The sequence below is a fragment of the Chenopodium album genome, chromosome 25, assembly GCF_948465745.1.
Source record: "Chenopodium album chromosome 25, dcCheAlbu1.1, whole genome shotgun sequence".
NCBI lineage: Eukaryota > Viridiplantae > Streptophyta > Magnoliopsida > Caryophyllales > Amaranthaceae > Chenopodium > Chenopodium album.
The window spans coordinates 2,637,634-2,689,542 of NC_137858.1; the positions used below are offsets into that span (position 1 = coordinate 2,637,634).

General features: G+C 36.1%; 8 protein-coding genes across 10 annotated transcripts; 6 read left to right on the forward strand and 2 right to left on the reverse strand.

Annotated features, from left to right (window-relative positions):
- Window positions 1–499: 499 nt before the first annotated feature.
- LOC145614686 (uncharacterized protein At5g41620-like) lies at window positions 500–5,122 on the forward strand. The gene is made up of 3 exons (XM_081669758.1): window positions 500–1,056; window positions 2,240–2,365; window positions 2,989–5,122. Exons 1-3 carry the CDS (start codon window positions 622–624, stop codon window positions 4,477–4,479), a joined length of 2,052 nt encoding a protein of 683 aa, XP_081525884.1. The 5' UTR covers window positions 500–621; the 3' UTR covers window positions 4,480–5,122.
- Window positions 5,123–5,764: 642 nt separating this feature from the next.
- On the forward strand, window positions 5,765–7,292 carry LOC145614557 (putative mannitol dehydrogenase). The gene is made up of 4 exons (XM_081669614.1): window positions 5,765–5,873; window positions 6,145–6,658; window positions 6,745–6,898; window positions 6,978–7,292. Exons 1-4 carry the CDS (start codon window positions 5,848–5,850, stop codon window positions 7,184–7,186), a joined length of 903 nt encoding a protein of 300 aa, XP_081525740.1. The 5' UTR covers window positions 5,765–5,847; the 3' UTR covers window positions 7,187–7,292.
- Window positions 7,293–7,768: 476 nt separating this feature from the next.
- Window positions 7,769–10,503, forward strand: LOC145615507 (uncharacterized). The gene is made up of 3 exons (XM_081670583.1): window positions 7,769–7,990; window positions 9,256–9,388; window positions 10,044–10,503. Exons 1-3 carry the CDS (start codon window positions 7,827–7,829, stop codon window positions 10,098–10,100), a joined length of 354 nt encoding a protein of 117 aa, XP_081526709.1. The 5' UTR covers window positions 7,769–7,826; the 3' UTR covers window positions 10,101–10,503.
- A 14,378-nt stretch (window positions 10,504–24,881) lies between these two features.
- LOC145614966 (BTB/POZ domain-containing protein POB1-like) lies at window positions 24,882–29,318 on the forward strand. 2 transcript variants are annotated; one of them, XM_081670045.1, is made up of 6 exons: window positions 24,882–25,450; window positions 26,335–26,448; window positions 27,210–27,331; window positions 27,514–27,577; window positions 27,756–28,035; window positions 28,211–29,318. In XM_081670045.1, exons 1-6 carry the CDS (start codon window positions 25,183–25,185, stop codon window positions 29,022–29,024), a joined length of 1,662 nt encoding a protein of 553 aa, XP_081526171.1. In that variant the 5' UTR covers window positions 24,882–25,182; the 3' UTR covers window positions 29,025–29,318. The 2 variants fall into 2 exon arrangements, with proteins under 2 accessions (XP_081526171.1, XP_081526170.1); XM_081670044.1 differs by having other exon boundaries at window positions 24,887–25,450; window positions 26,329–26,448.
- Window positions 29,319–30,281: 963 nt separating this feature from the next.
- On the forward strand, window positions 30,282–31,879 carry LOC145614971 (eukaryotic translation initiation factor 1A-like). Its single transcript, XM_081670051.1, has 2 exons — window positions 30,282–30,687; window positions 31,550–31,879. The coding sequence occupies exons 1-2, from the start codon at window positions 30,433–30,435 to the stop codon at window positions 31,730–31,732; spliced, it is 438 nt and encodes a 145-aa protein (XP_081526177.1). The 5' UTR covers window positions 30,282–30,432; the 3' UTR covers window positions 31,733–31,879.
- A 594-nt stretch (window positions 31,880–32,473) lies between these two features.
- Window positions 32,474–37,299, reverse strand: LOC145614967 (uncharacterized). 2 transcript variants are annotated; one of them, XM_081670047.1, is made up of 3 exons: window positions 37,159–37,299; window positions 35,943–36,781; window positions 32,474–32,812 (listed from the first exon to the last, which is right to left on the reverse strand). In XM_081670047.1, the coding sequence occupies exon 2, from the start codon at window positions 36,702–36,704 to the stop codon at window positions 35,955–35,957; it is 750 nt and encodes a 249-aa protein (XP_081526173.1). In that variant the 5' UTR covers window positions 36,705–36,781; window positions 37,159–37,299; the 3' UTR covers window positions 32,474–32,812; window positions 35,943–35,954. The 2 variants fall into 2 exon arrangements, with proteins under 2 accessions (XP_081526173.1, XP_081526172.1); XM_081670046.1 differs by having other exon boundaries at window positions 32,474–32,827.
- A 7,626-nt stretch (window positions 37,300–44,925) lies between these two features.
- LOC145614969 (protein CURVATURE THYLAKOID 1A, chloroplastic-like) lies at window positions 44,926–48,707 on the reverse strand. Its single transcript, XM_081670050.1, has 5 exons — window positions 48,368–48,707; window positions 46,601–46,695; window positions 46,412–46,519; window positions 45,769–45,840; window positions 44,926–45,182 (listed from the first exon to the last, which is right to left on the reverse strand). The coding sequence occupies exons 1-5, from the start codon at window positions 48,531–48,533 to the stop codon at window positions 45,117–45,119; spliced, it is 507 nt and encodes a 168-aa protein (XP_081526176.1). The 5' UTR covers window positions 48,534–48,707; the 3' UTR covers window positions 44,926–45,116.
- A 1,793-nt stretch (window positions 48,708–50,500) lies between these two features.
- LOC145613007 (uncharacterized) lies at window positions 50,501–51,849 on the forward strand. Its single transcript, XM_081668086.1, has one exon. The coding sequence runs from the start codon at window positions 50,501–50,503 to the stop codon at window positions 51,539–51,541; it is 1,041 nt and encodes a 346-aa protein (XP_081524212.1). The 3' UTR covers window positions 51,542–51,849.
- The last annotated feature ends 60 nt before the right edge of the window (window positions 51,850–51,909 follow it).

Below are 51,909 nucleotides of genomic sequence, written 5' to 3' on the forward strand. Positions count from 1 at the left end.
AAAATTTATGTCATAGGATTTTTAGAATTTTTTGACAGGAAGAAAGAATATTGCTATATTTTTTAAGTTCGGTGAAAGAGTTTTTTTATTTATTTATTATTTTTTTTAAAAAAAAAATAAGTAAGGAGAAGGAGTATAACCGATTCTCAACCCTCACGAAATACTTATATTTTAGGTCGGAGGAATACATATTACTCCATATTTTGTACAAATCCGTATTAAAGATCATGAAATCATGATTAATGTTATCGAATTGTGGAATCACCCTGTTTCCATTGTACGAGAAAGAATAATCGCAAATCCAATAACCAATCTACACCAAAACATTACCTACATTTTGTAGAGTTCAAACTTCAAACATTTCACGGCACGCAAGTTTTTTCACCCATGGTAGAAAATTAATAAAGTTAAAGTTAGCTTTTTTAGCCTCTTCCTATTATTCTACTCTACAATCTAGACACTACTTGCCTACTTCACTACACTACACTTAACACTTGAATTGAGATTGAATCAAGATCGCTTTTTTATTTGTTCTTGACAGTGAAAAAACATGGAAGAAGAAAGAGGAACATACTAATAAGTTTGAAAAATTGCAAATTTAAGAATAAAAAGAAGAAGAAAATGGAGGAGAGAGAAAAAGGGGGTAAAGAAAAGGAGGAATTCCTGGGATTAAAGTTGAAACAACGCGGAAGATTGGTGGGGAAAAGCAGAGGAGGGGGGAATACTACTCCACCTCCTACTTGGAAATTTGAGCCCAATTTTCAACTTAATCAACATTTACAAGAAGAAGAAGAACAACAACTAGTAGTAGAACAAGAAGAAAAATCAAATCTTTCTAATATTGTTCATAATAATAATAATACTAATTGTGGGAGTAGTTCATCTGTTACAGCAAGACAATTGGGTGCAAATTTGTGGGAAGTTTTACCACATCTTAATTCTCTTGCTAAAATGAACCGCCATCATCATAATAATCATAATAAAGCTCTGAAAAATAAGGGTTTGCAGATTCATACTGTTTTGGAGGACCCATCTGATGATGCTTCTCATGAACAGGTAATTTTTGCTTCATTATTATTATTTTTTCAATTTTGTTTTCTGGGTTTGTGTTGTTTCTTGCTGATTTTTCTGGATTTTGTTGTTTTTGTGAATTTTCTTGTTTGATATGTAAACCCTTTTGCTTATATGCTGCCTCAATTTCAATTTTTTCTGTACTGTAAGCCAGTTCATCTGTTGTTGGAAATTCTGTTGAGATGTCAATGCAAGTGGTTTAATCAATGTCATTCTAGATCAACCAAAAAAAAAAATTTGTTGCAACATCTATGTCAATGAAATTTCAACTTCTTATGTGTATGAATTTGGGAGAATGAGAGTTAAATGCTGCAAAGATGCTAGTAAAAAGAAGGGAACAATTTCCTGTATAAAGTTAGGATAAATGGAAACATTGTAGGGACTGTATCTTTTGTGCTGCAAGTATATTTTTGGGGACAGGAAGAAGCATTAATAGCCGGCTGTGCTTCTGCTGAGATAGGGAACTGTATCTTGTATGGCTGTATGCTGCAAGCATGTTTCTGGGAATGGCTGTGCTTCTTCCGAGATAGGGTGCTGTATTTCCGTATGGCGGTATGCTGCAGGCATGTTTCAGGAGACAGAAAGAAGTACAGCCAAACGGCCCAAAGGCTTGCTCGAGCACATGCGTTGCCTCTACCTAGACTTGACCCGCACGCTTTGTTTTACATCAATCTCAGTTTTGACTTATTAAATTGCCATTCAGTGACTTGTAATATCTTGCTAGATATAGTTAGAAGGATTTAACATTAAGATACATAAGGTGATAAGGGATATGTGTAGAGAGTCATCCCTTAATTATCAAGAAGCATGCTTGTAAGATCATATATAGCCTTTCTGGTGTGAAGATTTCTTTTGTATCTTACCTTAGAATCTCTATCTTCATCTTGATTGCTTAATCGCCTTATCCTGGAAGTGCAAGGCTTGGTAAGAACAAATCCCAAAATTAATTTGGTTGCATTGAGTTTCCAGATTGACTCACCTGGACAAATCATATGGCATGCCTTGCAGTTTTTTTTACCATGATCAACTCACGACATTAAATAAATTCCTATTTTTCCTATTTCAAGTTTCCAATTATGTCATGCATAGATCCCTCTATAACTTTGGGAGGTTTCTGCCAGTCTGTTTGATTGACCGGCTCATGAGATTCTTTTCGTGCTTGTTTCAGCCTGTAAGTGCGGGAAGCTTCCACAGGAATATAGCAGCATCACTTTTGCGAAACCATCGAGCAGTGAACAGGAATGGCCGTGAAATTCAACCAGTGTCTCCTGCAAGTTATAGCAGTTCTATGGAGGTAAATACGCTTTTCCCTTGGTGTGTGCGAAGAAATTGGTACTCCGTATTTGTCTATTCTTATGCAGTTATGCTACTCAGAATTCTGCTGATTATCCAATTGTATGATCTGATTTGCATTAGTGCATAGACATGGACATTTTGGTTATAACTAAGCTTGAGAGAAATCAGTGCTCACATAACACTTGTATACATACCTGTATTGTTCTCTATCTTAACATTAATAGTTTGTGAAAAACATGGCATCTGGATGCTGTTCATACATATACAAGAGCAAAAAACATGTAGTAGATCTAAAAACATGATAGTAACTGTTGTTAGTGTATATATCGAGTTAATTGTCTGATCAAATTTCCTCCAATTTTAATGTTATAAACTGTAGGGTTTCTTCATATGAAATGACATTTTCTGATCTAAATTGACCTAACTGAAGTGAATGTACTCCAAATTGGACTGATTTTCGATTGGGTTGAAGCTGAAGATAATATGCCCTTCATAGCACTTGCTGAAGTGTCGTTTCTGCAAGATTGATATGTTCTTCAGGTTTTGCTGGATATCTTTTGTAGTACTGGTTTCTTAGGTAAGTCAAATTTTCTTAAACATATTGTCTTGTTTACTGAACAGGTAACACCATACAATCCTGCTGCTACTCCTAGCATTTCTCTAGATTTCAAGGGGAGAATGGGTGATCCCAGTAACAGCCTTAAAACATCTACAGAGTTGCTCAAAGTTCTCAACCGCATCTGGTGCCTTGAGGAGCAGCACACATCAAACGTGTCACTATTAAAGGCTATGAAAACAGAGTTAGACAATGCACGAACAAGAATGAAAGACCTGCTGCGCGAGAAACAAAAGGACAGGCAGGTGATAGATGAGCTGATGAAGCAAGTTGCGGAGCATAAACATGTCAGAAGAAACATGGAGCAAGATAGAATGCAGTCCGCATTGCAATCAGTGAGACAAGAACTGGAAGACGAGAGAAAACTTAGAAAGCGTTCTGAGAGTTTGCATCGCAAGATGGCCAGAGAGGTTTCTGACATGAAATCTTCCTTCTCTAAAGCTTTGAAGGAACTAGAAAAGGAGAGAAGAGCACGAATTCTCCTGGAGGACTTATGCGATGAGTTTACAATGGGAATAAGAGACTATGAGCAGGAGCTTAGGTCTCAGAAATTCAGGAGTGAGAAGGAACAGGTTCACAGAGGACATGTTGATAGCCTTGTTCTCCATATTTCAGAGGCTTGGTTGGATGAACGGGTACAGATGAAGCTAGCAGAAGAAATGCGCAAGGATATGGAAGAAAAGGGCATGATTGTGGATAAGCTTAGGCCTGAAATAGAAACCTTCTTAAAAGCTAGGCGAACTTTGGATTCAAGAGAAGATGTTGACTTTCATAACAAAAGTTCCAAGAGTAGTGGTTTTCGTCGTCAGTCATTGGAGTCATTCCCATTAAATGAGGCTACAAGCGCTCCTCAAATTGTTGACGAAGAGGATGAAAATGACTCTACTGATAGTGAGTCAAATTGTTTTGAATTGACAAAGAATTTTGGCGGAGAGTATTCCAATGGGGTTCACACAAAAAATGTTGGTAATTTTTCTGAAGAAAGGGGTCTTGAAGAAATACAGAAGAAAGATGCAACAAAGAGAAATGGTGAATGTCAAGAGTTAAGTAATAATGGCCGTAGTTTATCTAGCTTGCAGGCACGGTTTGAGAAACACATGGCTCGGATGACGTTAAGTAATGGACACACCCTGAACGATAACCAAGAGGCTGTAATAGAAGAAGGTTTACTGGAAAGGAGGAGTAAACGATTTGGGAATCGGGCAGGAAATTCAAGTCGTATGCCAGATAATCTGTTAAGGAATAACTCTTCATCAATAGAGGGAGAGAGAATTCATCCCGAGAGTGAATTACCAGATGGTCATTTCTTGTTAGCAGATCTTGCTAGTCCTGTGAAGAATTGGGAATCCAAAATCCTTTCACAAGACCACGAAATCTCTGAGTCTTCTTCGATATGGCCTAGGAGCAGTAAGGAAAACACGTTGAAGGCTAGGCTTCTAGAAGCAAGGGTGGAGGGGCGAAACATGCAATCAAAGGTTTCCAAAGGTGCAACTTAACAAGCTAGGTTCTGTTATCATCTTTCTTCCTCGCTACTGGCTGATGATCGGGTTAATGACATTCAGATTGACGACAAATGATTTTAATTCTCTGGAGGAAAATCTGCATTGTGAATATTTGGGATGATTCTGGCAGAAAAATGTGCAACACTTTGGCAAGAAAGTTTTTACACAAATCTTCATCCTGTGAGCAAACTACAAAGGAGAATAGATTCGGGCAAGGCACCGCCTGTCTTTTCTTTGTTAGTTAACCTGAGTAAGACTCAAAAATAAACAATCAACGTAGTTGTAACAATATTGATGGGGAATAGAGAGAAATTGAGATGAAATTAAGTCTAAATCTCATTGAACTGTATTTTGCTATCACTGCTTTAAAGATGAACAAGTGTTGCAGCTGAAGCATTTGAAAAAAAAAGTATAGCAATGACTTTGTGTCTCAAGGAATGTCCTGTGATCCAACACGAAGCGTCTGCTCTGCATCAATTGGCAGGGATCTTTGAACTGTGTCATCTAGGTGCCAATGAGGTTTATCTTTAGCTATGATTATAAGACTGAAGTTCTGTTCTGTGTATGTTATGTAAACTGTTAATTTTACAAGCAATTATTCTAACTTTTTATATATTTCAAAAAAAGACTAATTAAATACTCAATTCTAATAGTTAAATGTGTGTCTACTGTACATCTTTTAACAGCCAAAAGTTAGCCTAATGAATCCATTTTTGACTAATTGTTTAGTGTTATGTCCATATGTTAGACTAGCACACCTTCATACCATGGACTATGGCGGTATCGCCTGTGTTTAGGTAAAAAAGACTCCATCATGTATGACATTTTATATCCTTGATGATAACGTTATCACTTACCTCAGTTATGAAGGCTTTTTGGTTTTTGACTCATGCTGATACTACTGCTATTTAAAGTTTTACTTGTTCATCAATCAATCACAAGGTATTCCACTTATAAAAGGGGGAACTTCACCTGGGATGTTACATTGTGACTTGAAATTTTCATAATTTTGAGATTTTACTAATTTTACGGAGTATTATACTTCATACAGTTATTTAAAATGTCTAGCATGTATGAATCTGTAGTTGATCAGCAGCAACAGCAGGCTTATGGATGGGCAGCTCGTGATTCATCAGGCGTCCTTTCTCCCTTTGATTTTTCTAGGAGGTTGTAATAATTTGATTTTTTTTTTGTGTGTTCGCCCTTTTTTTTTCGATTGAACTTCTTGTAATCTGTTGAGCTTTAACTAATGTCAGACTAACATTTTGGTTCAGGGCCAATGGAGAAAATGATATCACTGTCAAAATATTGTATTGTGGTATTTGTCATACTGATCTTCACTTTGTTAGAAATGATCATGGAATGTCCAAGTATCCACTTATCCCCGGGTATGATTGTTGCATTCTTATACGATCAATAAATCTAAATTTCGCTCCATGAGGGATAGTAGCAGATTTATTTAGATATGAATGCATATAGATAGCTGTGATTATCATGTGATCTAGTTAAGCATTTCCTATTTGTAGTAATTTGATACAAGCATATCTTAGTTCTTTCTTATTCTTGTGGAGGATACCGGGAATTACACCACTATACACTAAAGAACAGGTTGATAACAAGATAAGGCATCTAACTGGATCCTGCTTTTATTGATTGTAGACATGAGATGGTAGGAACAGTTGCTACTACTGGAGCCAAGGTAACAAAATTCAAAGTAGGGGACAAAGTTGGGGTAGGAACCAAGGTTGGTTCCTGTCGTTCGTGTGATAGTTGTGGCAAGCGTCTTGAGAATTACTGTCCCGAAATGATCTTAACATATGGATCCACTTACTTCGATGGCACCCCTACATATGGAGGCTACTCTGATATAATAGTGGTAGATGAGCATTTTGCTGTTCGCATTCCTGAGAACATGGCACTTGATGCTACTGCCCCTCTTTTATGTGCTGGCATCACTGTTTACAGCCCTTTTAAGTACTTTGAGCTTGACATTCCTGGACTCCATGTTGGCGTTGTTGGCCTTGGTGGTCTAGGACACTTGGCTTTGAAATTCGCCAAGGCATTTGGTGCTAAGGTCACGGTCATTAGCACCTCACCTAACAAAAAGGAGGAAGCTATCAATCGTCTTGGTGCTGATTCATTTCTGGTCAGCCGCGACCCTCAGCAATTGCAGGTAACTTTCATCATATGTATGCATACTTGATTCAAATTTTTTGTGTCAATATTGACCTCAGTTACTTGTACGTTGTATTTGTATAGGCTTCTGTTGGGACAATGGATGGCATAATTGATACAGTCTCGGCAACTCATCCTCTCTTACCATTGATTTCTCTGCTGAAGACTCATGGAAAGTTGATCATGGTTGGGGCTCCAAGCAGACCTCTTGAGTTGCCAATCACCCCTCTGCTTATGGGTATGCATGATCAAGTTTCAGCTAATGAAGTGTTATGTAACAGAAATACATGATTGGTTTTTGTGGTTGTATATGACAGGTAGGAAGATCGTAGCTGGAAGTTGTGCCGGAAGCATGAAAGAGACACAGGAAATGATCGATTTTGCTGCTAAGCATGATATTACAGCAGAGATTGAGGTTGTTCCAGTGGAATATGTTAACACGGCCATGGAGCGTCTACTCAAAGCAGACGTTAGGTATCGTTTTGTCATCGACATTGGCAACACACTGAAAGCTACACAACGATAAATTCATTTTACATACTGATCTTAAGCTGTGGTTTGATTAAATTCAAGTCTTGGCTAGTACGGAGTATTTTTCTATGTAGAACCATTAATGTTAATTGCAAATATACTGCCTCATGCCCTCATCAATGTACGATGCAATGTGATTATTGCATATTTTATTGAATAAAAGTTCATTCATTCTCATAGTAAAAATAAAGTTACCTACTGTTTATACAAAAATTACGTGTAATGAAAAAAAAACAATTATAAATTTATAATTTATAAATGTGTGCTCTTCTCTATTTCTAATCATATCACTAAGGGGGCGTTTGGTTCTCCGAATATCACTTTATAGCTTAAACACATGGTGTTAAGCATCAATTTCCAATCCGATACTACTTTAACCCCATTCTTGATTCCAAACCCATTCTACTATGCTAACAAAACGTCGCGTTAGGATTGTTCATAGGTCTAAAACATAATCAAACCAAAAACCAAAATTTTGATAATTTAAGACTCGAAAATAGGACAAGACCGAAAAAACTAGTCCAAAACCCGTACTAGACCGGTTATAGACGAAATAAGTTGACAAAAACCGAGCTTTTTTAAAAAAGAATGCAAAATCTTGAAATCTCTGAAATATAATTGGTTCGGTGGGAAAGATGGGAGGAGTGGTGTTCAAATGGGTGATGCAGATGCACAAGGATGTACCCAGAGCTGCCAAATTCTACTCCGATGGCTTGGGTTTCACCATTAATGTCTGCACTCCTCGTTGGGCCGAACTCAGCTCTGACTCCTTCAAGCTTGCTCTCTTGCACTCTTCCAGGTTTCCTTCTTTCTTCTGCTAATCTTTAACCCAGAAAGATTAAAGCTTTGATTGATTTTCCGTCAATTTTGCTGTGAAATTGCACCAGAATTCAGACTAAATATTTTGGGTTTCTGATTGATTTTATTTGGGGTGATGATTAAGGGTTTTCTTCTTTGTTTTGATGGCTTAATTGATTGTGTTCAATTTGATCATTGTAATTTATATTATTTGTTCTTGATAAGGTTAATTTATTAGATGAGAAGAACCCCAATAAACTACTTGCAGCAAGAAAGTCAATATTTTTAGTTCTCTTATTTCAACTTTCAAAACTTGGTAAAATTTAATGATGAAGTTGTCTTTTTCTTTTTGCCTTATTGGACTAGGGTTTGATTCAGTTAGATTGACTGGTTTTTTCAACTTTGCTAAGCCTGCGTCGAAGAATCCGATTGTTTGAGATGTAGTGCAGTTAGATTGTCTCCAATGTTTGATATCAGAATTGTGTTATTTGTATATTAAAGTAGCATGTAAGAGGCAGATGTTGGGTTCTTGAGCAACAAAACACTAAATTACTAGATGTTGCTGTAAGGGCCTGTTCTCATTGACTAAACTTAGCTGAACCGAACTGAGCTGAGCCGAACTGAAATGAATATTTTATAAGAGAAGGAAATTAGGAGCTGAACTGAACTGAACTGAATTTCAACGTAAGAGAACAGGGCCTAAATTTTATACTTCAAATGTTTGATTAAGTTCACAGTAGTGTTAACTAAATCACTAAGCCCTTATGAAATATGATCCTGAAAATGCGAATTTGTATGTGTGATGGGCACACTTTTGGACTAACTTAACAAAACTTGGACACAAATTGTGTTCCCATACAACCATACCCATTCTCATGCCACAAATTAGGTAACACAATAACACGAGGTCATAATTTTTAATGTAACAATCATTTCCTTATTGGAAGTAATCATTCATCAATGAATTATCTTCGATGGAGAACTGTGGTTGAATGGCTTTATGATCAGAGCATCATTAGTTGCTACACATCCAATATATGATAGTAATTTAGTTGAACTTCTTCTTTAGTGTTCAATGTCATTAAGAACATTTCTCAATGAAGAGAATCCTTCCGATAAATATAAATTCTGGATGTGACGTGGTAAGTTTGTAACTCGTAATCCATATCTTAACCTTTCTGTTTTACATAATCTGCATGACTGTGTTCTTACAAGTAAACTATCTTTTATTTGTTCAATACAATAACTGCTAATGCTGGGTTGCAGTGACCATGTCGTCCAGAAGCAATACTCTTCGCTCCTATCCTTTACAGTGACAGACATTAACAGTACAGTCATGAAATTAATGGAACTGGGAGCAGAGCTAGATGGCCCAATCAAACATGAAATCCATGGAAAGGTTAGTACTTAGTTCCTTAAAACCATTACTCTTTCTAGCTTTCTGATTATATGATTACCCATTTGATATTTGGTTTTTATGTGCTAAATGCTACATCAACCAAATATCAAACAATTGGAGTGATTTAGTTCTATTTCCTGTCAGACGTGTGATAATTTGCTTTAGATATCAGCTTGTTGCGATACTAACTGGCCAAGAACTGACTGCACTGCTTTATGTTACTCTGTCATGTCGAATTCTCAACATTTTGAGTTTTGACATGGGTATTGTCACACTCATGCAACTCTCACGTTACACTTTAATGTTAGACTAACATCATAGAATATTCTATATATTACCAAGTCTTATACTTGGATAGATACCAGCGTAGCAGCATTAGTTTGAGTCCAACTGTCCAAGAGTAACATAGGGCGTGTTAGCAGGAACTTGACACTGATGAAAAGTTGTTAAAATTTTACTTTCGATTCTCTTCTTTACCAGCATAATGCCATGGCTTATGGGCTTCAGTTGCTTCATCATGCAAATCCCCAACTGCTAAAATCCAGAAAAGATACTTGTTCCTATTGTTGGCTGTACTGTGTGCTTTGTCAATGCAATAATTTATCCTCATTTATCTTTTACATGTTTTCTTTTCTTAATCTGATTCCTTATGCAGATCGCAGCATTACGTTGTCTTGATGGCCACATGGTGGGACTTCATGAACCTGCATGAGATCAAGCAAAACTCAGTTAACTTCATTTCACATTCTTTCCAAGAGGCTTCATGGTGTGTTTTATGTATTGATTTGGGTATCAGACGAAAAGTAATGTGCATTCTTGAGCCCGTGCATCTGCATCCTGCATGTGCATCACGTTGAAAGAACTCAAGAGGCATAACTTGGTACCTTCAAATCTCACCACATTCTACCCATGCTTAGGCGCTCAGCATTAGTGTTCAGAATGGATACATCTTTTGTTGATAACGGTGTGCAGGATTTCCAAATTCGATTATTGTATTCAGACAGTGCTAACAACATGTGAAATTATTTGTTATGAACATTAAATAATTATTTTTCTGTTGCTGTAAAGATCAATTTATGTATGATCTTAAAACATGACATTCTTTTAATTTTCCGAAGTACAACTGCTAGTTTCTGTTGCAATCCAGTTACATACTACGGAGTATAATTTTTTTTCACCTTTTCATTTTCTTTTTTGGATGACCAAAAATCAATTCTTTACGATTCAACTATTGTAGTGAAGTATACGTAATTTAGGATCATTTATAACCCAGGATTTCCTGTTGGCTGTTGTATCAATAACTAGGGATTTTCTATTGTCCTCCATAAATAAAGGATGACCATGTCTCAAAGAGATACATAGCATTTAATGAAAATCTTCATAAATTACGAGTATATATACATTCGATACATGGTCTTGATTAAGAAAAAAAAAATTGATTCAAAACGAAAACATCTCGATTATATATTTATTGTGTGATTATTCTATGTTTAGAGATGAAATGATAGATTGTATAAGAGATCTCTTCCTCCAAAACTGAAAAGAATGAATGGAGGTAACATGCTGCAGCTGCTAGTTCATGAATACCCATTGAAGGTGCACAAAAGTTTGCAACCATTAGAGGGTGAGCATGAACTAGGAGCTGAAGTTTACCTTCATCTTTTTTGTTCTTGGAGTGAAGGGACCTCTTGTGTTCTTCAATCATCAATTTTTTTTTTTTTTTTTTTTTTTAACAACTTCTAATCTTGTTGCAACAATTTACCATCTTAAACTTTTTTTTTTTTTTTTTTTTTTCAGATTTCACATGATGGAGTTGTGGAGACAAGATCTTCTATTCACTTACACCTAAAATGTAACACATGATTATATTTTGGAACGGAGAGAGTAGCAATTGTTCACTCAATGACGATTAGCAATTCTTGACAAAAAGGAAAAGGACAATTAGAATTTAGAAGAAGATCTCCGATAACTAGAATTTTGGAGTATATATTGATAATTCAAGAATATGTGATACTCCGTATTTCATTGTTGTTTAGTGGTGTGCTAATAATTATTGGTTTTTGCTAATTACGATTCTCTCTTCTCGTGGTAACCAATCATACTTTCTTGAGTATTGTACTCCGTATTATTTTTTTTTTATTTTTTTTTTTGAACGGTACTCCGTATTATTTTTCTTCTGTTTTATGACTTGTATCCATCTTTATTCTATCTAGTTTAAATTTCTATAATGATGTGTTTTCTAAATTGACGCTCTTGAAAGAAGACAAATAAAGTATAGAACACTCTTAAAAAGTCTCTATATACTGTTAAAAGTATTACAAAAATAGATTCAAATGAAATCTAACCGTTGGGAGGGTGGAGCGGGAGACTACATGTATGATTTCTATGTTTGGCATGTGTCTCATTCGTGACATTACTACTTGCGGGAGTTGTCCAATAATGTCCATTATTCTAAATGGAATTCTTTATGAAAAGAGGGAGAAAAAGAAAGGATGGACAACAACAACATTACAACAAGCCACTTAATTACGACCTTATGAACTTTGTTAAATGGAACAACTAATAATAAAACAGTGAAAATAGGACCTAACCATCTAGAACTGATCTCCGATTTTGGATTAGCCCAAAAAGGGTGAATCGAATGTAACACCAAAAAAATATATAATAATAATAAAACAGTGAAAATGGATTCTATACATACTAACTAGAAAAGTTCATATTATTAACTTGTACTAACATTAATGTTTGATTATACTTCATACACTACGTGTAGTCGTATATTAATGGTCAAACTAATGTACAGCGAGTAGCAATTATGTCATGTTGAAATTTTATACAGGGATTACATTTTTAATCTTCCATGGAAAATAGTACGAGTAGGTACTCCCTATTTGAACAATTCCATAAGTTACAAATAACGAGAACATCTAGATGGTAGATACTTTGATGATGACAATAGAATGAATAGATTGCCCATCACTTTCCCTCTTCCTGCTTCTATTTACTTTTGACAATGCCACTATTTCTCCTTGTTTATTTCTTGTTTGGAGCTTTCTCTTCATTTGCATCAAACAAGAAGGGTCCTTTATCCTTTATTCCTTCGTTCAACGGTTCAACCCTCAAATATCTTCTACTTCGTAAGTGTCTAGTTTTGCATTGTTAACACAGACCAATGTTGTGCTTTATGTAAACGAATAAATGAAGGATGCATGTGTATAAATTTGTTGTATATAATCGTCTTAATATTAAAATTTAATTTATAATTATTGTTAATATAAATATTGTTGATCAAAGTTAGTCAATTTAAAATGGAGACAAAGTAAAAGCCTAGTCGAAATAACTCTGTAATAATTAATAGGTTGAATTAAAAGGAGTATTACTCCGCATTATTCATTTTTTATCAATACCTTGTATATACCATACATTAATTACAGTATCTATACGAGTTGTATACAAGTATTAATTACCAATCTATGTAATCGAAATTTTGAGCCAATAATCTTATATCAATCTATGTAAAGTGTTAGGCGACATTAGATTCCCTCTTGATTCGATAATAAGAGTAAGGGCCTGTTCTCTTACGCTGAAATTCAGTTCAGTTCAGTTCAGTTCAGTTCAGCTGAGTTCAGCTCAGTTCAGTTCAGCTCAATTCAGTTCAGTTCAGTTCAGCTCCTAATTTCCTTCTCTTATAAAATATTCATTTCAGTTCAGTTCAGTTCAGCTGAGTTCAGTTCAATTCAATTCAGTTCAGTTCAGCTGAGTTCAGTCAATGAGAACATGCCCTAATAATAATATTATAAAAAAACAATAACCAAGCAATAAAATATTATTCATAATAGTACATTTTAAACGTATACACATATAGACATATAGTGATATACTTCGTAGTTATTACTTGTCTTGCGTAAAACATCTCATGCATCACACGATAAAATAAAATCTTATTCTTATTTACGTAACACATAATAATCTATTGTAATAAATTAAAATCAAATAATTTTCATTTAAATAACACGTAATAATCCATTGTAATAGATACAAAGTAAACAAAAAAATCTCAGACAAAAAAAAATAATAAAGATAATTAGAGGGATATAATTGTTCAAAAAAATTTGCAAAGTAATTTTACATCCGTATGTACCTACGACTCATATATATATATATATATATATATATATATATATATATATATATATATATATATATATATATATATATATATATATATATATATATAATTAAAAAATATTTTAAAAATTATTTTATCCTTGTATCACTTCACCACATCAAATATTTTTGATAAGTTTATATATTTGCATTTTTTTTTGAATAAAATACTTCCTCCGTTAATGGTTATTTGCAACAAAGGGGTATTATTTGTGAGATATAAAATATTCCTTTGTTGCAAATAACCATTAACGGAGGAAGTATACTCTTTTTGATTTATAATTCTATTATTATGTATGAGTGTATTTTTTCGTTATGACACTTTACATAATTCTATTATTCTCTTTCCACATCCATCTTATTAATTTGCCGTATTTAATATAATTACTCTAAATGGTCGTGCTATACTTAAATTAGGTATGAAAAATTGAAAATAAAGAGAGAATAAAAAAGGGACAAAGAAAGGAACGTTTAAACTAATCAAGCCCACCTAATTATTCGACCATTTGTCTTCTCTTACATACAATAGCAAAGGGTGGCTAGGGTTTTCCTCACTCACTAATCGCTTCCTCTCTATATAAACCCACCACTTCCTATTCATCTTTTATAACATCATCATTTTAACTTTATTTTATTTCTCTCTTTTAAGAGAGATCATTATATTATTTCTCTCCAAGAGAGTTTATTTGTTATATAAAAATATATATACTCCCTCCGTCTCTAAAAATTGTATTCAATCGAGGGAATACTAGGTAAGATAAGAATGGTAGGTAGGAGCTCCTTTCGGTCCAAAAACAGGAAAGAAAGAGAAAGGTAGAAACATCTGCTAGTTCATGGATAACCTATGGAGTTGATTACACTTGATTATTTGAGTCAACTCCAATGGCTTTGCATGACCTTGGAGATGTTCTTTTGCCTTCTCCTTTTCTTATTTGGATTGAAGGGAGCTCCTTTTATCCTTATTTCTATCAACTTTTTTTTTTTAAAAAAAAAACTTTAATTCTATGATTTATTATTATTTTTTGTTAATTTCTTACAAGTTTCTTGGTCGAGTTTTACAGGATGTTGAAAATACATGTTGGATCTCATTCAAACATTTTTTCTTAAAATTATTTTATCATAATTGTTTTTTTTAATGTAATTATGATTTTTGATTTTATATTGTTCAAAAATGTGTAGATTTCCACTTTTTGTGATGTAATTTCAGGTGAATTTTGGAGGTACGTACTACGTATGTTCAAGCTTGTAGATTCACGAACGCAGAATTTGAAGGCCACCCTAGTCTTCTTATTGATTTTTTAATTATATCGTTAGTAAATATCTTGTAAATGGAATTATGTGTATCTGTTCAATAAAATGAATAAGATGAACGGTTCATTAAATTAATTATTTGTGATTTTTGCATTCAATTATCAATAATAATTCATTAATTCCTACGAAGTATATTATAACTTCGTATGGATGTATGATATATAAATATTGAACGTTGTTTTGACTAATTAATTGTATTATACTCTCAATGTTATATAACTAGAACATTTTTATGTTCTCAATAATGTAATGCATTTATGTACTCCGATTGAAGTAATCGAAAATATAATTATTGTTAATATCATGGGATTTAATGGTATCTTTTCAATTGAAAATGAAAGCAAATAAATGAGATAATAATTGTAGATGGACAGTAGATGTCAGAAGGGGAAATTAAAAATACGGAATATTTTGGGAGAATAAAATCCAGATTTCAAGGCCTAATTCAGACAGGAGGAGAATCAAGAATTCTTTGGATAGAATGATTTCGGCACTAGACAATCTTTGTATGTATGGTAACTAGATAATTCCCCGGTATGTATGGTAATTAAAATGTAAATATAAAATCTTTATATTCATAATAAAGTGCCAAAAAAATTGCTGCTTCTATATAAATGTTATAGGCTTGACCGGTTTATCTTTTTATGTTCATAAGCATAAGGTAAATTATATGTTTATCGCCTATACAAAGTATACCTTTCAAAATAAATACGAGTATGAGTAAATAAATAAATAACCTTTGTAATATTGAATAACGAATGGAAAATAGGAAATTGTCGTAGTAATGATTTTTTTTTTTTTTTTTTTGAGGTATGCTATATAAAAGTGGTACGGCGTACAGTACTTTAAAAAAAATGATTGTTTTTTATTACTCCCTCCGTGTTTTTTTTTTTTTTTTTTTTTTTTTTGGATTCAATGGAGGATCAAGCCAAAAGCAAAGAAAACATAACAAAGCAAATAAGCTAAAAAACAAAGAAAATAAAACTACCTAAGGAGGTACTTGACGTGGAAAGGCCACGCCTCTAGAATCCTCCTCTAAAATCCGACTAAGCTCTAACGGAATATTAAAAATGTATTCTAAGGGAGAGTCATGAAGAACTCCGCGGTTGGCCAACCAATCCGCCGCTCTATTTCCTTCTCTAAACACATGAGCCACCTTCACAGACCATCTCGAATCATTAAGTAGCTGCTGACAATAGATAATGTCGTGGATGTTCTCTCCTCTTGGCACTTCTTTCTTGCTTAAGGCTTGGATGCAAGCAATATTATCCATCTGTACTTCGAGCTTCTCAATCTGAAGGTTTCGTGCTAGTTCCAGACCTCTCGTCAGGGCCATAATCTCAGCCCGAAACGCTGTACTATAACCAAAATTCGAGTGAAAAGCTGTAACAAAAGTGCCATTGTAATCTCGAATTATTGCTCCCCCTCCTGCTGGTCCAGGGCATCCTTTAACAGCTCCATCGCAGTTTAGTGTATACCATCCATAATCTGGTGCTTGCCAATTCACAAAGATTTGCTTCTTTCTAACAGCAGCTCCTTGAGTTTCCCCAAGCACACCTCTTAATGCCCTTCTTGCTTCTTCATATCGAACCTGTAAGAAAGCAACAAAATCGATAGGCAACTCATTTCTTCTATTGAAGGTGAAACAGTTCCTCCACCTCCAAATCCACCAAAGGGCTACACCAAAATATGTAACCCAGCTCTCTTCATCATTGTGATCCGGATTTTTCATATTCTGAACAATCCAATCTTTGATATTCCCTCGATAGAATTTATCACTTATTGCAGGGGTGAGTGTCTTCCTCCAAACAACTTTTGCGGCTGGGCAGTCTCGAAGGATGTGGAGAGTACTTTCTTCTTGAGCACCACAGATAAAACATTTAGGATCATCAGTTAATTTTCTTTTGAACCTATTCAAATTACCAGGCAACCTATCATGACATGCTAGCCATAAGAACGCACGGATGCATTGTTGGACAGGGGCTTTCCATACAATATCCCAACATTCATCATCAATAACATCAGTTTGATGGCGCATAATGCTCATAATCGATCGAATGGTGAATTTGCCCTTGTCCCCATCTTTCCAATACACCAAATCACCCAAACTAGAGTCTTTTCTTACCTCATGATTCTGAATTTTTTTAAGAGTGATATCATCAAGGTAAGGGCAGAAAATACTCCACCTCCATCCAACTTCTTCTTCCCACATTTCACAAACTGAGACTTTGGCGATTTCTTCAGGAATTGGATGCGTGGCTAGCTCTTTTAATGGCTGGTCAGTACACCATCTGTGCTCCCAGAACAGCGTATTAGTACCAGTCCCAATTGCAGTTCGAACACCTTCTTCAATGAACTTGGCATTTTCGGTTATGTCGCTCCAAACATTAGACATTCTAGCCTTTGGCTTGAACATCTCAACATCACAACGCCCTTTGCAATATTTAGCACGGAGTACTCTAGCCCAAAGCGCATTTGGTTTGGATAGAACACACCATCCTAATTTTGTGAGGAAAGCAGCATTCGCTTGCTTAGCTGAATAGATGCCAATTCCTCCTTGATCTTTCGGCCATTGAAGTGTTTCCCAAGCTATCAAATGCACCTTCCTTTGTTCATCATTGCCACCCCAAATAAATTGGCGAGTCTTTTTGTCAATAGACTCACAAACCGATTTAGGAATTTTAGCTGTTTGCATTGAGTACATTGCCATTGTTGAGAGTGTGGAATTAGCGAGAGTTATTCTTCCAGCGAGGGATAAATATTTTGATTTCCAGCCAGATAATCGCCTATCAATCTTCTCACAAAGATGTTGAAAGGTTTGTTTCGTGACCCTGCTTGTAAGGGTTGGCATCCCCAAGTACATCCCAAGATCATCCGTGTGCTCCATTTGCAAAGCATTGCTAATGTTTGACTGTGCTGCTGCCTCAACATTTCTCGAAAAATAAACTCGAGATTTAGCTAAACTTACTTTCTGTCCCGATGCTTCACAGAATCTCCTTAGGCAATCATGAATTACTTCCGCTTGCTCAACACTTGCCTCCGCAAAAAGAATGATGTCATCCGCGAAGAAGAGGTTGGACAACAAAGGACCGTCTCTGCTAGCTCTTATCGGTTTCCACTTTTTGAGAATAATAGCTTCCTCGATTGTCTGGTAAAACCTTTCCATACACATTACGAAAAGGTAAGGTGATAAGGGATCACCTTGTCTCACTCCTCTTGAAGGCTTGAAGCTTTGTGATGGCTCTCCATTCCATAGAACTTGAAGGGAAGCCGATGATATACACTCCATAATTAATTCAATCATGAATATGGGGAAGTTCATCTGCAACATTGTATCTCGAATAAAGGACCAACGTAATCGATCATATGCTTTCTCAAAGTCGATTTTGATTGCCATATAACCTTTTTCACCTTGCTTCTTTCTCATAGTGTGGATGACTTCTTGAACAATTACAATGTTGTCTGTTATTTGCCTCCCCGTAACAAAGCTAGCTTGTGTGTTCGAGATTACATGAGGAAGAACAAGCTTTAGTCGGTTCACAATCACCTTAGTGATTATCTTGTAGGCTACATTACATAGCCCAATTGGACGGAATTGCGATGCTAACTCCGGGTTTTCAACTTTTGGAATCAAAGTGATGAAAGTGCTATTTAACTGCTCTGGTAGCCCCTTTCCTTCTAGCATGGGTATGATCGAACCATATACTGTATCAGCAATAACGTCCCAGTTTTTTTGATAAAACAAGGCTTGAAAGCCGTCGGGCCCTGGAGCTTTTAAAGCTCCCATTTCCTTTACTACCCTTTCAACTTCAAGCTTAGTGTACGGGACAGTAAGAGCTGTCCAGTCTTGGGTTGAAAGCTCAGGAAAAATGTCTTGTGGAAGATTGATTTGGTCAGGTTCACCTTCTTCCTCAAACAATTTTGAGAAATATTTTACAACATGATCTCTAATCTCAATTTTGTCTTGCAGCCATTGATTATTCTCTCCCTTCAAGGTATCAATTTTGTTTTTCCATCTTTTGACAATTGTACTTAGATGGAAAAAGCTTGTGTTGCGATCACCCTCTTTCAACCATTCGATTCGAGACTTTTGATACCATAAGAGTTCTTCTCTTTCAAGAATTTCATCCAGATCACGCCTTAGTTTAGCCTCAAGTTTTATAAGCCCTCGATCAACTTTGGTTGCTAATTTTGCTTGCACACCCGCAATTCGACCTAGCAGTCTTCGCTTTTGCTTGAAAATATTCCCAAACACATCTCGATTCCATAATTGCAATTCCGAAGAGAGTTTCGATAGAGAATCCATAAGATTACCTTGGTTATCCCACTTTTCAACAACAAATTCTTTGAAATTTTCGTGGGTCAACCAGGTAGCTTGGAATCTAAAGGGGCGGTGTATCGATTGGAGAGGTGCAAATCCATTAGGAGATATGAAAATAGGGCTATGGTCTGAATGAACTGCTGCTAAGTTTCTCATCGAGGCCTTATCAAATCTCACCGCCCATTGGTCATTGCATAGGGCACGATCTAACCTTGCGCTTTGTCTTGTTTTGATGCTTTTCCCTCGAGACCAAGTGTGAGAAGCTCCTGAAAACTCAACTTCCAGGAGATCCATATCCTCCACCCATTTGTTGAAAAGAGCAGATCTTCTGTTGGTTTCATGGCATGATTTATTTCTTTCAGAAGGAAACCTCGTATCATTAAAATCACCCGCGAGCAACCACGGTTTATTGTGAAGTGTAGCAAAGTTTTGCAATTCACTCCACAACTCCTTTCTTTTGGTGGGATCTGGGCTTGCGTATACAGCCGAAAAGTACCAAGGGATAGCTCCAGGACGAGAGAATTCCATGGTTATGTGTTGATGATGCTTCGAGATCGGGCTTACAATGACCACATTAGTTCTCCAATAAACCCAAATTCCCCCACTGAAACCAGCTGCGTCCACTCTAGTATGGCCATCATAGCCAAGAATGTTCGCAATCTTTATTGCTTGATCCCCACCCATATGTGTCTCAACTAAGGTAAGCACATTTGGTTGGTTAATTTTAATTAAATCTTTCAGAGTAGCAATGAAATCTTTGCTCCCCGCTCCTTGCACATTCCACACCATACAAGTTATTGGTAAAGAATTCGGATTCAAATTGGGAATACTATCTTCCATATCAACAGGTATAGAGGGTAGAGTTGACACATATGCCATCCTTATTAGATTCAGCAAGCGCTGAAATTCAACTGGAATCTTTGCTGTTATCACCAACTCTGGGGGGTTCGAGATTGGTGGTAACATCGATTGCATTTGCATCTCCAATGTATGGAGTATTGGACACATAGTGACTAGGTACGGTTGATCCATTGGCATACCCACACATAATACCTTCTCCGGAGGTATTGTTAGTGTGATTGGAAAGGGAGTTCGAGACATGAGAATTAGCTAGAGATTCTTCAAGTTGGCTTCGAGATTGCTTCTCTGTTTCCTCAATTTGCATAGGGATATCTTCTGTGGCTTTTGGGTTGCTTTTTGAGGTCTCGAAGTTGGATTCCAAATTTTCTTTTCCTTGCACACTGGGTTTCTTCTGTTTGGTCACAATAGGAAATTTTGGGCTTGCTATGTTGGTGCTATCTAGTAGCGGAATATTAATTCCTTGAGCAGCTACTTTCTTTTTCTCTTGATGGATTTTTTTGGGAATATTTTTTGAGTGAATATTATGTTGCTTTGGGGTGGGATTATTGATATTAAAAATAAATGGAATATCCTCCCCTTGCATATCTTTTTGTGAAATATCACCTAAATTGATAGCATTCGAAAAATTTCCGAAACTATCCTTAGAGATTTCCGCACAATCTTCCAGTTCATCATTCTTATCCTTTTCTGCAGCCACGGTTTCCTCTTCCTGATTTTGCAGAATATTGAATCTTGACCCTCCTCCTTGATTGTCTCCGTTAGTTACGGGAGATTTATTTTTTCCAAAAAATCCGCCCCCTTTTGCCGTCACTGTAGCTGGCTGTTCAACCACCTTAGCACCCCCCAATTTGTCTTTCACCACCTCTGTCGCCACCTTATCAGACTTGGTGTTTCTTTTTCTCACTGGCTTCTTGACAAGCATCCAAGAGCCAAAATCTTCTGTCTCTTCTGGCTTATTGGCAGCACCATGTAAAGGGTTGTTATGGACAATCATTGTAGAATTTTCCCCTGCTAAAGATGACACAGGAGAGTCATCTTCTACATGCCCCAATTTTCCACACTTAAAGCATACCATTCGGATGCCTTCATATTGAATTCTCCATATGCGTCCCTTGAGCCAGAACTTGGATAACAGAGGCTTCGATAAGTCAATTTCAACACTAAGCCGAGTAAACTGACCTCTCTCAGCTTGAGCAGTTGTTCTGTCAACTCTTAGTACTCTTCCTATCTTGGAACCAATTTTATTCAGAAAATTGATGTCAAAATACTCAACTGGAAAATTTGGTATGCGAATCCAGGCTGTTAGGACTTTGATTGGAGACTCGTCCGGGACGAAATTAGGAACCCATTTCCTAATTGTGAGATAATTATCATCAAGGAGCCAAGGTCCTTGAGTCAGAACGTAATTGTAATCTGCTGAGTTTGTGAATCTAGCAATGTAGAAATCACATCCAATGTCAGTAAGAGCAAGATCCCCTTTGATGTTCCATTTTTTCTTCAAACGCCTCATCAAACCCATATAACCCAACTTACCACTGAACATCTTAATTATTAAAGAATCCTTCCATGGTTTCCTTAACAGTCTTTTCTCTTCCTTGGTCAATTGGATAACAGGGCATCTCTCATCTTTCAGAATTTCCTCAGGGATTTCCTCATCATCAGATACCTCCTCATCTTCCTCCTCCTCAATTGGGATTGTCAATTGGGAATTAACATTTCCATTCGATAATCCTCTAAGCATGTCTCTAAAGGATTGTCCAGAACCTAGTTGCACAGGTCTATTGATGGTAGCATTAGCCCCTTGAGATTGAATAACTCCGTCTGCTTCCACCATATTTGTATCCTCCATTGCAGGGTTTTGTGAATTCCTATTTCCAAAGATTTCATGAGTAATTTTTCTTTTAGGTTTCTTGTTAGATCGAATCAATTGGTCTCTCTCCTCTGGTGATTGAGAGTTGCCATTTCCATTCGCACGAGCATTCGCTTGATTTTCCTTAGAGAGCATTTTTTTTTTCTTTTTGGTTCTTTTTTTTTATAACATATAGTACCTCCGTGTTTTTTTAAGTGTTATACTTCCCATTTTCGGCCGTGTTTTTTTAAGTGTTACACTTTTTTTTTTGGCAAAAAACTACATTAAAAAAATTATATCTCTCCTCTCATCGTCCCCACCCAAACCCACTACTTTTTTATTAAATCTTTCCTCACACATTCATTACTTTTCAATAAACTATTAACCTCACTATCTTTCTTTTACAATTTTTTAATACTCCAAATACTCCACTTACCTCTTATTTTATTTAAGTTAATTGAATTGCCTAAAACTATGTGTCGATCAAACTGTAACATTTAAAAAAACACGGAGGGAGTACTTATAATTTTTGGTCCTATGTACAAATACACCCCAAAACGTGTAATTGTGAAATATTTTAGCGTGCATGGGGAGTATATTTCCAATCAAACACGTTTAATTGTATAGTAATATGGCATTCTATTGTATGGTGTTTGCTAAAACTATCATGCATACTAGTTTGGTTTGATATAAAACACTTTCAATAAAAAAATATACTTCATGAAAAACATTTTTTCAAGGCCCAAAATTGCAAATTAGTTTTCCTTTGTTTGATTCATCAAGAAAAAGGTAAAGAGAAATTAAAAAAGGAGTGGAAATGTGAGGATGAAGGAGAGGAATTTTAAAAGGAAAAATTGCCCGGAATAATCCCACCTTTGGGCCGTCCACCCAAAATAATCCCACCTTTGGATTATTTTTAAATAATCCGACCTTTATAGCTAAGCCGCTCTCAATGGTCCCAATTGACCTGTAACCGGTTGAGTAGGTAATTTTTTTTTAAAAGTTTTATTTACATGTGTCACAACGTGATTGGTCAAAAAATAAGTTTTAATTTTAACTTTGTTTTTAAGAATTGATTATTAATAATTAACATTAATTAACAATTTAAAATTAAAAAAATTAAAAAAAATTAAACTAGCCACCACACCGCCTCACAGCAACCCTAGCCACCACAGCCACCTCGCCGCCCCTACCAGACGTGGCCCGGAGAAGCCAGGCACACCGAAGACCCCCCGCGCGCCGTTCTCCGACCCTCACCACCCCTTTCCATCGCCTCTAATCCAACACAACCATAAATCGAGGCGTGGGAAAAGGAGGTAGCCGGAAAAGGGGAAAGGGGCTGGGATCGAGGGTTTTAGAGAGTTTGCAAGGTGTTTCCGGCCACCTTTAGTTTAGGGTTTTCGTGGTGGTGGGATGGAGGTTGGTGGTTCGGGGAAGGGGAAGGAGGTCGTCGGCACTGCAGGAAGTTGGGATCGGGACGGAGTCGCGGTGGGGTTAGAGTCGTGCTGGGGTTGGGTTTGGGTTGGGGCTGGAGTCACGGTGGGGTTGGAGTTGCGGTGGATGTGGGGTTGGGGTTGGACCCCGATGCTGGCGTTGGGGTGGGTTCTGGTGGCCGGAGTCGCAGAGATGGGGAGTCAGGCGGTGCTGGGGTGGGTTTTTTTTTTTTTTTTTTGAATTTTTTCTTTAAAAAATATTAATTTTTTGTTAAAAATTTATTTTATTTCATATTTATTTTTAAGACCAATCACCAGTCGCCACGTGTCAAGTAACTTGTTATAACAAGTTGCATGACCGGTTGGGACCATTGGTGGCGGATTGGCTATAAAGATCGGATTATTAAAAAAATAATCCAAAGGTGGGATTATTTTGGGCGGATGGCCCAAAGGTGGGATTATTCCAGGCAATTTTTCCATTTTAAAAAGGATGTAAGGACTTCCCTTGATTTATTAAGAAAAAAATTTCCACCATAAAGGATATAATTGGGAAAGTTGTTTTCCAATCCTTCACAAACCAAACAAAGGAATGAGAACAAAAAAATGGAAAATGATTTTGCATGGAAACATTTTACATCAAATCAAACAAGGCCTATGTTGGTACAAGCTAAGTAGTGTATCATCAAATTATGCCAAAGCAACCATAGAGAATATTATGGTTAACACTACACACATGCATCATATGCTAGTGTTACTCCGTAGTTCAGCCATACGACCGTTACATGACTAACTTTAGGTTGGCTTCCAAAAATAAAAAAAAAAAAAAAAATCAAAATTTGTAAGAATCCATTTCAACCCGAAATTGGATGATCTGAAACTTGAATGTATCAAACTTTATACCATATGACTAGAGGGTGTTTGAAATTAATTTACTTGTACATTCATAATTGATAAACTTCTTCATATATTATAAGCTAATTAGTAATACAAGCGTACACTAAATAAGTACTCATTTGAATTAATTCAATCTAAATTATACTTGAATCGAACAACTCTTTATATGAATATGTCCGGTCTTGAACCGGAAGACCAAATTACCATCTCAAGTATGACATGTATGTGTCTCAACAATATATTTTCACTTTGAATCCTCATTTTTGTGCCATGCTTGGTAGCCAGGTTTATCTTTGGGGCCTTTGGACTAACCCAAGCCAGTTCTATTTCTAGTCCATTTCCTATACACAAGAAAATGTCTCTAATTTTAGGTGGTCAATACTTCACGCGGTAATTCTCGTCAAAAAACGCAGTAACTGTTATTTCCCCTAAAACACGTTATTTAATTTGACATACCAGAGTCAAAAATGTCAAACCACCTCCCATTCTCATTCTACTCAAACCACAGACCAATTATCAGCAGCCACATGTTGAACCTTCTGAGCTGTCATCTCTTAAAATTTAAACAACCAGTAACTTTAACCTTCCTACTCAGCTTAAAATTAAAATGTTGTAATCTTAGGATTCTTAGGTGCACAACTACCCCTCAATTATTTATTTTTAGGTTGAACACTTCATTTTCTTCTCCTTATCTTCCCACTCTTAAAGTCTTAATTAATTTATTATAAAAAATTAAAATTAAAATCTTTTTTTTTTTTTTACGAAATATTGTAAGAATTTGTACAGAGTTTAGAAGAGAGGAGACAGAAGAAGATAGATAGACAAGAATCTTCTTCTTCTTCTTCTTCCTCTTCTTCTTCTACCTCTTAAAAAAAATCAATTAAAAAACCTAGCTCTTTAGGGTTTTTACAAAATTTGAAAATTCCCAGAAAAATTGGGGATAAATTGTTGCAGAAAAATGAAGAATATGAACAGGGATTTGTTCGATCCAAGAACGGTGATGGAATCAGAATATGATAGGTCACCGAAAGAGGGGAATTTCGGGTTTGCTTTTAATGATAGCAATTTTTCGGACCGTGTTCTTCGGATCGAGGTTATGGCCGGACCTTCCGATTCTAAATCCGACGCTGATGGTTGTTGTAGTCTCTTTGATTGGGCTCGTCATCGCAAGCGTAGGCGTGAGGATTTTAAGAAGGATGTTCTCATTGATAATCATAACGTTGATGGTATGATTTTTTCAATTTTTTTTTTTTTTTTTTTTTTTTTTTTTTTTTTTTTTTTTTAATTTTAGTTTTGGAATTGAACTGGGTTTTGATGAAATTGGTTGTTCATTTGATTTTTTGTACGTTAGGTGTAATGATTTTCTGGGTTGTTTTTGATTTGGTGGAGATGAATTGGGTGAATTAGAGTAATTATTGATTTACAAACCAATTGCATGAATAATGATTGAACTTATAAGAAATGAGGGAATTTTTTGAGTGTTTTTGGAAGGGTGAAGTTTGAATTTGGTTTATGGAGGAGCATTATTAGAATTATGAAGTGGGAAATTTACATAAGCTGCTACTTAGTCCGTGGTTTGATTATATATTGAATTGCTCTTTAATTGGTGTGGGAGACTGGAAATTGTTCTTGTTTCGGGTGCGAAATGTTGATTGACTGAAGGGCTGAGGAATCTAGGTTCCGTCCTCCTTCTGGAAATCTTGACATTGTATTTTTGTTATGGCTTGTAAGTATGAGGTGCTGTTCCATATATTTGTTTGTGTGTTTGTTGCCATCTCCTGTGTATGACTGTATGAGATTGTTAAGGCAAAGGGCTGCTTATATTTACAATGTGTGTGCTTTATTCAAGTTTACTTTCAGGAATATGGAAAATAAAGAGAAATGAGCAAGTGTCATAGGTTGGGAATGGGAATACTTGTGGTACTTTTTCTTCTGTATTTCCAACAGAACCTTGTTCAAAAAACCTTTATTAAGATTTAAGAATGGACCTTGTGTATATCAGTTAATGGATTAGTGCTTTTAGTTCTGTGAATTGTATGCTCGGCTTCGTGTTTAACTAAGGGTATCTATGTGATCATTGTTTACTTATTTTATGTCTCATCAGGTACAGAAGTTACTGTGTGTCCTGAGGAGCAGGTTTTGAATCAATATGAAGGCGATGATGTTTTAGCATGTGAAAATGATGATGAGGAAGCTGTTGCGATGGTTGAAGAAGTACCTTCAGGTGGTTGAATATTTCAACTCTCATTTGCACACTTTCAGCTCTGAATTTAAATTCATTTTGAAAATAATTTTACGACACTGCTGATCTTTTTAGTGATTTTCGATTTCTATATCTGAGGAGAATTGCAGATTTGTTTGCGTAAAGTTCAAATACTGTCTTGTTAGTACTTTCCAGTTATGAGGTCATAGTCAAGATTCTGACGAAAAGTACAGATTATAAAACTGCTGGCTTCGTGATTATTTCATGAGTATCTATACATCTTTGTTCTTCTTGTTCTGAAGTCTCCATTAAACTCTGAATTGTAGACACCTGATAAATCTATGCTTAGTGTATACAACTGACGGAGTTGGTATCACCCTTTGAATGAGCACTTGAGCCTTAAACATAATAACATGCAAGAGATGTTGGTGCTACCATTATATAATGATCAACTATTCCAATAGCAAGTGTCTTAATTGTTGTTTTATCATTGTACTGCTTATCTAATGAGATTCCATTTAAATGTGGTGTAAGGAATTTTCCTATTTGATCCTTATTATCTTCGTGCTCTAGGAACTTTAATAAGATCTTGCACAACTCCTTTCATCCAAGGTCCACAAGCCTGCCTCTGGGAGAAGGAGCTGAAGCTGTAACTCAGTTCCTAGATGTTAATCTTTTTGAAAAACCTATATTTGATTAGACATCATACTTTTTTTTTGGTCCTATTTATAGTGTAGGTTGTTATATACTTATATTCATAGTTTCCTTTTGTGACTGTATAGGAGATGAAGGAGCCAATAGCAATGATTCATCGTGGAGCATGGAATGTACAACAATCGTGAGCGTGCAAACCTTGCATATCAGTTCTCCTATCTTAGCAGCCAAAAGTCCTTTTTTCTACAAGGTAGCTTATACTATCTATAATGAATAATCACTTTTGGTTTATGTAGCCGACTCCACTTATGGGATTAAGGTTTTGATTGATATAACTTATACTTTCTCTTTTGCTAGTCACACCACTTCAAATAAACTTATACAAGTCCTAGTTGGTGATACTTTTATTTCCTATTGTTTATTGTGGTGCAGCTATTCTCGAATGGTATGAGGGAGTCTGAACAGAGGCATGTGACTTTACGCATTAATGCATCCGGTATGCTCTCAAACTTTACTTGCTGTTGCTGATCAATTGTCCAGCTCCTTTTAAGTTTTGTTTAAATGCATGTCGGTGACATCTTCTTACCCATCCTCTGCGAGAAACTGGTTGGCTGACCATCTTGCTTTGAAGTGAAAGATTTTCTCACAGTACGTTGCTGCTTTTTTTATAACAGAGGAAGCTGCTCTAATGGAACTTCTGAACTTCATGTACAGCAACACCTTATCTGCAAATACAGCCCCAGCTTTGCTTGACGTATTAATGGCTGCGGATAAATTCGAGGTGGCTTCATGTATGAGATATTGTAGTCGTTTGTTGCGTAATTTGCCTATGACCCCCGAGTCTGCTCTACTTTATCTTGAGCTTCCGTCCAGTGTTTTAATGGCTGAGGCAGTTCAGCCATTGACCGATGCAGCGAAGCAATACCTTGCTGATCGTTACAAGGATATTTCCAAGTATGTGTTTTATCACTTCTGAAGAATCTCCAAATAAGAGCTCTATTATTGCTGTAATTCCAAATATGTTTTTCCCTCTTTGATCTTGAGCTTGCTTCTTTCTTGCATGAGTGATTACTTTGGTTAATTTTTGTTGTTGTTGAAAGGTCTCAATGTGAGTTTTAATTCTTTGAAGGTTCCAAGAAGAGGTCATGGCTTTACCCATTGCTGGAATTGAGGCTATTCTTTGCAGTGATGATCTTCAAGTGGCATCAGAGGATGCAGTTTATGACTTTGTCTTGAAGTGGGTCAGGACTCAATTCCCGAAACTAGAGGAGCGCCGTGAAATTTTGGCCACCCGTCTTGGTCGATTCATTCGCTTTCCATACATGACCTGCCGGAAGTTGAGAAAGGTTCTAAGCTGTCCAGACTTTGATCATGAGGTGTCATCCAAGCTTGTTCTCGAGGCACTCTTCTTTAAGGCAGAGGCTCCACATCGACAACGAATATTGGCTGCAGAAGAATCTGCTTCCACAAACCGTCGCTTTTTAGAACGTGCTTACAAGTATCGGCCTGTTAAGGTGGTTGAGTTTGAACTTCCCCGCCAGCAGTGTGTTGTGTACTTGGATTTGAAGAGGGAGGAGTGTGCAAATCTGTTCCCATCTGGTCGTGTATATTCTCAAGCATTTCATTTAGGTGGGCAAGGATTCTTTCTTTCAGCCCATTGCAACATGGATCAGCAGAGCTCTTTTCATTGTTTTGGGTTGTTCCTGGGAATGCAGGAGAAAGGGTCTGTAACATTTGCTGTTGACTACGAGTTTGCTGCAAGGTCGAAGCCCACAGAAGACTTTCAGAGCAAATACAAAGGAAACTACACATTTATGGGGGGTAAAGCAGTTGGTTACAGAAATCTGTTTGGGATACCATGGACCTCGTTTATGGCAGAAGATAGCCTTTATTTCATCAATGGCATCCTGCATCTTAGAGCCGAGCTCACCATTAGGCATTGACTTGAATTTATTTCTTCCTCATAAAACTTTTGGCAATCTTTGCTATCCTTGAAAACTTTTGTGTTATTGTTACTTTCCCTTTTTAGGGCTTCTCAGGAACCATACATTTTAGGGCAATATAGACGAGCTAACATGTAACTTTCGTTTAGTATGTGAGAGATCAAAATTAATGGGATCTCACAATGTTGTCCTTGCCGATAGACCTGTAAAGCAGAGGAGACTCAATGTAAATGTGCTTGAGATGTTGTATTAACCCTTGTTATGCTGCTCCAGTATGGGATTACTCATTCTTCATTTCTACATGAAATGCTCAAATGCCTAAAGTATGAAAGCCTTGCCTTATTCTTTGTTTATAGAGGATTATATGCTATATACGATAAAGTTGATTATGTAGTATTCTCATCTGTTATCACTTACCAGATCATTTAGTTAAGTTGATTGAAATTAACAAAATTAGATAGTATTTTATTTTGAAATCCTCTCTAATTATCCTGGAAATTGGGCTAACTCTAGGTGCAAGATTAAACTGTATGTACTTTGTAGTATGGTTTCGTAATTAATGGATGTTTTATTTCCTTTGAAATTTTACGAGTACTTTTCATAATATTCGAGAAGAGAAGTGTATTTTACACTCAAGTACGGATCGCTCACCACCTCTCTAGCATTGTCGTTCGGAATCGATTCTTCATCAATGGTCACCCTTTTTGAGCATTGCCTATTTTAAACATAAAGATTTCATATGTTTTATTCACTCGATTTCCACTTATGTAAATTAAACTTAATAGAAGTTATCAAAATTTGTTATTGTATATCGACAATAAAGTTTCATTTGGAATAATTTGTACGCTATGATGAAATCAGTTGGATTAAAAATATATTATATTAACCTAGTTTACTTATTTGAACTTAGTCTACTCTGTATTTTAGTTGTAATAAAAAACTTATGTGTCCCTTGTAAGATTTCATCCAAACTTATTGTTCATAAATTTATCTTATCTGAACTTATAAATCCTATTTTTTTTAGCTGAAGAGAACAGAGCCTAAGTATCTATAGATCCGGAATCTGATTCGACCCAAAGGCCCACAAACAAAACCGCCATCACTAGCCCATTGAAAAAAGCATAACCGACCCAAGATGAGATACTCCGTGGCCTCCACGCTATCTATATAAACCCCCTAAAATCCGATTTGAACACGAATTAAAAAAAAAAAACAATATAAGTAAGGAACAAAATCGACCTCATCTATTATTATTATTATTTCTATTCTGAAATTCCGAATTGAAAGAAGAAAAGAGGGAAAGGAAAACCTAGAAACACCCAAATCAATCAGAACCGTCCGTTCTAGGGTTTCCTGTTAGAGAGAGAAAGAGAAGAGAGAGAAAGAGAAGAGAGAGAAAGAGTCGAAGATGCCGAAGAACAAGGGAAAGGGAGGAAAGAACAGGAAGAGAGGTAAGAACGAAGCTGATGATGAAAAGAGAGAACTTGTATTCAAAGAAGATGGACAGGAATACGCTCAAGTTCTTCGTATGCTTGGTAATGGCCGATGTGAAGCTATGTGTATTGATAATGCTAAGCGTCTTTGTCATATTCGTGGTAAGATGCATAAGAAAGTCTGGATCGCTGCTGGTGATATCATCCTCGTTGGTCTCCGTGATTATCAGGTTTTTTTTTCGACTTTTTCTTCGATTTTTTTGGCTAGGGTTTGTTGTTGTTGAATTGATTGATTTTCTGTGCTATTTTTGAATTTTGATTGGATTTAAGAAATTCAAAGAGAAGGCAAAATTGTTTGATTTTTTTTTTTTTTTTTTGGGTCAAAAAAGATTACGAGCTTGATTATTCATGAATTTTATTGTTTTTTTTATGCTTTGATTGATTTTATTTGTTTGTTATATTATAAATTATTAATCTAAAGAGGTGAAATACTGGAAAATACGAAAGATTTTGCCAATTTAACACGGAATTAGCTGTGTTTATGGTATAATTCAATCCATTGAACGGTAGTCTGCTTGTGATTGACGATGATTGTGTTAGTATTAGATTAGTATGTAATCTTCTATTCAATAATTGGGGAAAAAAGAGGATTATTTTAATTGTGTTTTTTGGCCATCAATATTGACTAGAGTAATGTTGAAGAGTATGTTTTTTAGCTTGCTTTTATGTAATTAATCATACTTATGACTATGAGGTTAAACTCTGTTTTTGATTGTATATTCGTCGCAATGACCATCAATAATTCAATACTGACTAGAGGGGGGTTGAGGTAGAGTTTTGTCTTGCTTTAATGCAATTAATCATACATATGAGAAATTGAGGATGAATTTGGTTGATTGCTCGGTTGTGCAATTGAGATTACACGCGGTTATTGATTGTGTTTTTGTCGCGATGACTAGAGTGTAGATGTGTAGTGCTGTCTTGCTTAGTTGCTTTATGTGATATGGCGTAATACATACTTGTGAGAATGGGTTGGTTGTTTTGCTTGGTTGTGCAATTGAGATAAAACTTTGTTTATGTTTGTGTACATAGGATGACAAGGCCGATGTTATCCTTAAGTACATGCCCGATGAAGCCAGGTTGCTGAAGGCTTATGGTGAGTTGCCTGACAACATCAGGCTTAACGAAGGTATTAGTAATACCATGGATGAGGACGAAGAGGGTGCTGAAGAAGACTACATTGAGTTTGAGGATGAAGATATCGATAAGATATGAGCAATTTAAGTTTGTTCTGCTTAAAATGCAATTTTATATTTGCCGAACCTTTATTGTCAACTACAATTTCTGAGTTTGATTAAAAGAAATTGATGTACTAATCTCTTTACATGCGTGAATTACTATTTGAGTGGTAATTGTTTGATATATTTATGCTCAAGGCATTTGATGGCTCAATAAATACAGTCCATCTCTAGATTATCCTCCTTGTGTAGTATGTGTTGAAACTTGAAAATATTGCTCCGATTTTCAACTGATTTAAAGAATTTACTTGCCTAGAATGTACTCTATATATGTTGAAGACAGAATTCAAGTGCAAATTAATATTCCTAATTTGGTATTTAGGCGAAAGCGATATGTTGAATTCAAAATGGAGGATGGTTAAGAAATAATTTGTTCTCAACGTTAGGTAAATTATGAATTTGTAACAAATTGAGTCACATTGGTCATATTATTGAGTTTAGATTAACTCGGTTTGTTTGGAGTTCAGCTCAATTTTGTGCATAGTAGAGTACCAAGGGATTTGGTATGTTTTTTGGCAATCCTTGAGAGATGCTAATACAGATAACAACTCGGAGTGGTTTAAAATTATGTGTAGGGTGATGGTTCTTCATAATTAACAATTCTGGCTTTACTTTGTGCAAAATCAAATTGTAAAATTTAATCAGTCGCTTTTGCAAAATTTCCCACAATCGCTCGAACAGATGATTATTGTACAGATCAGAACATATTGTGGAGAGCTGACCGAAAAATTCAAATTTCTATTAGCTGAGGTACTACTTTGACAAGTATCCATCAATTGTTCTTCTTACCTCTTATAGAAAAAAAGTTATTAAAAAAAATCTTACTCTAATATACCAGTAACAAATAAAGGCAAGAGAAACAAAAGTTTGTGATAAGAATGCAGCATGCTGAGCACCACAAAAGCTGTGCGACAGAACAAGATTATCTATATGAAAGGATAAATGGTCTATCCCTAACAAGCACCAAGTTATTCAATTTGTAACTCCGTTGTCGTAAGCCAGGTACACTCTTAATGTTCGCCTTGCGCAACAGTCTGAGGCTCCATTTCATCGGAATCTGAAATACAAAGATCTGCAAGATGTCAGTTAAAATAAAAGAGGTAGAATTTTGGAGGCATTATAATTACAATGAAAGCATTAATGTGGATAGTATTCTCGTTTGAGTACAATTTCTCTTTGTTATCTTGGGTTTACATCAACCTACAACTCCAGCAGATGCAACACAGCTGACTCAACTGTCCGCAACATGACTCAAATGACTCTATCAGCATAACAAAGAAGGTGGCATTATATATGTAGGAAGGCATTTACCCTGGAGAACAGCCTACAAGTCATTATATCAGCCAATTTATAATATCACTCTGTATGATCAAACAATACATGATGATATGCGTCTGTTACCGACTCATGGCTCTTACCATGTACATAAGTGTTGATAATGGTTTGAGATCAGATGCAGCTTCACTCAAATTGCTCACAAGAACAGGCAGTTGTCCCCATAGGATCTCCAGGGCATAAGCATTCGTAAGGTCAATAACAGATCTTGCAGGTCATATATAGTTAGGACTAGCATTAAATCCATTAGCGGCCTTAGAATGCCTGCTTGAGAGAGAGACCAATTTTCTTTCCAATTTTCAACAGATGTTCCACCATTTGTTTAGGACTTATACCATTTGTTTAGGACAGAAAAAGTTGGATTAAGTACTATTTATGATACTAGACATCATTCAACATTTCCAACTTTCTAATGACTCAAGGTTGAGATCTGTCGTGTCCCTGGAAGGGTTTTCAGGGCATAAATTACGGCCTTCACTCCCTCTGCCCCTTATTATAGTGTCACACAGAGAAATGGCATGGAGATTATAAGGTGAGTGAAAAGTATAAAGTTCTAAAACTGTTGTTTAGCATGAAAATTCACAATAAGCCCTTACAACTTTACAAGGGTCCCAAAAAAGCAAGAATGAATGAGATATCTAAGGGCAACCCAGGTCCAAACTATGGTTTGATTTGCCTATCATGAACCTGCCTGAAAGTCTGAAACTAGCACCTGTAGTTCCCAATCTTTCAAACAGTGTTCAAATTTCTGGTCTTGGATCTTGTGTCGTCTTCATTCTCTAAAGTCATTAGGCCAATTTATCGAGACATCCTTCCAATTTCAGCTTACAATTAATCATTGAGCTTGGAAGAGTCTCTTGACAGTGAGTTTAATGTCATAATTGGGAATCCTAATGTAATTTCAGGATTGTTGTCATAAATAAATCGATGAACAATATGGTAGATCTTGGATTGCTACCGGGTACCAGGAACTTTCCCTTGGTTTTGTAATGTAATAGAACTTCCCTCTAATTCATGGAAAAAATTGTCAGCTGCTGGTTGGCTCTTGTATGAGGTAGCCTTCAAGAGGGATCTCAATAGGCAGTACATATGACAAGGTTAGTTTAGAGAGTTGAGGCATAACCATTCCTACCTTAAATGCACATGTCAAGCACAAATACTAAAAACAAGGAGTACAGTCCACTTATGTAATCAACATCTAATGCATAGACATAAGGAAAACATCTCATCTAGACAACCTTTCTACAACCCTCTTAAGTACATAACGGAGTCTTTTAGTCTCTACTAACTATATTATGCAATATCACAGTTGTGTATCATCCCATTTTAAACTGTTTCTTGTTAAACTGTTTGAAATGCGTGTTAAGTACAGCTAAAGATGGGCAACGGGCCGTGCCGTGCCGCCGCGGGCCGTGCCGCGGTGGTGGGTGTGCCGTGCCGTGCCTTAATTTGGCACACCCAGCCCACGGCACGATAAAAAACGTAAATAAAAAACGATATATAAATATTTTAAGTACAGCTTAATTTTATATAAATGATGTTATTAATTTATGTTTATGTTTATGTTAATGTTAATTATTTTGTTTTGAACAACTTTATTTTAATTAAGGTTATATAAATTATTTATCTAATTATGTTTAAGTTTATATAAATAATTTTATTAATTTAGCAAAAAACAACAATACATATAATAAAAATTAAATTACTAGTGTCGTGCCAGGCCGTGCCACGTGTCGTGCCGGCGTACCGACCCACGGGCCGACCACAGTGCCTCGTGCCGTGCCCGTGCCGATTTCCAGATTTTTGTTCACGGCACGGCCCATGCCCATCTTTAAGTACAGCTCTACACAGGAAAAAGGATCATCCATCTTACCATCTATTTTGAGGGTATACTTGGATTAGGAGCTTTGTATAATGGGGTAGTGGTGATATGTGGAATGGGAGGAATGGGGGTAATACTGTAATACATCCCATTCCCTCTTTCCCTAGCATTATAACTTCATCCCTTCTACCACTCTCTAATCCCATCAAACTCATTATCATTTCTTTTATCCCTATAGTCCAAGCATGCCGTGTGAAGGACAGAAAAATGGAGCCTTTAATTTCCATTCCTTGCTATCACCATCTATTTTCTGAGTTTCAGAACAATTTCTTTCTTCATTTTAAGCCTAAAAGGAAAATGATGCTTGTTAACACAGGTTAATGAAACTATCTTTCCCAACTCACATTCATGGTTCAACTTCAGCTAAGTGCCTCCAAAACCTATTATTACCTCCAACAAGTAGTCATTTTGCATAACTTTACCGGTTTTAAAGTAATTATGATTTTAACATGAAGGGTAAAGTGTGATAATGAATTCACTGTTTTATTAAAATTAGACTTTAAGTGCAGCTTTATATCCCTGCTCATAAAAAACTTTGCTAATTTATGAAATAATGTCTGTAAGGGGAAGCAACTACCCACTTTGGTTGCTAGAAGAAGTGAAGTACAAAGATATCCAAACATAATGATATATGCAAACACAAGAGTTCTAACAGATATAATCATGTTAATATGCATAGGTTCTTAATTGTAATTCCCAAACCATAATCATCATAGATTTCTAGAAATCAATTGCTTCTTTAGTTGAAAGTTAAGCAACAAATACTTTGCTGGAGCAATTTGGTTCTAACCATGTATTCCACAAGTGAAGATTATCAGTTTAGAACACATGCCCAATAATACAGAGTAGTAACGGATTACCAGCATAGCAAATTACTCGATAAAACACAGGCATTAGCTAGTATGTCCAAAATCATCAGTCAGCTGTCAAAGAAATGCAAAACAGAACAAAAATTTTGGTAATATAGTACCTGAACAAAAAATCATCTGAGCTTTGCCTTCCCGGATGTCCTTTCAGCCGCCTCCCTAATTTTGTCAATATACCCTTCAATTGGTGGTGTCAGTGTAGCCATAAACCGATTTGCAGGGAATGGAGCCATATCGGGGACCAAAGCTGCTGCTTTCAAAGGTTCAGGCAAAGCCTCAATCGCCTCTTTCTTCAATCTCAGAAGCGTAGTCTCTGCCTTTTGCCTTGCCCGATGCCTTCTCATCAAAACCCTACTATACTCTTTAGCAAGTCGACGACCATCTTCAACTGTCAGCTCATACTTTGGAATAGCATCAGCATCAACTATACCCAAGGAAATCAAATCCAAACCCGGGGTACCCATCATCGATGGCTTCTCAAAACCAGTTCCTTCTTTGGCTTGTTTCTTCAATATATCCATCTCCCTCTGGCGCTCTTTGCTTATAAGCCCTAATTTCTCACGAGCTGCCTCACGTGCCCTCTCCTTAGGCTTCAAAAACCTTATTGGGGTTGGAGAATTCAAGCACTTTTTGGCCATCTCTTCAAGCTCAGCAGCCAACCCGGACTTACGGCCCCCTCCGGTATCTGCCACTGCTCCTTTCTTCGGCGCCTTCTTGGATTTCTTCTTCAATTCCTGCGCAGCCTTGACCTTTCCTTTACCTTTTGCAGTACCACTCACAGAACATCGTTGCAAAAATTGGTGGCTTAAATTCCCAATAGTTGTATCAGAGCTGGTTAATCTTTTACTAACATAAACCCTAAACATCTCTCCCAACTACAATAAATCCTAAGCTGAAGATATGCAATTCCTTTTGATTTCAAAGGTGGGTGTTAAAGAGAGACCTGATTATACAATAAAAAATCAATTTACATCAACAAATATGATGTAAATCTAGACAAAATCCTAACTTTTTCTATATAATCTAAAATACCCACAAAGAATATTGTCTTCTATGTACCATCAATCAACACAGGACTTCTAAATCTCAAATCAGATGCAAATAGATTATGATGAACAGAGAAAATTAAAAGCAATGCGAGAAGTGAAATTAACAGAAAATGAATTTCAATTACAAAGTTATAATCTTATTAATAGTGAAACAAAATGCTGGTTCATCCATTTCATTGAATAATTAGAATATGATAAAAATAAAAAATAAAAAAAAAATTAAAGATGGGCATTGATAAAAAAGAAGAGAGAGAAAGATTTAGCAGCTTACCTTCGTCGGCAGTTGAGGTAAAATGGTAAAACCCCAGCAAAACCTCTGCATTCACAGTCGCACCACCCCTTTAGCTTTCTTCTCTCTAGAGAGGAAATGAAGTAGAAATTGAATTTGGGAAATTCGGACTTTGGGAGTATGTTTTCGGGTAGGAATTGCCCGAATTTGGTTCCGGGGCAAACGAAGTGTCTGGCTTCTTAAAGAACCACAAGGTCAAGTGATGAGAATCGATTTCGGATCACCGAGCACCGAAAGGAGAGCTCTGACGACTTGAGCTATCACTCACTCTCAGTAATTTAGAAAGTATTACACACGCATTGTATTAAAGATGTTAATAACATTATATAACTCACAAGCTAAATAAATTACAAGTATAACATATGAGATGATGTACGCCTAAATCTAAGTCTTTACACAATGATTGTGACACTAAACCATAGATGATATTTATATTTAACACAGGGTGCACTTTTAGTAAATTAGCAACGTTAAAGACTCTAATGTTATTTTATAAACTAAATTAAACGAGCATTCTCAATTCACTATTGTCTTTTGATAATTTAAGTTCATTTCCAATTAAACATTAGTTATTGCCTCATCAAGAGTATAATACACGAAATCGGAGCGATTTAGGTGGTGTCGGGAGCTGGTGATGGAATTTCACAGAACACTACAGGTTGAATTTCGGAATCATATAATATTGTGTGGACCCATATATGACCATTATCCGGCAACGTAAAGGCCCCGTGAGAGCTCGTAGCCAAGACCATAGCCATGTACGAAAACGAGTAAAATGACCATTTAAAGGCAAATTGGATGGTTCCACCCACCCAATTAAACTCTCAGAGGGTATAAGGGACCATGGTAAACATCTCGGCAATTTTTATTTCCGCGCGAAAAAAGGTCAAAAAATTACAAAATTGAAGGCTATATAATCCACATACAGTTCTAGAGGAATTTTTGAGGTTTCGGGGCCCGGTGGCAAAAAGTATTAAGACCCTAAAGCTGTCAAAAACTGTCCCGACCCAAGGGCCCGACCTTAACCGACAATGATCTGAACCCAGCCTGTACTCGAACAATGGGGTGGATTATAGCCTTCAATTTTGCCACTAATCGTCTGGCCCCAAAACCTCAAAATCCTTAAAAAGCGTGGATTATAATCATCAATTTCGTAATTTTATGACCTTTTTTCGCCCGAAAATAAAAATTGCCGAGATGTTTACCATGGTCCCTAATATCCTCCCGGAGTTGAATTGGGTCGGTGGAACCATCCAGTATGCCCTTAAACGGCCATTTTACCCGTTCACAACTTGTAGTGATTTCGTAAAATCAAGCCTACCACGGACGTTTATGACAACATATAATGATCATATATGGTTTCAAACAGCATTATATGACCCCAAGATGTATCCTTTGGGTCTCAAAGCTTTTCGCCACCAGGCCCCCAAGACCTCAAAATTTCTTCAAAAAGCGTGGACTATAGCCTTCAATTTTGTAATTTTTAGACCTTCTTTCGCCCAGAACTAAAAATTGCCAAGATGTTTACCATGGTCCCTAATACCTTCCGGAAATACAATTGGGTCGGTGGAACCATCCAATATGCCCTTAAACAGTCATTTTACCCGTTCACAACGTGTAATGATTTCGTAAAGTCTAGCCTACCACGGACGTTTATGACAACATATAATGATCATATATGGTTTCAATTAGCATTATATGACCCCGAGATGTATCCCTTAGGGTTTCAAGGCTTTTCGCCACCTGCCCCCGAAACCTCAAAATTCCTCAAAAAGCGTGAATTATAGCCTTTAATTTTATATTTTTTGACCTTTTTCGCACGGAAATAAAAATTGCCGAAATGTTTACCATGGAACCTAATATCCTTCGAAATTCAAATTGGGTCGGTGGAACCGTCCAATATGCCCTTAAACGGTTATTTTACCCGTTCACAACTTGTAGTGATCGATACCGTAAACTCAAGCCTACCACGGACGTTTATGACAACATATAATGATCATATATGGTTTCAAACGGCATTATATGACCCCAAGATATATCCCTTAGCGTTTCAAGGCTTTTCGCCACCGTGCCCCGAAACCTCAAATTTTCCTCAAAAAGCGTGGATTATAGCCTTCAAGTTTGTAATTTTTTGACCTTTTTTTTTACCGTAAAAAAACATTGCCGAGGTATTTATAATGGTCCCTAATATCCTCTGGGAGTCAAATTGGGTCGGTGGAACTGTCCAATATGCCTTTAAACAGTCATTTTACTCGTTCACAACTTGTAGTGATTTCGTAAACTCAAGCCAATCACGGACGTTTATGACAGCATATAATGATTACATATGGTTTCAAACGGCATTATATTATATGACCCCGAGATTTATCACTTAGGGTTTCAAGGCTTTTCGCCACCGTGCCCCGAAACCTCAAAATTTTCTTAAAAAGCGTGGATTATAACCTTAAATTTTGTAATTTTTTTTACCATTTTTCGCCCGTAAACAAAAATTGTCGAGATGTTAACCATGGTCCCTAATACCCTCCAAGAGTCCTATTGGGTCGGTGGAACCATCCAATATGCCCTTAAACGGTCATTTTACCCAATCACAACTTGAAGTGATTTCGTAAACTCAAGTCTACCACGGACGTTTATGACAACATATAATGACCATATATGGTTTCAGACGAAATTATATTAGCCCGAGATGTATCCCTTAGGGTCACAAGGCTTTTCGCCACCGAGCCCCAAAACCTCAAAATTCCTCAAAAAGCGTGGATTATAGACTTCAATTTTGTATTTTTTTGGCTTTTTTTTTCGAACAGAATTAAAAATTTCCGAGATGTTTACCACGGTCCCTAATATCTTCCGGGAGTCGAATTGGGTCGGTGGAACCATCCAATATGCCCTATAACGGTCATTTAACCTGTTTGCAACTTGCATTGATTTTGTAAACTCAAGCCTACCACGGAGGTTTATCACAACATATAATGATCATATAAGGTTTCAAACGACATTATATAACCCCGAGATGTATCCCTTAAGGGTTCAAGGCTTTTCGCCATCAGCCACGAAAACTCAAAATTTCCAAAAAAATAACGTGGATTATAGGCTTCAATTTTGTAATTTATGACCTTTTTTCGCCCGGAAATAAAAATTGTCGAGATGTTTACCATAGTCTCTAATATCCTCCGGAAGTCAAATTGGGTCGGTGGAACCATCCAAAATGCATGCCCTTAAACGGTCATTTTACCCGTTCACAACTAGTAGTGATTCCATAAACTCAAGCCTACCACAGACTTTTATGACAACATATAATGCTCATATATGCTTTCAAACGGCATTATATAACCCCGAGATGTATCCTTTAGGGTTTCAAGGCTTTTCGCCACCGGGCGCCGAAACCTCAAAATTCCTCAAAAAGTGTGGATTATAGCCTTTAACTTTGTATTCCTTGACCTTTTTTTCGCCCGGAAATAAAAATTGTCGAGATGTTTATAATGGTCCCTAATATCCTCCGGGAGTCAAATTGGGTCGGTGGAATCATCCAATATGCCTTTAAATAGTCATTTTACCCGTTCACAACTTGAAGTGATTTCGTAAACTCAAGTTTAATTTACCATGGACGTTTATGACAACATATAGTGATCATATATGGTTTCAAGCGGCATTATATAACTTCGAGATGTATCCCTTAGTGTTTCAAGGCTTTTCGCCACCGGCTATGAAACCTCTAAATTTCCAAAAATAGCGTGGATTATAGGCTTTAATTTGTAATTTTGACCTTTTTCGCCACCGGCTATGAAACCTCAAAATTTCCAAAAATAGCGTGGATTATAGGCTTTAATTTGTAATTTTGACCTTTTTCGCCCAGAAATAAAAATTACTGAGATGCTTACCATGGTCCCTGATATCCCCCGTGAGTCAAATTGGGTCAATGGAACCGTCTAATATGCCCTTAAACGGTCATTTTACCCGTTCACAACTTAAAGTGATTTTCTAAATTCAAGTGTATCACGTACGTTTATGACAACATAAAATGATGATCATATATGGTTTCAAACGGCATTATAAGACACCGAGATATATTTCCTAGGGTCTCAACACTTTTCCCCACCGGACCCCAAAACCTCAAACTTTCCTAAAAAGGCGTGGATTATAGCCTTCAACATTGTAATTTATTGACCTTTTTTTTGCCCGGAAATAAAAATTGCTTAATATGTTTACCATGGTCCCTAATACCCTCAAAGAGTCCAATTGGGTCGATGGAACCATCCAATATGCGCTTAACGGTCATTTTACACGTTCGCAACTTGCACTGATTTTGTAAACTCAAGCCTACCATGGACATTTATGACAACATACAATGATCATATATGGTTTTAAACGGCATTATATGACCGCGAGATGTATCCCTTTAGGTCTCAAGGCTTTTCGCCACAGGCCCTTAAACTTCAAAATTTGCTAAAAAAGCGTGGATTATAGCCTTCGATTTTGTAATTTTTTGACCATTTATCGTTCGGAAATAAAAATTACCAAGATGTTTATCCTCCGGGATTCAAATTGGGTCGGTGGAACCGTCCAATATGCCCTTAAACGGTCATTTTACCCGTTCACAACTTGTAATGATACCGTAAACTCAAGCCTACCACGGACGTTTATGACAACATATAATGATCATATATGGTTTCAAACGGCATTATATGACTCCGAGATTTATCCCTTAGAGTTTTAAGGCTTTTCGCCATCGGGCCCGAAACCTCAAAATTCCTCAAAAAGCATGGATTATTGCCTTCAATTTTGTATTTTTTTTTACCTTTTTTCGCCCAGAAATAAAAATTGCTGAGATGTTTACCATGGTCCCTAATACCCTCTAGGAGTCCAATTGGATCGGTGGAACCATCCAATATGCCCTTAAACGGTTTATCTTACCCGTTCACAACTTGTAGTGATTTCGTAAACTCAAGCCTACCACGGACGTTTATGACAACATATGATGATCATATATGGTTTCAAACGACATTATATGACCCCGAGATGTACCCTTAGGGTCTCAAGCCTTTTTGCCACCTGGCCCCGAAACCTTAAAATTTCATCAAAAAGCGTGGATTAGCCTTCGCTTTTGTTATTTTTTGCTCTTTTATCGCCCGGAAATAAAAATTGCCGAGATGTTTACTGTAGGGAATATTTCAAGCATTACGATAACCCCAAACTTGAACCCCACTGTGATCATACACTAAAGTACAGTGGCGTTCCAAAGGGAAAGACAAAGAGCAAAAAGAGTCGCCAACAAGTTTTAGGAACTTGTAAACCCAAAAGACAATCCAAAAGGACCATCAACTACTCCATAAGGTCTTGAACCAAACAGGGTCCGGGGATGAGGGTACGAATCCAATCTACAAAAGAAAGGACCCGCCCTATAAAATAGGCCTCTACTTTGTCCTGCTCGTATTCATGTGCGCTTTTCGAATAACATACAAACATTATATTAATCCTAACCTGTTTATCTATGTTGGTTGAAATTAATGCACAAACAAATCTATTATTGGCGATCACTTGAATTAAAATCACATTAGCCTAAACCAAATTATTAATTATCTTATTAAGCGTGATTTCAAGTACAAATTCCCTTTAACCTGCATAAAAGGCGTGATCAAGCAATAACAATAAAATAAATCATGCAACATAATAAATAATAAATCAATAACAATAATGATAATAGCATGATAAGGCATAATAAAGCTCAATAATAATAGCAAGATCCTAGGCATGATACTAACAAGATTAATAACAAATCCCTAGCATGTCGCTAAGCAATAAAGATCAAAGCTTTAAACCTAACATGGTACTAACATGCTAACATGATATTAGAAATAATAAAGGCACTCTAAACATGATACTAGAAAGCATAAAAAGCATCCTAACATGATACTAGAAAGCATTAAAAGCATCCTAACATGATACTAGGAATTATAAACAATAATAAGCATGCTTTCTACATTGAAAGAGAGTAATAAGATTACATACTTTGAAGCCTCGTACCTCTTTCTAATAACAAAATACACAAGTTAGTAACTTCAATGAAAATCAATAAAGAACAATTAAAGAATTAAATTGAAATCAAATTAAATAAAGTTTAGACTAGTTTTGGACCAAACCCTCAGAAATTATCAAACCTTGCACGTCTAGGGCGAAGGCAACTTCGAACTTGGCTAAGAGACTCTAAGTCTTGTGAATGCGGAATATTGTATGTAAAAATCTAGTTTAGAAAAAGAGAGAGAAAGAATTAAGAATTAAGAATTAAGAATTAAGTAATTCTTGATGAGAGTTGATGAAAGTTGATGAGAATTGATGATTAAAAACAGAGGTTCGGACCCTATTTATAAGGAAAAAGTCCGGAAAATCATAGAATTTGATAAGGAATAAAACTCCACACTGTCGCCAGGAATCAACTCTGTCGCGACGCGACAATGTCTGGCGCGAGGCGACAGGGTCTGGCGCGAGGCGACAGGGTCTGTCGCGCGGCGACAGGGTCTGTCGCGCGGCGACAGACTTGTCGTTTGGCGACAGCCTGTATTAGCGCGTTTTTCTTCACGCGGAATCCGATCTTTAATCAACTTGATCTACGGAATCCGTACAGAAGATAAAATATATATTTTTAAGATAACAAAACAATATTTTATTCCAAATAAAAATCCTTTAAAGATAATTAATTATTAAATCTAACAATATTAGAATTAAAAGGAACTTTCTAGAAACTTCTAGAAAACTACAATTAATCCTAATAATTTTAGGAATAATAATTAATATTGGGCCCTCCTCTAGATCATTGGGCCGTATTAAAATAAATAACCGGGTCCAGTTTAGTATTTTGGCCATAACTTCCTCAATATTCATCGGAATTGGGCTTATAATATATCGTTGGAAAGGTCTTTTCAAGCCCCATCCATCTACACCATTATTGGACCATTATCATGGACCAAAATAAACTGAATTGGACGTTTTCAAATAAATAAAGTCATTTTCAAAAACAGAGAGAAAAGAATTTAATTAAAACTAAACCGCAACACCTGACTTTCAAATCACTTTCACCTACTTCGATAATAACACAACGTGCAAGACATTCATCACTGGGTTTGGTTTTGGGGAGACACAAATGGGTGTCTACATTTACCATGGTCCCTAATACCCTTCGGGTGTTCAATTGGGTTGGTGGAACCATCCAATATGCCCTTAAACGGTCATTTTACCCGTTCACAACTTGCATTGAGTTCGTAAACTCAAGCCTACCACGTACATTTATGACAACATATAATGATTATATATGGTTTCAAACGGCATTGTATGACCCTGAGATATCTCCCCTAGGGTCTCAACACTTTTTGCCACCGGTCCCCAAAATCTCAAATTTTCCTCAAAAAGTGTGGATTATAGACATCAAGTCGTCAAGACTCAAGAGTTGCGAATGTGCACAGAAGATATACCTCAATGTATTTGAAACGGGCCTATTAGCTAATCAAGTAATACTACGTATTAGATTAGTTAGCTCAGTCAGCGATACAACCATTTCTTGTTCAGTGTCCCTCTCCTCTCTACCAAATCTACCAGTAAACTAGGAAAGCGCTATGAATCCAGCAGGTTGAAAGAGATCAAGATAAATGAGCTTAATCTTGCTGGCATAACCCATCGTCAAGAATGATTGTCCTCAATTGATCCAACTAATGTTCAAATATAAGTATATAACATCGCAGATTCACAATGTAGAAGCCCTTGGCAACAAAAAGACACTTGAATTATGTAAATAGCATGTATATTTTTCCATATCAACAACATTCCAATACTAAAACTGGAGACAGAAGCAATTGGAATACATAGTAGCTCTATGGCCTATAATACAACATGGATAGGAACCAAATCCTCTCATTTGCAATATTGCTAGTCAGATGTAGCTACGTGTAATTCTACTCCGTTCCAGCAATTTTCTTCTTCAATGATTCGATGTCTTCTGCTAGTTCCTTTCTACTAGACTGAACAAGACAAAAGACAGGTCAGTGTCATCTAGCTTTTAGCATAATAATCAAGCGATGAGTAACATCATCAAACGACTTTTGACGGAGATGAACACTGAATAGCAGCTTTTATCATCCTAAAGACCTCCTAAGCTCCTCTATTTCTTATACTCCCTCCGTTGCATATTACTCGCAACAAATGAATATTTTATGTCTCACAAATAATACCCCTTTGTTGCGAGTAATTCGTAACGGAGGAAGTATACTGAGTAGAAAAAAATCAGAAGAAAAATATGCAGCTAATTTGGATAGGATAAAAACTGAATATACAACCAACAGGGTTAGTAGCACAAGGGATCAAATATCAGTAGAGCACAAGTTTTTTGCATTAACTAGTTAGTGCAAGAGGAGCAGGAGCGATAAGATGATTTTAACTAAAGATATTAGGCTTTTCTTTATTTATCTTTAGCTGAACAGGGAAAAAGAAGGGTACCGAGGTTGTAGCCGAGCATTGACATACAAATATAGCTTTAATCAGTTTAGAAAGATAACAAAACTAAGCAGCTCAAATTCATTGCACAGAAAGAACAAGCAGGAACTTTACCTTGAAAAGAAGGTATCGGTAAACAAACCATCCAGTGTATCCAAGCCCAACCAACTCCATGATCTTAGGAAGCTGACGATATCAAACACATAAATTATGGATCAAACATAGTTTCAAATATGCTAATCAACAGAAAATATCTGTCAAATATGTTCTTCAAATGAACCTTATGATTCAATTCATCTTAATAAACCCCCACAAAAAACTTAACTGTCTATTCACAGAGCACCTCATTTTGGCACCCAAAAAGAAAGAGGGGGGTGGGGGGGGGGGGGGGGGGGGGTGGGTGGGTGTGTTTCTTTGGTAATAATCAGCTGAATCACTAACTAGGTAAATACATTGCAGAGTTCAGCCAGCTCAAGAGAAAGCACCAGAAAAGAAACATAACAAGAAATTTGAGGCACACTATTTCTCAAATCAATCACTTCAAACTTACTAAAAAGGGGATTTTTCTTTTGGGTTCGTCAAATAGGAAGGGTGCAATATAATTCAGATACTAGAGAGGGAGAATATCGTTCGAGATATATATTCGGAAAGGAGATATACTTTGATGTTTGACACAATCCAAATACTGCAAAACATAATTAGGTATCAAGAAGACAGATCCAAGAAGGGGTGTAGAAGAACAGAAAAGATCACGTACCAGAGGGACTGAGTTGATAGCACCAACAAGAATGGAAGATATCCAAACTGCAACTAATGCCCCACCACCATAAATAATTACTGTGGACTTATTCTCAAGTTTATCCCACTGCAAAAGTTAAATGAGAAATTAGACCATGCCAAAACAAATGCAGTGAGCATTTCATTTGAGGTCATTTGTCACACTTACCTTCTCTTTCAGGTCACTAATTAGTTCAGAGCTATCGACTGAAGTATCTTCTGTTGAGGAAGCCTTGACCTGAAGGGAAGAAAACCTCCTTGACTCTGCAGAAATAAAGTAAAATAAATAAATAAAAACTGGCTCAGCACCAGCTATGCAAGGAAGCAGCAAAAAAAAGCCAGACTGCCAGAGTTTAAACATTTTACAACCACAACCAAAGAAAGTAGAAACACGTCTAACAAAAAGATTCAAATCTTTAGAAATCTGTCCAATATAGATATCACTAGTTCTATTTGACCTTAGAGTCCTCATTCAGTCCCCAAGACAATGTCCAAGGGAACTCTACAGATATATTAAGCTTAAAAGTGAACTTAACCAACATTGCATTAGAATTACAGGAATAAGGAAAGCTGATAGGTAGGGTATGCAATAGTTCTATAGATCTATTACAGTATTTATAGAAAAGCAAGCAAAGGAGATTTCTCAGACACAAAAAAAAAGGTCATGTAAGTATAAACATTCCCGACACAAAATCAATTGCTAGACATTCCGATTCAGGAAATACACAGTGCACAACTACAAGAACCAAGGAACTCGGACACTAAATAAGTAGACAGTGGAAAGACAATAACAAGCAAAATCATCCAGATAAAGCTCACATTGGAGGCATAAAACACATGCACCAGAATGCGTGAATATTTACCATTCCCTGATTCTTAGCCACATATTAATACATATTTTCATATATCCTCACCCATCACATTAAGTATTGGTTGATAAATGTTAATTCATAGAGAGTATGTTTTTAGGTCCTCACCTTGAGTTCATCACTATAATTTACAATTTGATGTCACAAAAAATTCATGGCATCGTGCAGACTAGAGGTAAACCACATATGATTGAACACCTACAACTTGCAAATGGTAATGGACTAATAGCAGCATAACCACTAAGACATTCTATAATTGTTCGTAAAAATTGCATTCACCACCATTTTCAACAAATTAGGCTTGGCTAAGAGGCTAATTTTAGAACTTCTCAGCAATGGACAATTAGTATCTCAACTACAATTCCTTATTTGAACTAGTCTTTCCTTTACGCTTCATGCACCATCGCATAAGGATGCAAGGACCCAACCCTTCCATTGATGAAGATAACCCTATGGGCACACCCTTTGACCAGAATTGAGACCCCCATTAAAATCCCAACAAAGCTAACATGAAGTTCTTATATAGCATTTAATCTCTCTACTCATGGGGATAAGGTTACAACTCAATTTGTGGTCCTGTACCAATTTCCACAAATAACAATATGATAAGTTCCTTCTACCTTTAACTGATTAAGAACACTTCAATAGTTCAATAATATGGGATTTTTCAAGTCCTCAGAACTAAGGCAAGTCTAAGAAATCATTACAAATTGCCAAGCTTTCCTTATCACTTAATCCCCACAAATAATTCTGCGATTAATTCTGGAAAAATATAGTTAATTCAAAGGAATATAAGAAGAAACACGACAAAACCGCCCAATTCTTATCCTTTCAGGATTGCAAAATGCAAATTACATTGTACTACTATTAGTAACTATCTTAACAGTCAACATTTGTAGTTCAAAGACAATGACTTTGAAATTTAAATCATTCAATCAGAATACCCTTATAATTAAACACTAATAATCAAACCCAAATAAACCAATACAGCAACAACCATGAGTTAATAACTCAAAATTTGTACAAGACAGACCAGGTGTTCGACGAAATGCCGCAAAGAAACATACCAGACAAATTGTTGGAGAAGATCCTCAAAGATGAAGTAGAGGTACGAGGAGGAAGATAAGGCAACGCTAAAAAGCGGGAAGAGTGGTTAGCGTGGACACGTGGAAGCAACCCAGTAGTTGCAGCCGCCATTGAAGATGAAGTTCCTGCATAAGCTGCTGCTGCCATTGTTTAACCTCCTTCACCCAAAAAAAAGGCCTTTTTCAGGCTAATTTTCTCTCTCCAGAAAAATGAAAGGTGGGTGCTTGAAAATGGGAGAGAAAATTGTTGAATTTTGCTGAAATTTGGTTATTTGAAATTGGGGTTTTGTTCAGTTTGGTTTTCCACCATTCGTAGCATATCCATGAGATTTTTATTTATTTTTTCTTTTATTGAATAAAGTGATTTTGTTGAGTGACACGTGGAGTGATGAGGACTCCTGATTGGGTGACTCCCTATCTCAAAATCCACGTTTGACTTCTCCTTCACTTAATTAATTTACTTTCTTAAAAGTTTTTAAACAACATTCCAAAACATAAATTTTTAGCTCGATTTTGTGGGTTTGTACTCCGTATTTTATTAATTTTTTTTTTCGAATGGGCTCAAATGTAATACGTAGTATTTAGATTAAGTTGATAATTTTTGACACAAAAATAATGATATAGACGATATTTGATTTCAATACACATTGAAAGATTTTAACCAACTAAATTAGCTAGTACTTTTAACACATTATATTGCAGCCATGAATTAAAATTATTGCTATACTTGTTAAGTGTTGTTTGTATTAGTTGGTACCATTATTTGATTTGGCTATCTAATTGACTAATTGTACTAGTTGTTTGTGTAAAATACCTAATAATTAAGAACATTAGAAATCTACTACAAAAATTGTTAAGAATCCTTGAAAATAAAGCTAGTAAATTGACCACATAGAATAATACACTAGCTTACAACATCATTTACAAAATTCTTTTCTAATTAAAAAGCTTTTATAATTAATTCTTTAGCTCAAAATAATATGGATGATACTAAAGATCACAAGTTGCGACAAAATAAAATTGTCACAATCTTACGTGGCACTAATAGTTTTTAAAATAGAATTTTCTTTACTATGATTTTAAAAAAATTACGAGTTTACAACAATGACTTATAGGAATGTGTCATTAGAACTACAAGAAGAAGAGCTTGGATTAAGAACTAGGGTTCCAAGGTTGAAATCCATCAACTACAAAGAGGCTAAGCGTAAAAAATGGTCATGGATATCTAAACAACAAACTACATATTTCGCATAAAACATCCTTTATACTACTTATTACTTGATTAAATAGCGACAACAGTACAAATACTGGAATCATACTCAAACATTATTTGCTCCATAGTAATCGTGTCATCATACCTCATTAAGTCATTAGAATGTTATGTGGAGATGTGCACTCAAACGTGCATACGTAGTTTGTAGACCCAATGTATAGCACTAAGCACTAATAATAAACTATCTGTCCAAAACGCTAACACATCCACCAATGATTAAAGCTACAATTAGTACATCATCAATATTCTCTTATTCCTCATCAATCCACCAAACAAACTTATAAAATGTACCAACCTACTTATACAAATCCATATACGTAAACTATATTCTCCTAAAACCAAACCATTACCATATTTTTATTGAAAAAAAATGTTATTTAGTTGGTAAATTACGTCCGTATTCTTCGCTGACTAAGTGTCAAGAAATAAAAACCAAAACCTTTATTTTGAACAACTCAAAAAGCACCCTTTTTCTTCTCTGTTGCTGACAGTCTAGCATGGCCCTTCTTTTACGTAATTATACTTATTAGTATCATTTTACTTCCATTTTTATTTCCTTAATTATCACATTTTTCATCAACCATTCCCTTTTTCCTTTTTTCTAGCATATAAATCTCCATTTTCATCTTATTTTCACTAATAAAAAGTCTTCATGCTTGTATCATTATAAATCTTACTTCTAAGTTCTCATCTTTTTTCTGATTTAGATCATAAACCATCAAAAATCCAATCTTTTTCATCTTTATTCACAGAAATCAGAGGATTTTCTGAAAAAGATTGAAACTTTATGATCTTTTTAGATTAATTATGGAGTAATTGATCATAATGTAAGATCAGAAGCAATGTGGGCTAATTTCAACATTAACTGGTATGCAATCTCAACTATATGGGTGATCATGATTTTAAATTTATCATTTTCATTTTCCTTAGCCATAAACAATATTACACACATTATCAGTAATAATCCTACTTATTTAGATGATTATCTTTATAATTACTCCACAAAATCATTACCCAAAAAGCCTCACACAGGTGTTCTGTACAACATTTCTCTTCCCTCTAATTTTTCTGATATGAAAGTATCAGTTTTAAGGTTAAGGAGAAGTGCTTTTTGGGGTAAAGGTGTAAATTCAAGTAATTTTGATATACCTCCAAAAATAACCACTATACTTTATGTGAAAAGATTGGAAATCATGTATGAAAACTTGGGGAATTTATCATCTCAATACTATGAATTACCTGGTTATACATTTCTTACAAAAGTTATTGGATTCGCGGTGTATAATGCATCGGATTCTAGTGGAGGAACGAGCTCAAAAAGGCTTAATATCACTTTACTAGTAGGGGAGTCAATTAAGGTGAAGTTTTCTCAAGGAGAAGTTTTATTACAAGGGAGAAATAATAGTGATGATGTAAAAAATAAGCTTAAAAAGTGTGTTAGATTTGATCCATTGAGTGGTTTAGTTGAGTTGGGAGATATGTTAAGGCCTAATGTTTGTTTGTCACAAGGTGTAGGGCATTTTGCTATAGCAATGCCTAAACTTAATGACTCGATATCACCTTCACCTTCATCTCCACCTTTACCTAGACTTTCGCCATTGTTCCCATCCTCTCTAGGCCACAAAAGAAGAGAAAGGAAGAAAATCATCGCGTTGTGGGTGTGGTGGGTGGTTGGATTTGTGGGTGGACTAGTTGGTTTGATGTTGTTAGCTTCGTGTTTAGTACTTGGTTACAAAACATATAATTCGCGAAAGATTCAAAGTATGGAAAGAACATCGGAGAAGAGTGAATCTCTTAATACAAAATGGATTGGCAATAGTAAGTTTCCTTTGGCCCCTGTGTCTAGAACTCAAGCAGTCCTTGAAAATGACTTTGCTCCTTGAAAATGATAATAGTAAGTTTGATATTTCCATTCTTTTTTTTTTTTTTTTTTTTTATTGTTGTTTCTTCTATATGTTAGTCTAGTTTTAATACATGTACAATTTTTTTAGCATTGGAAACTGTAAATTATTCATACTACTGTATATATTAAAGCAGGGTTAATTTTGCTTATTTTTGCTTACTCTCATACTTGGCTAGTGAAATTCTATTGATATGATCTTCTTGCATTATTAAAAGATGGAGATTAGATTCTTTAACAATCTATCATTCATTATGTTCATGATAAGTATATTAATCGAAACCGGCAGCTTAGCAAAAACAATTCAATCGCGGCTAGTTTGGTGGAATACACCCATCATTTACAGTATAT

Bases quoted from the DNA above. Each gene is read 5' to 3' on its own strand.
- LOC145614686 (XM_081669758.1), top strand. From the start codon at position 622: ATGGAGGAGAGAGAAAAAGGGGGTAAAGAAAAGGAGGAATTCCTGGGA. The intron at 1,057-2,239 runs GTAATTTTTGCT...TGCTTGTTTCAG, and splicing joins ATGATGCTTCTCATGAACAG to CCTGTAAGTGCGGGAAGCTT. The intron at 2,366-2,988 runs GTAAATACGCTT...TTTACTGAACAG, and splicing joins GTTATAGCAGTTCTATGGAG to GTAACACCATACAATCCTGC.
- LOC145614557 (XM_081669614.1), top strand. From the start codon at position 5,848: ATGTCCAAGTATCCACTTATCCCCGG. The intron at 5,874-6,144 runs GTATGATTGTTG...TATTGATTGTAG, and splicing joins AAGTATCCACTTATCCCCGG to ACATGAGATGGTAGGAACAG. The intron at 6,659-6,744 runs GTAACTTTCATC...GTATTTGTATAG, and splicing joins GCGACCCTCAGCAATTGCAG to GCTTCTGTTGGGACAATGGA.
- LOC145615507 (XM_081670583.1), top strand. From the start codon at position 7,827: ATGGGAGGAGTGGTGTTCAAATGGGTGATGCAGATGCACAAGGATGTA. The intron at 7,991-9,255 runs GTTTCCTTCTTT...GCTGGGTTGCAG, and splicing joins GCTCTCTTGCACTCTTCCAG to TGACCATGTCGTCCAGAAGC. The intron at 9,389-10,043 runs GTTAGTACTTAG...TTCCTTATGCAG, and splicing joins AACATGAAATCCATGGAAAG to ATCGCAGCATTACGTTGTCT.
- LOC145614966 (XM_081670044.1), top strand. From the start codon at position 25,183: ATGAAGAATATGAACAGGGATTTGTTCGATCCAAGAACGGTGATGGAA. The intron at 27,332-27,513 runs GTAGCTTATACT...ATTGTGGTGCAG, and splicing joins AAAGTCCTTTTTTCTACAAG to CTATTCTCGAATGGTATGAG. The intron at 28,036-28,210 runs GTATGTGTTTTA...AATTCTTTGAAG, and splicing joins CGTTACAAGGATATTTCCAA to GTTCCAAGAAGAGGTCATGG.
- LOC145614971 (XM_081670051.1), top strand. From the start codon at position 30,433: ATGCCGAAGAACAAGGGAAAGGGAGGAAAGAACAGGAAGAGAGGTAAG. The intron at 30,688-31,549 runs GTTTTTTTTTCG...TTGTGTACATAG, and splicing joins TTGGTCTCCGTGATTATCAG to GATGACAAGGCCGATGTTAT.
- LOC145614967 (XM_081670047.1), bottom strand. From the start codon at position 36,704: ATGTTTAGGGTTTATGTTAGTAAAAGATTAACCAGCTCTGATACAACT.
- LOC145614969 (XM_081670050.1), bottom strand. From the start codon at position 48,533: ATGGCAGCAGCAGCTTATGCAGGAACTTCATCTTCAATGGCGGCTGCA. The intron at 46,696-48,367 runs GTATGTTTCTTT...TTATTTCTGCAG, and splicing joins CTTCTCCAACAATTTGTCTG to AGTCAAGGAGGTTTTCTTCC. The intron at 45,841-46,411 runs GTACGTGATCTT...TGATATCGTCAG, and splicing joins CTATCAACTCAGTCCCTCTG to CTTCCTAAGATCATGGAGTT.
- LOC145613007 (XM_081668086.1), top strand. From the start codon at position 50,501: ATGTGGGCTAATTTCAACATTAACTGGTATGCAATCTCAACTATATGG.